Source organism: Haliotis rufescens, unplaced genomic scaffold (genome assembly GCF_023055435.1).
Source record: "Haliotis rufescens isolate VD_foot unplaced genomic scaffold, xgHalRufe1.0.p SCAF_7, whole genome shotgun sequence".
Taxonomy (NCBI): Eukaryota; Metazoa; Mollusca; class Gastropoda; order Lepetellida; family Haliotidae; genus Haliotis; species Haliotis rufescens.
In genome coordinates, this window is record NW_025964361.1 from 51,478,931 (window position 1) to 51,551,019 (window position 72,089).

The 72,089-nt window shown below is 39.8% G+C and overlaps 1 protein-coding gene across 4 annotated transcripts; it reads left to right on the forward strand.

Moving 5' to 3' along the window:
• Positions 1 to 2,628: 2,628 nt before the first annotated feature.
• LOC124111242 lies at positions 2,629 to 58,611 on the forward strand. Of its 4 annotated transcripts, XM_046470889.2 has the most exons (9): positions 2,629 to 2,647; positions 2,935 to 3,048; positions 22,452 to 22,637; positions 44,909 to 44,966; positions 51,881 to 52,034; positions 52,805 to 53,034; positions 53,629 to 53,694; positions 54,983 to 55,219; positions 56,507 to 58,611. In XM_046470889.2, the coding sequence occupies exons 3-9, from the start codon at positions 22,584 to 22,586 to the stop codon at positions 56,890 to 56,892; spliced, it is 1,185 nt and encodes a 394-aa protein (XP_046326845.2). In that variant the 5' UTR covers positions 2,629 to 2,647; positions 2,935 to 3,048; positions 22,452 to 22,583; the 3' UTR covers positions 56,893 to 58,611. The 4 variants fall into 4 exon arrangements, with proteins under 4 accessions (XP_046326845.2, XP_048243559.1, XP_046326844.2 ...); XM_048387602.1 differs by lacking the exon at positions 22,452 to 22,637 and having other exon boundaries at positions 2,632 to 2,647; XM_046470888.2 differs by lacking the exon at positions 2,629 to 2,647 and having other exon boundaries at positions 2,866 to 3,048.
• The last annotated feature ends 13,478 nt before the right edge of the window (positions 58,612 to 72,089 follow it).

Below are 72,089 nucleotides of genomic sequence, written 5' to 3' on the forward strand. Positions count from 1 at the left end.
GACTGGTCGGCTCGGAGTCAGGTTACTGTGTCTGAGTAGGGGTATTCATGTTAAAGAGTGGCGTGGTATCTCAGTGGGCTAGCATTACAGAATCGGCATTAGTGTGGACTAGTTAATGCAGGCACACACGCACGCACGCACGCACGCACGCACGCACGCACGCACACACATACACATATACACACACATGGACGTCGCTAAGTGCGTTAACCCCATTTCACTTCCCCCTCAACAGACCCTGGAACCTAGCCACTGTCTGGGCGAACCGGGGTTCGAACCTATGACCATAGGTTACTGGCGCGCCAATCGGATCCTTCGATTTTTTACATGATGATAATGCACAAATGCATGAAATTCATTACTAAAGAACGCATCTTTGCAAGGGCGAATAGGCCACTCATGCCCTATGGTATAAAACATAACTGTAGCATACCGCCATCGTTTGTATGATAGGTACGGGGTGTCATATAAACATACATATCATAGTGTCGAACATAGAACAGTATGTACAATACTTTCGCATACTTCAAATAGGTTTATTAGGAGGATGCACATACAAGTAGTCCACATTAGGTCCACATTAGAGCGTATACATATTTTGAGCCTTCCGTATCTCCCTACTGTGCTGAATAGGTTACACATTTAATGCATATTTGTAATAGTAAAGAGAGATATTTGCGTCTCTCTGTTTATAAGACTACACATATGAAACATGAAAATAAAGGACTAATCTCCAATGCCGTTCGGTTTGATGCATTAGTGATAAATATGATGTTCGATGCAAGTCCCTATTTTGACTTGTACCAATTTTCTCCTTGTTTTTTTGGGGTGAACAATTAACTTGCTTTTGCATGTATTTGTGATGGGTGCCACCGCTGGGGCAGGATACGCTCACCTTTGCGTGAACACCCGGTATCATCACCATTAGATAGTGATTCATAAACACATGCTCATCACATAGTAAATTTCAATAAAGTACGCCATTGACAAAAGGTTCTAGAGATAAACTGTGTTTTAATAAATTTATATGTGACTCTTTTGGATGATTTGTTTGTACCAGTATTTCCGTTTTGGTTTTATTAAGGAAGAAAAGGGTGGAGACAGAAGCTCACCTGTTTTATAATAAGGCGAGTGGAGTCACAAAATCGAAACAACCAGTTATTACCGCTGATGTTACATGGTTGCTTGTGACAAACGTACGACTATATTTGTTTTTCTGGCAATGGAGTATGAAGATCATACATTAACATATCTTAGTTACATGTCCGCAAGGCATATTATTTACAACTGACAACAATACAGTGCATGTATTATTTATGATTGAACAAAAACATAGATAATTTGTTTAACACACTTATTTGTGTAATATTAGTGAGCGAGTATGGTTTTAAGCCGCTTTTAGCAACACTCCAGCAATATAACGGCGGGGGACACCAGAAATGGGCTTCACACATTGTACCCATGTCGAAAATCGAACCCGGGTCTTCGGCGTGACGAGCGAACGCTTTAACCACTAGGCTACCCGACCGCCCCTTTGTGTACTTTTAACAACGTGTGGAATTTTAACACATTTCGGTTATTTTGACAACATCTAGCTAACAAATCGGATCCTTCGATTTTTAACATGATGATAATGCACAAATGCATGAAATTCATCACCAACACAGCTACTATCACATAAACTACATTTCCTGTCAATCAAGGTACTTGGCTCCAACAACCCACTTCAACTGGTAGCCTATGACATGAGATTCTTAATTGAATTAGTGAGAGCAATTGGGTTTTACATAATTTATCAAAATATTGTTCAAACTAAAAGTTCGAATTTAAATTTTCTATATGTGACAGTTTTGGATGATTCAAACGTTTCAGATGACCATATTTGTAAGTACTGATCGTGTAATCTATTTGACAGATTAGATTTAAGTGAATGGACGGAGTTCAAACAATGCTAATGGCTTAATGCCATATATACTACGTGGCGAGATATCTCGAAAAATTCATTAAATGTTACAAAAGGGTTTGAAGTAGAGGATATGTCAAGGCAATTATGAATAAAAATGTAATATCACATATGAACGGATTTCTGTCCAGTGAAAGCTATTGTAAGATTATTTACAATAAATAATATATTTGAAAACAATTAGTGTCATTGGGGCATATCTCAGTGCTGAATACTACTCAAAAGAAGTTTAAGATTATTTTCATGTGAGTATGTTAATCTGTCATGACAGCTTCTTGGGAATTACTTCAGATGACTTGCATTTCTGCCAGTGTTGTGTCTATCCGGCTTCCAGTAACGTCAAATCGTAAACAAGTTTCCTGATTTAAAAGCCAAAGTCGCAAGAAGAAATAATTTCCGTGTAAAATTATCTGTTAACATGATTTTTCAAGAAGTCAAAATGTTCCAGAGTAGTTAAAGTGATACGAATGAATGCGTCTAGTACTGGCCAGGTGCATCTTTTATTCCGCATGACCTTTACCGCCAGTCCATCCGAGAGCCATTGTGTACCTAACGAAGCCGAAGAGAAAACACTTGAAGAGTTACCATCACTTCTCTTTGTCGCCCGCTTCCTTCCAGCCAATCAAATTTAACACGGTGGCATCTTGTCGAAGATCGATGGCCTAGTCTTTCCACACACGAAGGGTAGGTTCACCATATCTGTAATTCCTTGCGTAAACCAAGCTACTGGAGATGCAACCAACATATCAAACCACAAACCATTCTTGCGCATGTTTAAGAGAATCCAGAAGAATATATAACATGTTGTTTTGAAAGGTTCCGTATTGTTTGTGTCGATATTAAGTACCCGATTCTATTGTTATGCTGTGGATATGATAAATTCATGAGAAGCTTTACATCCAGATCGATCTCAAAATCATTGTGTTTCCGTATCCATGTATATAGTCTAGCGGGTAGAAAATCGATTTCAGGACAAACACGGTGACAGAGACGGCAGGCACTGCTGGGCCGCGTGTTCGGAACCACGTTTGCTTTTAACTGTCCCATAACAGTGGATTTGAAGATAATCAGTGGAGACTATTAAGGTAAAGTTAGAAATTTATGTTGATTATTGTGTTCATGTAGATATTGTGGGTCAGTCAGCTACACGCGTGAGTGTATAAAGAAAACGGTTTGACATTGGAAGCTATGTCACCGCAAGTTAATACCCGCAGTAAGTAATCCTTGTTTCTCCTACTGTGTGATGTACAAGGTACCACTGTTTTCACGCCGTGAGCGTACATCTGGTTGCCTCATCACAAACGTTGCTTTTCCTGTTGTTGTGGACACCTTCTGAAGTCTTGGTTTGGGGCAGGTTTTATATACATTTTTCTGTTACATTATTCTGTATGAAAATGAATGGCTTTATGAGTCTGAAAATTTGAACAAAGAGATTTCAAAAATACGAATAATGACGCCATCTATCACTTCGACACGAGGGACGGTTTGGTATTTCAGTGGATAAAGCTTTCGCTTGTCGCGCCGAAGTCTCTTGTTCCGCTTCAGACATATGAAGCCAGTCTTGGTGTTGACCGCCGTGTTGTCAACAATGACATTTTGAAATGGCAAGGACCGCCTCCGTGGTCTTGTGGTAGAGCGTCCGCTCGGAGAGCGGAAGGTCCGGGGTTCGATCCCCGGCCGCGTCATACCAAAAGACGTTAAAAGATGGTACTTGTTGTTACCCTGTCTGGCGCTCGGCATTAAAGGGCTAAATCAAGGACTGGTCAGCTCGGAGTCAGTATACTGTGTCTGAGTGGGGTATTCATGTTAAACTGCGACATGGTATCTCGGTGGGCTAGCACTATAAATCGGCATCAGTCCGGACTAGAACAAGCAGCCACACAAACACACACACGTACATGCACGTCGCTATAAAAGTGCAATAATATTGGACGCGACGTTAAACCCCATTTCACCTCACCTCACCTTGAAATGTCAAGCAGTACAGTGTAGATGTCATTATGCACTTGTTTTGTTGCAGAGTATCTGAAGCTATGTTGACATATGATACAATTTGAAACATTAAACTCCTTGAATATAATTTTACAGTGGAATCAACGATTCCAGAAACTTGTTACTCTCACATGTAATCACGCGTGGGAGAATTTGGTTAAACTCGCTTTGCATTACTTTAGGTTATGTGTGAGCAAGCTGCCACAGGTCATGCAGGTCTGGGACGTTATCTCACTGTTGTGAAAGCAACAGATATGAGATCTACGGTCGACAACACTCTGCACTACGAATTGCTTGACCAGAGTATTATATCTCCATTGCATTACTGTAGGACCCATTTGCAACTATACTTTCATTTCGTAACTGTCGTCAAGGAGTGGTGGGGTAGCCTAGTGGTTAAAGTGTTGGCTCGTTACGCCTAAGACCCCGGTTCGATTCCACCTTGACTAAACTTTTAATACATTTGGACATGATTTCTCCCGCTCCTCAAAGCTATCTGATAGGATGGTTAAGTGTAGCCTAGTGCCATTCGAATCGGGATAAAATACGAACTGTGGCAACGAATGAGGAAAAGGCACTGGTCGTAACAGAATGGAAAGGCAATGATGCATTGATAATCGAGAATAGGACCCATGATTATCTAAACTGGAGCATCGGTGGCTTCTAAGGCGCCGTAATTCGCTTTGCAGAGTTGCGTCCCTTAGACGTGTCAGGATCGTATAATCGTGGGTTCGATTAACCGATTTGCCCTGATGATGTTTCCACGTTGTTCGGGCGATCATTTTTGTCATGTAAGTGACTCGAATACTTATGGTGATATTGTTCACAAGGACACAGATTACATCGTATGCTCATAGACATGAATGAAAGCCAGATTTAATACCCACGTATGTGTTATGTTACTTTTTGTCAACCTGAACGTTTTCTCATAGGCTGCGATCCGACGACAGTACACATATTGATCATGTATTCATTGGCCCTCGGTATCGAACGAAATCAAACAAATACTACGTGAAGTTTGTTTGTAAACTTCACTTCTCCATGCATATTGTTATTCGCCGCCTGTTGGGTAAACGCCCTCTGCCCACTGCGTTGATTGTGTTGAGGATTAACCGCGTGGCATGCCTCCAGTCCTGAAATTAATTGTCAACAAGAATTAGTTTAATTTATGCTTTTTTAGATTTGAAGGACAATCCGGAAATGTTTCTTTTCAGAATAATTAATTTATTCATAATTATCTTAATGAGTTTATGACATGCATCGACTGAACTCCGAATGTAAGACATATTAAAGAGTGATTTATTCCAAAATCTAAATACAAAGGTCAACTCCTATTTCATTATCGATTTAGTGTAAATTGATATTTCGCATTAAAAAAGGTTTCGTTATTACATAAAAACAATATTATATAAGCTGAGACGAATTTAAGACTTAGTCATGTAGAGGTGTCGCCGAGTCCACACAAAATGCATTAACTGGATTCACTGGAACCCGTCATCATTTCCAAAAAAATTATTTTTCGTTTGCTGAGTTTTTAAATTTTAGCTGGGCTGGTCGCATTAACTTCATAAAGCATGTTGAAAAGCGTATCAATTTTGTGACGCATGAACTTCGTGATATGCTGTCCATGTATGTATTGATACTCAGGTTAGTTGAACATAAAAAAAGGGTTGAGGAACTTGAACTTTTTCTTGTTAATGAAGTAACTATGCCTGGTCGATGGCCACATACATGCATAAAGTTTATCATTTAGATTTGTAAAGTGTGATACCAGCATAACAGCAGTTTGTTTTCTACAAATATTGAAGCATGACTTTCCGTCCAACTTTCTTCAAGGTTGAGTCTTGATGTTAGTTTAGACTCGCCCCTCCTTTTAAAACAAACATTAACACGATCAGGTCAATGAAAAGATCAATCCACGCCACTTTTATGTTCCTCGTTAACTTGTAAAGTGAAGCAGTGTTTGAGTCACCAATCAATGGTCTGTAGTCTGTATTCCTGGAAGTGCCGTTCAACCAACAAGTCTTTACAATAAATGTGTGCGACCAACCCGCTCCTCAAAACTTAAACGCAATAACCTCAAGATCTAGAAACCACTACACATTAGTTTATAAAAAAAATCATAAATCAATTGTTAGTATGTTGCGTAATGTTAAAGGCCTGACACTGGCTATTTTTTAAATGCAACAACACTCGCACGGCATTTTCTAATCATTCTGAGGGCGTGATGGAAAATGCTAAATGTAAAATTCTTTGGAATAGCCCCGTAGACAGCCTCAGACCTCTCCAGGCCAACAAACCTGATCTTGAGATTTTTAATGAATCCAATCAAATCATATACATCATTGAATTCTCTGTCTCTTTTGACACTAACGTGATTGACAAGAATCAGGAAATACATGGTAAATATGCGGACCTCGCTCACGAAATGTCACGCTTGCATCCCAAGTACCAAGTTGTCCGACTCCCCAGTGCTCTCGGTGCCTTAGGTTTGCTACCTCTAATCTGTTGTCTGACATTAGGAGAGTACCCAGGCATTCGCTGTCTGGGGTGCGTGTAGAGGGGCAAGTACCCTGAAGATAACCAGCCTGACTGTGATAGGATCACTCACACCCTTTTTGCATTTAATTATTTTAATCTGTATATAATAATCATAACGATGATAATGATTATGCTTATAATGATAATGAAATACTCTTTAAAGGGTATCATCTTTCAACGTCTTTTGGAATTTTGCGGATCGAATCACCGACATTCCGCTCTCTTGGCAGACGCTCTATCCGCTGGACCACACAGGCTTTGCCAAACTGAGAAACAAAGGTAGTCGATGTGCAGTCTATTCTCAAGGCACACATAACTCCCACAAGGCTACCCAGTGTGTTAACTTAACAATGACGTATATGTATAATTAATAGTATGGAACGTTTAAAAATACGTTTACCACGTATGAAAATACGTGTTATCCAAAGAAAAACATAATATTGTGCTAATATTGAGCAAATATTAATTAAGAATTGACCTTCACTTTGTGTGAGTTCATTGGAGTATAAACCTTCAGAGAGTGAGGGCCAACTGTATGAACGTCGGAGCTTGCGACCTCACACAATGTGAAAGTCGATTCTTATAATTTATTTAACACCATTTCTTACCTCAAAGGATGTAGGCCAAGATCTAAACACAATTGTATTTAGAAGGTGTGACTTCATGTTCACACTGACAGCCAAACAACAACCAGTTATTTTGCGGAATAAAATAGTTCCTCAAAAGGAGAGGTGACATGAGCGTATGGATGCACAACTAGCTCTTCAGAAACATCTTACAAACATGTGTTCAAATCATATCCTCATTAGATGAGAAAGGTCTGTAAAGAACTACCTCAGTAAGTCAGTCACAATGACAGCGCGTCGTAATCCATTTACATCAAGTACAAGACGTCAAAATGGCCGACACGATAAACGTGACGGGAGACATTTCCGAAGTTGTTAATGAACCTGTGGCGGTTACATGTGTTAGTCATCATTGATCAACTGGCCAATCATTGAAAGGTGATTAAAGATGCGTCAAACAGACACTAAGGTAAATTCATAGATTGCTGGAGACTGTCAATGTCAGCCTGGACACGGATCGAGTCGATACTACGATAACTTGGATGTGCATTTCTTCGTTTGGTCATTAGGATGGGCCGTAGCGGGGATGTTCGTGAACAATCATGCAGTAAAGCTCTCTGACTTTTCTCAATGCATACTGAAACGCTGAGCCCAAGATTAAAGGTTCTGAAAGATCAGAAATAACGCTTATGTATGTTTTCGTTTTCCCCAGGAATGTGGAAGTAGTCCGTCAGTGTTAACGTCATTTCAAGAACACTGTCTCGTGTGAAACGTATGAACGTCAATTTCGCGGTCATGTGACCGACCTCTCGTCCAATGGAAAAGCCGTATATCGTGTAAACCTTAAATTAAAAAAATATTTTATGTTGTGTGGCGACATTCAATTGTGACTTCTTGTAGTAATATGACGTCAGACAACATGATAACAATGTTATATTTATAAACCGATGTTATTTCCACTCCCACTTGCGTAAGTGCGCGACCTGTCGTACCACGTGACTAGGTAACTGCTTAAATAGCGGCCATTATCAACAATCACTGTGCACACGACCCCGCCGAGGATTTGCAATATCACTCAAATACACTGAGAAATTAATAGGATGATAGACAGACTGTTTGCTTTATTGCGCATGACAATAATGATAGTTGGTTTAACAGGAATGCAATGGATACTGCAAGCGACGCAAATGCGATGGCACACTATTGATCAAAATTACATACGCGCATTCGTTGTTATCCGTTTAACACATAAGTGGTTCGCTTCGATCCCTGTTTCGGCATGTACCGAATGTTTCAGGTGAACATTTGACTTGCCTTTGCATGTGTTTGTGATGTACTACCGGTGGATCAGGATACGCTAACGTTTTCGCGAACATCTGGTATCATCACTATTAGATAGTGAATCATAAAAACAAAAGTGACAAAATCATTTCAATAGCCACAAAATCCACAGGAATATTCAGCCACATGCTTATGATACAGTCTGGGTGAGTGAGTTGGGTTTCACGCCGCTTTGAACAGTATTCCAGTTATATCACGGCGTATCAGCTTATTAATGTGGAAGGAAAGCCCGAAGTGATGCAGGTCTCAGACGTTTACCACTCAGACGTTTACCCACGGGTATGGTGCTGACAAACCTAGAAACATAATCGGGGAGAATCGGGATTCGAACCCGCAATCATAGGTTTCTAGCGTGCCCAAGGGACGCAACTCTGCACAGCGAATCGCGGCGCCTTAGACGACTGGGCCACCCGTGCCCCCAAATACCATTAGGTGCCCACAGTATTCCTAAAGCACATGTTAGCACCAAATACTATTGTTCATCTAATAACAAGTGAACTGTGTTCCACTTATCTATAATAATAAAGCGACACAACTCTTTCCACATCCAAAAGAAATCTCTGCATAAAGCAGAGTCGAGTGTACGACTCCGACTATATCATGACCATGTCTTTATGAATAACTTTCAAATAGTGATGATACCAGGTGAGCGTATCCTGCCCCATCGTTCGCACCCGTCACAAATACATGCAAAGGCAAGTCAATTGTTCACCTAAATAACAAGGGAACACGGGTACGAGTAAAAGAAGGTAATTGCATCTGACATCATTTTTGTCACTGATGCGTCAAATCTGGAAATATCCTCCACATAAAACTTTTTGAAAGCTTGACTTAACCTTTAATGTTGTAACCTTGATCAAGCAACTTGTGAACAAGAGTCGTATGAACAACTCCGTAAATTTTCTGTAGGTGTACTTCTTTGTATGAGCGTGGATTGTGTTTTATGCCGCTTTAAGCAGTATTCAAGTCTCATGGCGCCAAGGGGACATTGTTCCCATGTGTCCTTCCTCGCGAATTGGGAATTCTGGAACCTCTTGGCTACCTCACAACCCATAAAGGTCCACCTCCGTGGTCTAGTGACAGCGCGTCAGCCCTGAGAGCGTAAGGTCGGTTCGATCCCAGACCGAGTGATACCAAAATACATTAACAAATGGTACCTGCTGTTACCCTGGTAACAACGCTATGCATTAAGATGACACAATAAGGACTTTGTGTGTTTGTGTGTGGTTGTGGTAGGGGCTGGGACTATACTACTGTCGTTAGTCCGGTCTAGTACTAACAGCTACAAACGAACGGAGGCTAAACCCCTTTTCACCTCACCACCACCTAAGGTAATTGGTGTGTGTCGGAATCCCGATCAAGCAATGCTTAAGACACCTCAAAATAATTGGCGGTATGTACACTCATGGAGAAACATAACACGACAGAATTACTTCTTTTACTTTATAGAACACAAATATTGATACATTTCTAAAGGTATTGTCAAAGGTTTCCATGGAAGCCTCCACAGTCGATAGGACCGGACGTCAGTTGATAGATTTATCAGTCCGAGGAGGCCCGAGGCATTAATTATGGGTGATGTGGATAAGATTAACTAATTACACTCTTAATAATCGAAATACGAAGAGACGTTTTTATATGATCAAAACTTTTAATTGGAAATGAATAGATTATTGCGTTTACCTACCCCCGATGTTTAAAAACAGAACAGGTTTGTTCGTGAATAAAAGTAGGTGACATCGATTGCGTTACTTTATACCATTGCCACGTCTTGAAAAACATATAAAAGCAGAACAAGTAGAATTACATCTTTGCTTGATCCTTTGTTCGTTTCTCATGTCCCTGTGCTAGGTGATAGATCCTGTTTTGCACCGATGTGGAGAGATGTGCTTAGAGCAAGATTTGGATCAGGATTACATTCAAGCCCTTAGTAAATCTTTCACAAAGTTGTATGGTGGACGGTCAGATAGCATTGCAAAATGTGACGCACCCGTGACAAAAATGATGTCCGATGCAATTCCCTATTTGGCTTGAGCAATATGTTCACATAGTTTTTCACGTTCACAATTGACTTGCCTTTGCAGGTGTCTATGCTGGGTGTCACCGGATAGGGCAGGATATGCTCACCTCTTCGCGAAGACCCGTTCATAAACACATGTTCATGATACAGTAGAAATCGAACAATGCACTCTTTCAGCATTGGATACATTTTTTCTTCAAGAGTCGCTCTTGTAAATCTTCGTAGAAGAGCATGCTCTTTTGTAGTTCAGGAACAGTATACTGTAGACATCAAAGCATGATGACATGATCCTACATAACACCTGGTGACATGACACCAAACCTGGTGACATGATCCTACATATCACCTGGTGACATGATCATCCATATAGCACCTGGTGACACGATCCTACATATAGCACCTGGTGACACGATCCTACATATAGCACCTGGTGACATGATCCTACATAAAGCACCTGGTGACATGATCATACATAGCACCTGGTGACACGATCCTACATATAGCACCTGGTGACATGATCCTACATATGGCACCTGGTGACATGATCCTACATATAGCACCTGGTGACATGATCCTACATAAAGTATCTGGTGACATGATCCTACATATAGCACCTGGTGACATGATCCTGGCAAAAAAAACACCTGGTGACATGATCCTACATAAAGCACCTGGTGACATGATCCTACATAAAGCACCTGGTGACATGATCCTACATAAAGCACCTGGTGACATGATCCTACAGCGCCTGGCAACATGATCCCCCATAGCCTCTTCATAATCAGCACCTGGTGACATGATCCTACATAAAGCACCTGGTGACATGATCCTACATATAGCACCTGGTGACACGATCCTACATATAGCACCTGGTGACACGATCCTACATATAGCACCTGGTGACATGATCCTACATATAGCACCTGGTGACACGATCCTACATATAGCACCTGGTGACATGATCCTACATATAGCGCCTGGCAACATGATCCCCCATAGCCTCTTCATAATTTAGTCAGCGACATAGGTGATGTATACGACTGTGCCGATCCTTGGTTCAGCATGATCCAACATGCCCCTGGCTAAAACAAGAGCGGTCCCTAATGCATCGGCGAGTTGCCAACTCTGTTAGCTAATGGCTTGCGATAATTGTTTTACTTTTGTGTCAGAATTTCATCATACAGAACAAAATTAAGTATCTGTGGTTTTCCAATTCATTATGCATGATCTGAATATTAATGTCGTTTTCGGTTGGGTTTATATTTTACGCTTTAGTATTTCGACAGTCAGAGTCCCTCTGATCACAGACATACTGGTAGGGGTGTCACGATAAATCGAGATATTGATAAATTGCTATTGGTAAGCACTTAAAGTCAATAAGTCGATTGTTAAATCAGTTTCCGATCAATAGTATCGATTTCAGTTAGGAATATCGATAGTTTCGATTGTATTTACCATATCATGCGATTGAGTCACCGAAACACGCTCGCAAACGCAGCCGAGTGAGGATTAGAGTTAACTGCCCTTGATGCTTAGCAACCGGTCTTTCTTAAAGTAAATGGCGGAGGGTGACAGTCAACTGGAGTTTGTGACAAACTTGGGTGGAAAATCGAGTGTTTGGAAGTCTTATGGTTATCACATTCAAAGGAAACTTCAGTTCCAAGGTTTAATTCATCCCTAAAATCCATCTAAAATGATACACTGAAAACTATCGATAGTTATCGCAATAGTTACTTTCAATATGATTATTTACCGCAATAGTTGCTTTCAAAATCAATAGTTATCGCAATAGTTGCTTTCAATATCAATAGTTATCGCAATAGTGATTTCCAGACCAATAGTCACCTCTACGTACTGGTACACACTTTTTGTGAAATCTTCGAGTACGGGTATAGTGCTGAGAGATGCTTGGAAATACAATCTCGTGATCAGTTCTCAGACTGTCGCTTCATTGGTTTGTTTCATTTGATAGAGAATGAATTTTCTGATACTGGGACGGCTTTTTTTAAAAATCTAGTCAAAGCGACACACTTTATCCACACACATTAATGCAAACGGTTCATCTTCTGGTTGATTTTCCATTTGTATATAAAAGCGTATTCCATATTCATAAGACATCTCTGATGAAAGCAGAATCGATTGTACGACTCTGACTATATCATGAGCGTGTGTTAGTGAATAGTGATGTTATTAGGCGTGAGAGTAGCCTGCCCCATCCATGGCCCCCGTCACAATCACCCGCAAACATAGAGAATTGCATCGGATATCATCTGACATCATATTCATAAGACATCTCCGATGAAAGTAGAATCGATTGTACGACTCTGACTATATCATGAGCGTGTGTTAGTGAATAGTGATGTTATTAGGCGTGAGAGTAGCCTGCCCCATCCATGCCCCCGTCACAATCACCCGCAAACATAGAGAATTGCATCGGATATCATCTGACATCATATTTATCACTGATGATAGTTGGAAAAGTCCTCCACATGTCTACCATAGAACGTTTCGAAAGCTTTACTGACGCCCTGAGTGTTGTAACATTGGCGAAACAACTTTTGAACATGAGTCGTATGACGCACTTTGAAATCTTCGTAGAAAGTGCATGCTGGATTGTTCAGAATGAACCAATGGCATACAGTTGGCAGACGCGTGACATCATGCATCGTCAATGTAAAAGAAACTTAGGATCAATAACATTTTAACTAGCATCAAATGATGTTTCTTTAAACACACCCCACAGCTCAAAATATGTTTGTAGCGTCTTTATAGCGTAACTTCCCTTCAAAACAAAGGCACAAAAACCCATCGTCACTTGTGTTGATGGAGGAGCGGCAGGTGAGAGCAGTTTCCCATTAAGGCTGAAGCAGAGTTTGTTATTTCGTACAACAAATTACTCGTCTTTTCAGACATTTTATGGCAATCAAAATTCCAAATGGATATTCAGCTTATTTTCATATATTGATTCCATATCTTAATGTCTTGAAATCAATATTGGTGAATTATGAGTCCTTGGTATTTTACTCGCTCAGGAGCATTTATTATTCAAAATATGAACATTCCTGGGAATAGCTTAGTAAAACGCATGAGGTCCTATTTCGCGATTCCTTCAAGAGATTCCATCATGTGCTGTAGCTCCATCAAGCACGAACATCCCCATCAGACATTACCCTCATAAAAAAAATCAATACTGCAAATTGTCTATAGTTGTCATAGTAACGTCATGCTTTGTGAGGTTTACCATTCATTTATCTGGTTAGGTTTCAACGCTTGCATGCTTATAAAACGATTTAATCTTTGATAATGATTTCCTGTGATTCGTGATTGTAGGTTACTGACTATGTTCGAATATAGACGGCCAGATATGAACATATGACCTGAAGTATTGACATTGCTGAACAAAATGGAATGCTTATTATTTAATTTTCTATGGATTTACGATTAAGAAATTAACGTACTCTTTACAGGTCCGTTATATTTTCAATAAGCAACCTTGTTATTAGAACATATTGTTATGAATAATAATGTATCGACTGATAATTGATCATAATATGCATATCTGTGCAAAACTCGTTACAATAATTTATAATAGAGGTTTTAATGATATTCAAATTGAGTATACGATCATCTTGAATTAGTTGACAAATTGAATAATGACCCACCGCACTGAACAAATGCTTAATACACAAACAAACATCAGAGGCATTCAAATTGGTATTACAATTGCTATTCAGTGTTATGTTGCAATGAATAATGTATTTCTGTAGAAACTTATTAGTTGGCGTCTGTCAAAGGTAGCAAAAACTCATATGAAGAGGGTATTATTATGAACATGAGACGGATCATTTGCGATCGATAACAAAGTAATAACGTTACGAGTTTGGTTATCGGGGAATATTTGAAATCCTCGCCTGTGCAAGCAGTATATTATGTCCAAATCCACTACAAATGTGTTTATAGTGGAACTACACGCACGTTTTGTCTGACCCAAGCTGTATTTATTGCATGTGCTGCCTAGACATCCCCATTCTTATCTTTTACACAAATATTTTTATATGTTTAAATGTAAAGCCAGCATGTCGCGCCAACATGGCAGCACGTATAAAACCTATAACACAGAGACACAGGTTTTGTGTTGGTTGTTTATCCCCGTGCTCAGCAATGTTCCAGCTGAATGACAGGGCTTTACATGGTCGAGTCTATACCACGGCAACGACCCATGCCGTCGAGGTACGATGATGCGCAATCAACAAATCACCGAGATGGACCACCCGATCCACTATGTCCCCATTCCGCCAAAGAATATGATGTTTGGGAAGGATTCTAACCATGAATAAACCACACATTAACAAAACAAGCAACGAAACACTTTTCAGTTGGTTGTGTTATTTATTGTCAGGGTTAGTGAGTGAGTGAACGTTGTTCTGTACTCGAGCTATGTTATCCTAAATAATCGATCCTGAACTAATGGTTGATAACATGAACAAATGTCTTGCATATTTACCAATCATCATCCTCCGCATTCGCGGTCACGTGGATGGAACGTCTGCCCGAACGTCGGTGGTTCGATCCACGATGTTACCCTGCCTTAGGCTCGGCATTAAGGGCATAGAATAAGAACTGGTCTGCTCAGAGTGTCTTAGTCGGGCATCCATGTTAAACTGCGGTATGATTTCTCAGTGGACTTGCACTATTAAACTGTCATTAATATTAATGCACACACACGCGCGCACATACATACAAACACACGCACACACACACACACACACACACACACACACACACACACACGGGGCAGTTGTGGCGGTATGATTACATTACTTCACAGTAACACTTTGTAAAGCTCAGAGTAGAAATGGATATAAATTCGTGTATTATGCCTACGATTTCATTTGAAGATACGCCAGTTGCTGCTTTCAACACAAAAAGTGCCTCAATGTACCTGCTATTGTTTCTAAACAAGAAGCCTTTATCCGCGTCATCAACGAGGCTCCAAGGTTGTGTGTTAAAAAAATAATTCTTTATGTTCTTTCTGTTCCAATTACATACATATTGTTTAGAAACGTCGAGAGAAAACTGGTGTTATCACGTGCACCTACATACTCTATACCTCGCCAGGCAATACAGATTTATTCCAATATATATTCCACTGTGAAGCGTTTATTGACCAAAGAATTAGACAATGTTGATACAAATAGCTCAACTGTCCACACATGTCGAATCGGAAACGCATTTTGTGTAGTCTAACATTAAATATTGAAAGCAACGTAATCGGTTCCTAACAGTGTTAAACATAAAGTTAAAATTAGTCATTTACTCTGCTCCGTTACTCGATTCATTGTTCATATTTTATGTGTCAATCATTGTGTCGTTGCTCACGTACCACCGACGCTGGTTTTAAGAGAAAATAAGAATCCGAGACGCCCAAATTTGCTTAGTTTGTGTCACTTGACATGCAAATAAAATCGACTGTTGATGTTACGCCAGAAGGGATACAACCACGAGTTCTACTATGATAAGACGAATAATGTCATTAAAAGCAACAAAACCACTTCCATATTCACACAAAACATCCGTTGTAGGATTCTGACTATTTCATGAGCATGTGTCTATGAATCATTATCCAACAGTGATGACACTAGGTGCTCGCGAATAGGTGAGCGTATCCTGCCCCAACGGTTGCAACCGTCACAAAAACATGAATAGGCAAGTCAATTGTTCACCTGACAAAACCAACAGGAACATATGGTATAGGTCAAATTAGGAATTGCGTCGGACGCCATTTTTGTCACTGGTGGTACAAATTTGGAAATGTCCTCCACATGAAACTTGTTTGAAACTTTTGAGCAACTTTTGAGCAGGAGTCGTAAGGCCTCTTTCAACTCTTGGCAGAAAGAGCATGCTCGAGTATACCTCAAAAGCCTGGTAATGTGTGCTATCGCTGGTACTGCTGCGTTCGTCGATGCAGACATATGAAACAACCCACTCATAAACCGTGTTGTAGTGAGATTTCCGATAGAAGCTCTCAAATTCAATCGTAAACATCCACGTATTGTCTCTTATAAATAGACCCTAGTAAACAGCAAATTCCATGTTGAAGCAAAAGCTAAAAGCATACTTTAAATAATTAACATGCTGTTTCATACTTATTTCAAAATTTATTGCGAAAACGTTATTGAGTGTAAACCAAGAAGAGTTCAAGTAGAAGATAAATCTACTGTGTTTTGAAATTGGATGTAGTCCCGATGCAGAGTAGATACCTCTTATTTTAATTAGGAACCGAGCGATTTAGCGCATTGCGAGAGAGCACCATTTCCAAAGCTCTCTTGTCGACATGGTATTATGGAGATAAACCTACTGTGTTTTGAAATTTGATGTTGTCACACTGAAGAGCAAATACCTCTTAATTTACGTGGAACCGAGCGCGTTCAAATATTTAAATACGAGGTATCTACTCTACTCTATTCCATCCTACCACGTGAACACGAGTACTTTCACTACACAGGGTACGAAATATCTTAGAACATTCCGAAAAGGGGTCATTGGTAGTTATAAATGTAACACATGCTACTCAGGTTCAACATTAAAATACCTACAGTCTTCACTAGTTAAAATATGTGTTCATACACAAAGCATTTCGAAAATAAGTTGACAAATAAGCCTCTCAACTAAGTCTAAAGACGTATGATTTAATTTCATCGCAACCTGTTGTGCAATGTTTGGACTCACCAAGTCATTTCTTGAAAATCAGCTCGACAGTCAGGTCATTTCTTGGAAATTGAATGTGCCAACTCGCTTTGTAGGTGTGACAGGTTGTAGAAGTAGAAAAATTCATTTTTCCAACATGGAGCATGACTGAACAGCCCTTTTGGGGACCGCAGACGAGCCGGCTATTTTGACACGAAGGATTGGATTTGACCAGTAAATTTCAAGATTTGTGACAGTTGTGGCCCAGAAACAGTGGTTCATGTATTATTTGCTTAGTTGTGCATGTGCTGAAAAGAATTTAATCAAGTTTGATAAGTTGTTATGTTCAAGTTCCTTGTGACTTCAGTGATGTCAGGACATTGTTTCCATGGCCTTTCGAAGGGAGGTGTGTTTTCTGATGGACGCTCAAATCCCCTCTTGCCCAAAACAGGCAAATCCCCTCCTGACGGAGATGGCAATAAATATCGATCACAAAAAGGTTTGCAAACAACATGTTGTCCTGAATAAACCTTTTGAGAACACTTTTTTTATAATGTATATAGTTTACTTTCATTGTCGGTTGATTCAGTGAGGAAATTGCCTGTTCCGAGTCTGTTCGCAATCGTACATGAAGCTCACGGTTTCATAAACATTATTGTTTGTATGCAAAGATATGCATTCGTTAATTTTGTAATCTCATCATCAAAGCAGTCAGAGTTACGAAGGAGAACGTCATATCCTCGCCCAAAACATCCTATATCAGAATACCATATTTCCTCTATTAGACGCTAAGCGGTCTGTTAATTTTGCGAGAGTCGTTGTTCTGGCGAGTATTAGAGACGTGTATTAAGGACCCAGCGTGTTATAGAGGAAATACGATACGTTCTACGGTCCCTATGGGTGATCGATCGGCGGGCAATTTTTATGAATCAATATGTAGGCTATCGATGTATTCATATGCACGTTTTTTGTGTGAAAAGGCTTAAAATACTAAAAGAGGTTTCCTTAGCAAAAAGGAAACGTATTTTCAACCAATTAGAATTAATCATTCTTCAATGTCATGGTAGAATACTCTTAACTGTCTCTATTCAGTTTTATGTTACTCATCAGACAAAGGAAAGCATTAAGGAAGTCAGTAATGTTTAATTATATGGACGGACAGGCAAATGCTTTCATACATATCACGTTACTGTGTCGGTATCTCAATTAGCAATTAGACCAGGCCAGGCGATGATTATGAAAAGGATTCGAAAGTTATATCGACGGTGAATCTGGTTGTCACACTCGGCACTCTACTCCAAGCCATCACCAAGGAGTGGTTTGCGCAAATTGTGTGAATGGCAGGTGCTATCGGTATGGCAGGAGATGCTTACCCTTTTCGCAAAGGTTGGTGTCATGTCTGATTTTCAGTGATCCATTCACATAATTTTCAACACTATTTTGCCTTTATGGCCCAACAGAATCTGATTCATCGGATAATCCAAACTCCCTGGCGTCGACGTGTAATATTTATCTCACTTCATACCAAAAACCAAAGACTGCATATGTCAAAATAAAACGAGAAACTATTTCAAATATGAACAAATTCACATACTAAATTGAAGACTCTAACGGCACCTTGTCATGTAAACAGAGTGTTTGTCGTTTGAAGGATTGATCAGCTCAGTTTGAATAAGATGACCTTTAGTTGCTTCTTACGTCAAACCAAGGTTGCTGGTGACCTATATTCTTTCCCTGAATCAATTCCGCAATGTGTATTTTAGTGCAACCATGTCAAAGAATATTTAGAGACAAAGATTTTTAAGGATTAAGGAATCTCCTGTTTCCTTATGTTATTTTGGGAGTGAAGTAATTTGTTAGGAACACAGATTGATCAGTTGTTATGTTTGGAGCAGGACAGTGAAGCATCACGTACGTAAGTAGTGAGAAGAATCTGTTAACTCTTGTGATAACCAATAAGATGGATTGAAAGCGTTGTATGTTCACGGTACTCTGGCAACACGACATTGACTACACAGTTATCAAGAGTACTCGAAATCTAAGTACCTATTCAATGTACTTATCGTCGATATTTGTCTTTGTTATGTAAGTGGGCAAGTGAAAACTTTTTAATGACCACCCATGCGGGGACGGATGATCATTATTATGATCAAGAGTGAACCTGGTGATCTTCTTGGGAGGTTTAAAATTCAGCTCTATGGTTTCAACTGTAGATTTTCTGTAACGAATTGGCAGTTTTACTGAACTATTTTCCGCAATGAAATTCTTTAGCTCATGCATTAATTCTAAGCACATGCATTACGAATGTAATGGCTACAACGATCAAATCGTACATAAAGCATTTGTAGTTCGAATAATTATGCATATGTGTCAGTTTAAATGCAGCGTTGATATCGAAGCACGAAATTAAAAATCCTCACGAATTACAAATGGACTTTATGCAGTATGTGTTGAATTTATTTGTGTTCATTTATTGATTTATATTAACGTTCAGGCTGTATTCCAAATCTGTTCACGGAATATTTTGTTATCTTGATGTATTCTAAGTCTGATGACGCACGTGTAACTGGATATTGGTTACAAATAATGATCCTCGTCCGCTCGCTGCCTCCCACATCCTTTGTAACTAATTGTGTGTTATTCTTTACCTAAATTCACATGCCACGCTTTTGTAAGCCATATATAACAGTTATTTCTAGTTAATTTATATTATGGCATCTTTGGGTGTGTTTGACGTTGATACTTCTTGTGGCTGTCATATTGAACACAAATATAAATTGCGACTTCATCGTAGATTATTATAATACACTGATGTATGCCTTTATATTATTACTTACAAAGTGTCACTGTAACTATAGACATATTGGAGGTTTGACGACGAGCAATCTCAGTTCCCATGTTGTCTTGTACACAATATGGATAATATGCTTCCGTAGGGTACATGGATTATTAGGAGTTTGCTCAAAAGGTGCTAAGAAAATCCCTAAGAAATATGTAGCAGTAGATTGTAGATGACATTTCCAGTTTGTACACATCAGTGATCGAATTTATATCCTATGCAATTCCTATTGTGACTTGTTTCATGTGTTCCCGTGCCTTCGCATGTGCTCATGGCGCTGGAAACACTCATCGTTTCGCGAAACACATGGAATCACGACTATTAGATGGCGATTCATAAACGCATACTGATGATGTAGTCGAAAATCGTACAATGGATTTAATATGATCATTTCGTGTATATTGACGTTATTGGTCTTATCTAGTGTGTGCCATCAATGTAGATTGAACATTTGGCTGCGTCCCTTCTGACATAGCTTCGACACACATACTCTAGATTTTCGTGAAGGTCGAGACTTATACAACTGATAGACAGAATTCATTTGCGTGTAATTGGGCCTCTTGGCCAAACGTATATATTGTATAAAGTAGATTCAATGTATACATTGTGAACAATTAAAACAATAGGTTATTTCGCACTACAGAATGTGATCGGTTACCAGACAATAGATGTATTTCCCAAGTCAGCAAGGCCCTTTGTCAAGAATGTAATTCATTTACCTGATTGTCAGGAATGTAATTCATTTACCTGATTGTCAGGAATGTAATTCATTTACCTGATTGCCAAGAATGTAATTCATTTACCTGATTGTCAGGATGTAATTCATTTACCTGATTGTCAGGAATTTAATTCATTTACCTGATTGTCAGGATGTAATTCATTTACCTGATTGTCAGGATGTAATTCATTTACCTGATTGTCAGGATGTAATTCGTTTACCTGATTGTCAGGAATATAATTCGTTTACCTGATTGTCAGGATGTAATTCATTTACCTGATTGTCAGGAATGTAATTCATTTACCTGATTGTCAGGATGTAATTCGTTTACCTGATTGTCAGGAATATAATTCGTTTACCTGATTGCCAAGAATGTAATTCATTTACCTGATTGTCAGGAATGTAATTCATTTACCTGATTGCCAAGAATGTAATTCATTTACCTGATTGTCAGGAATGTAATTCATTTACCTGATTGTCAGGAATGTAATTCATGTACCTGATTGTCAGGATGTAATTCGTTAAACTGATTGTCAGGAATGTAATTCGTTTACCTGATTGTCAGGAATATAATTCGTTTACCTGATTGTCAGGAATGTAATTCATTTACCTGATTGTGAGGAATGTAATTCATTTACCTGATTGTCAGGAATGTAATTCATTTACCTGATTGTGAGGAATGTAATTCATTTACCTGATTGCCAAGAATGTAATTCATTTACCTGATTGTCAGGAATGTAATTCATTTACCTGATTGTCAGGAATGTAATTCATTTACCTGATTGTCAGGAATGTAATTCATTTACCTGATTGTCAGGATGTAATTCGTTAAACTGATTGTCAGGAATGTAATTCGTTTACCTGATTGTCAGGAATGTAATTCGTTTACCTGATTGTCAGGAATGTAATTCATTTACCTGATTGTCAGGATTGTAATTCGTTTACCTGATTGTCAGGATGTAATTCATTTCCCTGATTGTGTAATTCATTTGCCCTACTACCTAAACGATGTATATTGCTGAAGGTATGTGATATAATGTCACTTGGAATTCTGTAAGGGACTTACTGTGATTAATTGTAATGCAGGTATTGTATGTGTCCTTGTAAATCCAGACGGCGTTTCGTACTGAAGACTATCGCGATAGGTGTTTTATTCTAGAGTGGCTGAGCCAAAACGAGACACAAGAAGTCATTATAACTCGACATAGCGAAAACACTGGAAACGAACGGAGAACTTTGAAATAGATCAATTCTTTTAACGATTATCTCAATATCACCGTAGCTCACATACACAAACGTTAATAATTAATCAAGGTGGTATACCCGCTAAGATCAATATGTAAATAAATACCATGTCTTGGTAACCACAAGTCTTAGTGAATAAAAGGATTGCTTACAATTATGTCGATTTTTGCTTCAGAGTTTTCATTTCTAGCAAATGTCATGTGTTTTGGCATTAGTAGGATACCTGTGACCCATTTTTTATGCTAAAGATATCTGCTTACAGGACATGTGGTTTCTCTTTGGTCAGGTAGTGCCTTTGACTGATGTTTTGTATACAATAGGAATTAATAATTACATGTGATGTATTTTTCAAGACGGGGTAAGCTAAAAGTACAAAATTCTTATCCTTACTTAGTATAATGGATGCAAGCAGCAGCAATAATATCCATACCTTTGTATCTCAGGGTAATGAAATATTTATTTTGACGAGGAAACCAAAACAGGTTCTGCTCTGAGCAAAACTGTTGAAAGGGCATCATAATTAATTCATACCTTTCCAGGCTCAAGTCAGGGACAAGACATCCTTACGCGGAGTGATATGCAGCTAGGATAACACGCGAGTTGTGGTAGTGTGTGTGGCCAGTTGCTGTGAGGTTTCCGTCGCGACTAGCCGCCATCTTTGAATTTTGAACATGTTGACGGCCAAGCTTCTGACAATGTGGGATACAGGAGGTTGGAGCTTTAAGGTAGATTATTAAGATTTTAAAATATGTGTTCTTTAACTAGTTGCACAATTTTCACAACTAGAAAAAAGAATAACAGTGGGAAACGCCACATGACACTTAAGCTGTTTTTATTGATATTTAGTGAGGTATTTTATTTTATTCATATTTTTACAAACAATATCAATAGATTTAGTTAGACAAAAACATGAATGTGCTATTGATCAATTTCAAGAGCAGGAAAACACATCTTGTCGAACGTCCTGTTCAACTTTTATGGCAACGTTCTTATCATCCTGATAAAAGATCTAGTTTTGTCTAGTTGACGTTAAAGGATATTACTTGACGTACGGACAAGGCTAAGATGTTCGTCGTGAACATGTGATGTAGTGGCGACATAGAGACTACTTATATTATATTTATATGCAAATTAACAACTGGTCAAATATTTTAAAATACTTATCATCAAAGATAAAAAATGGCTTGTAGATATCTTCATATAATGATGAAATAAGACAATTGATACTGAACAACATGATCTGGGAAACAGATGGAAGGAACATGGCAGTCAATGATTGGCCAGAACCTTTACTTAGGCCACGACTCACAACGGTTCATGCCGCAGTGGTGTCCTACTCTAGCGCCTCTTATGTGAGCGGCGAACGCCTCCGTGGTCTTGTGATAGAGGGTCCTCCCAGAGAGCGGAGGGTCCGGGGTTCGATCCCCAGCCGCGTCATATCAAAAGACGTGAAAGGATTGTACTTGTTGTTACATTGTCTGGGTCTCGGAATTAAGGGGATAAAACAAGGACTGGTCGGCTCCGAGTCAGTATATTGTGCCTGAGTGGGATATTCATGTTAAATTGCGGCATGGTATGTCAGTGGTCTAGCACAAGTCTGGACTAGTAAAAGCAGCTACACACACAAACATGCATGCACGTTGCTATATATCGATAACAACTTAATCATACTGTCATGGCGACGTTTCGGTACAGATCCTTGTACCGTTGTCAAGCATGGCTGAAGAATGAACATGACACAGAACATCTATCGTAGGTGGAGGGTTAACAGTAACAACAATTGCATAAAAGATTAACATGAGTAGGTTTAGTAAAATAACAGTAGGATGATACTGTCCACCATGTTGTTACAGTGTCATCCTTCTGTTATTACTTAACAGAGTCGTGTAAATCTCTAATGCAATTGTTGTTACTATTAATACTCCACCTACCATATACATTCTGTACCATGTTCATTATTCAGCCTTGCTTGACAACGATATAAGGATCAATACCGGAACATCTCCATTACAATACAATAAAAAAGTTGTTATCCATAAATTTTGTCTACTTTGTCATCCGTCAACGTCTAAGTAATACCAGTCAAACGTTCACAGAAAAGCTTTTGATGTATTTGTCTCCTGTTACATTTGGACTCTTATTATTAATTTGTCTTTATTCGGCATAAAGGCCAAAGGCCAATGTACATAGATTCAGCAGGATGTATTTTACAGTGACATTTGGGGCAATTTAATTTTACGCATGAACATTTCTTAACATTAGTATTATAAGAGCCTCTCTCACACACTTGGCACATTTGATTAAAATACTCTCCCTGTTACAAGATAATATCATACTGAATTTACTCGCATTAGGGTTATTCCAATAAATCTTCATTAGTAATGATATATTTTTATCTTAAAGCGGTGAGGGGGCGGTCGGGTAGCCTAGTGTTTAAAGCGTTCGCTCGTCACGCCGAAAACCCGGGTTCGATTACCGACATGGGTACAATGTGTGAAGCCCATTTCTGGTGTCGTGATATTGATGGAATATTGCTAAAAGCGGCGTACAACCATACTCACTCACTCACTCACTCACTAAAGCAGTAAAATGAAGGTACACCAAAATATGTTGGTACTCATCTTCCAGTATTCCCAGCACAGCACAGACAGTTTATACAGCAGATTACAACGAGCAATACCACCGTCTTCCCGCGTTGTTAATTATTGGCGGTTCCCCAATTCTCAATATTAGACATAATTAAAAAAAGCTTGTCTATATTCACGAACCGCTAATGTACATAAATAATACTCAACTGCAAGAAGTGATTAATATTCTTGATGCAGACATAGTTTACTGGACCACAAATGTAACTTGAACACCAGTTATATGGTTTAGAATCACTCTGATTTGTGTCTATAGTGGATAGAGCGCGAGGTTACTGTGTCTAGGTAGGGTATTCTTGTTAAACTGGTGCACGTCGTTATGTAAGTGCAATAATTGTGACCGCGGCGTTAAACCCCATTTTATATAACCGTCTGATTCGTGTCATGCGACAGGAATATGAACATATTCTCAACATCATCACTGAAGGGTCACCTAGGTATGTAGATTGTCAAACACGAACATGTGCCACCGCGCGTCAACAGGTCTGAGTATGTTGACAAATACGTTTAAAAATTGAAGAACAATCTGAACTAATTTCGGTTTGCAACATATAAAAGACTCCTGTAAGTGTTCAAATGGTATCATTTGCCATACTGACTTCAGAAAATGCGTGATTTCATTAAAAAAAACATGAACATGCCAAAATATCAATTACAAATCAATAGCGTGTGTGTCCACCTGTGGTTGCGATGCAAGCAACATATCTTCGTCTCATGGAATGGACCAGGCGTCGCACAAAGTCCTGTGGGATATCTGTCCATATCTGCTAGAGCATGTTTCGAAGTTCCTGGAGTGTCTGTGGAACACGTGGTCGGCGTCGAAGGCGCCGATCCATCTCGTCCCACATGTGCTCGATTGGTGAGAGATCGGGGGAGCGAGCCGGCCAGGGCATGACATTCACGTTGTTTTGTTGAAGAGAATCCTGAACAAGACGAGCAATATGAGGCCGGGCGTTGTCATGTTGAAAGGTAATGCCTGGGCCATGACGACGCAAAAACGGTAGAACAACAGGGCCGATGATGTCGTCGCGGTAGCGCTGTCCATTGAGATTTCCCTCTACCACTACCAAACGGATCCTCTGTCTTGCTGTAAGCCCACCCCATACCATAACGCTGCTGCCCCCGAACCGATCTTCTTCCATGACACAATGATTGACGTAACGTTCACCTCGACGTCGGTACACTCGAATCCGTCCATCGCTGTGGACGAGGTGTAAACGAGACCTGTCCCCACTGCATGGCCGTCCAGCGTAGATGCTGTCTGCACCACTGTAGACGTGCTTGACGATGCTTTCCTGTCGAAATGGGACGTCTGGTGGGTCTTCTGGCGACAATCCCTGCACATCTGAGGCGACGACGTACGGTTTGTGAAGATATTGGTCGAAGGCCAGGTATGCTTCTTGCAGTCACTGTTGCTGGATGTAATCGTTTTCGTAGGCGTGTTGTTCGAATCCAGTTGTCTTGTCGATTATTGGTTACGCGTGGCCTGCCACTCCGAGGATGGTCTCTGACTGCATTCATCTGTTGCCAACGTTGCCACAAACACCAAATGGTGTTTCTGTGGACGTTAAATTGTCTTGCAACATCACTTTGACTCGATTCAGGGGAGGATGAATATCACTTTTTATAGATATGTACTGAATATCGTTACTTGAGAAAATGAACCTAAAATGGTTCTTATTTGTTCATCCAAATGTAAATTAATTTGTTTCTATAATGAAATCAGTTAATACAAATATTGTTCGTAACTTATCAATGTATATTTATCATGCCATGTCAATTTAAAAATAATTAGAGTACAGCCTCTGATCCTGTACTTTGTAATATATGTACTGTGACCTGTGACCTTTCAGTATTGAGAATACAAAATATTGATTGATTAATTGATTATATATTACAATCAGTGAAAAGTGGAAGATTTAAAGTGATGGAAAAAACTTCCCACACCACAAGCTTGAACGCCACCAGTGGTTTAGCCCATGACAATACAGGACAAGTGAAGGTCAATGTGGGTACAAAATGGTTCATTCCAGATGCAAAAGAACTGCATTCTTGAAAGTTTCTTATTATCAACGTGACCCTTTAATAATGACGATGAGTACATGTACCCCAAACTCACTGAAATGATCAATTCTCAACTACAATTTATACATTTGTTCTTTAATTGGAAAGTGAAAGCTGATTACTTATATCAATATTGTCTTTATATAATCATGAAACATTAGTCCGTGACATAGTTCTCAAGTTTTGTCTGATTCATTGCAATTTGGGGACACCATCATGACAGCAATCCTGGTGGCTCTAGCCCAAAAAGCCTCTCTCGGGCGTTCCAGAAACCTACCAACTTGTGTTCCAGTCCCTGTTTGCCTTGATTGTGTTTCTAGGTTTGTGGCACCCTACCAGTGTTCGTCGGTTTCATCGGTTTCACAACGTGCGATGGGCGTGTTAGTAAAAGCGACAAAACAATTTGCAGATTCAGTTGTGGGATTCCGATTATATCATGAGCATGTGTTTATAAATCATTATCAAATAGAGATGATACCAGGTCTGCGCGAAAAGGGGAACTGTTTTAACATTTGAGACAGAGTCGTGTGGCGTACTTTAAAATATATTGATGTGTTTATGAATCAGTGATAATACCGGTTGCTCGCAAAAAAGTGAGCGTAACCTGCCACGCCGGTGGCACCCTACACAAACACGTGCAAAGGCACGACAACTGTTTCCATAAAAAAACAAGAGAACAAATGGTAAAAGTCAAAACAGGAAATGCATCAGACATCATCTTTTCATCATCTGCCATAAAACGTTTTGAAAGCGTCAGTAATGCCTTGAATGTTGTGACCCTGATCAAACAACTTCTGAGCAAGAGTCGTATGAGACTCTTTGCTATCTAGGTTGAAAGAGCATGCTCGATTGTGCATCAAACGTTATGAAATATAGGCATCAAAAGCTGGAGCTGCTGGTATATTGCTCTACATGAACAGAATGTTGACTTTTGGAATTTCAATATCATCCTTCATGACATATGGTCTAACAGTGAGGTTTTTGTCGGTCTGAATCTTTATGCATGGATCTAACAATGAACAAGATAAAGCGTTTTCGCTGGTCTCCTATATTTCTCTTCCATAAACTTCTTCACCAAATTCCCTTGTTTTTGATTTTGCCAATCTAAGCAGAAATGCCGATTCTTATGCATACAAATATAGATGAGCAGGAACGGCATAGATAAATATAGATAAGCAAGCACAAAACGTGCCCATGGGATGCCAACTGTTTATCTAAAAATCGTATCCCCAAATGTCACATATTGTGTTCTCAATAAACTTCAGACGATATCGGCTTTATTTTTTTCCAAAATGGCTTGTGCTTGCTTTGATTATGAACTCAGTTGTCTGTACTTTATAAAGCGACAAACCCCTTTCCACATCCAATAGAAATCTCTGCATGAAGCAGAGTCGATTGTACAATACACGAGCGTGTGCTTATGAATCACTATCAAATAGTAATGATACCAGGTTTTCGCAAAAAGGTGAACGTATTCTGCCCCACCAGTGGCACCCGTCACAAACACATGCAAAGGCAAGTCAATTGTTCACATGAAAAAACACGGGAACATGTGGTACAAGTCAAGATAGGGAATTGCATCGGGCATTATTTTTGTCACTGATGCGTCAAATTTGGGAAATTCCTCCACATGCGTACCATAAACGTTTTGAAAGCATGCTCGATTGTATCTCAAAAGTTGTGAAATGTAAACACCAAAGACTGGAATACTGCTCGTCATGAAGGTAAAGTTGACTTTTGGAAAGTTGAAGTCATCCCTTTTGTCATACAGTCTTGTAGAGAGTGTTTTGTCACCCTGAATATGCATTGATCTAAATATGAAATAGATGAGGCGGTCTGAATGGTCTCCTTTATTTCTAGTTCAGGAGGGTAAATCAGTGGAAGGGAAATGGCTTGTTGATTGTTATTTAACGATAGCAGATCATCCATATACCTGAAGCTTAAGTTAAATTTCTTGGCCAAATTACCTTGTTTTGACTGCCAATCCGAACAGAAATTCCAATTGGTGCCTGTGGGGATGCCTTCTTCTTGCCTAAATGTCTTACCCCACATTTTACGTAGATTTTATCAATGAGGAAGTCTAGCATTTCATATATTGTTTTCTCAGTAAACTTCAGATTTCATTTCATTTTTCGTAAGGGGCGGTTGGGTAGCCTAATGTTTAAAGCGTTCGCTCGTCACGACGAAGATCCGAGTTAGATTCCCGACATGGGTACAATGTATGAAGCCCATTTCTGGTGTCCCCGGCCGTGATATTGCTGGAATTGTGCTAAAAGCGGTTTAAACCATACTCACTCACTCACTCACTCAATTCATTTTTTCATACAATGTCCTGAACCTCTGAATATAGATACCTAACTGTATCGAATTTCACCACGTTTTGTAACTAAAGCCCCATGGAACAAGGAATGACGTTTTTTCTTAAGTTTGTCATTTTGGATAGTGGTGTACAAAGTTGAAAAATCAAATGTTTTGACAGAATGGAGCATGGTTCTTTTCCGAGATTTAAAAAAACCCTGACGGCATGAGTTTCAGATTTATAAACGTTTTGAATTGTGCATAATAATGTATTTTGGATGAGGAAAGTAGTTCACTATACCATGTTTGCTTAAAGTTGTATCTGAAACGTTGTTGAAACATTTTTAGAAATATTGTTTTGTTTCCAAACTTTTGGAAAAAAACACTCATCGCCAAATCCTAGTTTACACAAACAGTTTCTGAGCTTTTTATTTTTTAACCCAATTTTCCTTACCATGTTCATCATAGATACACATCATATTATAACATTTTCTTGACATGCGACATTCAGACATTGTGAGAATATTAAGCTAATATTTAACACATGTATAAATGGCATTTACATGAATCGGGTATATTCCACATTTCACAAAAACTCCATTGTTGGATGCTGACATATCTAAACCAAGAAGCCATATGCAAGCATATAACTGAACTATGCCGAGTTGTTAACGTTTTCAACCCGTTTTGAGGACGTAGGGAATTGACATTTCTCAAAATAGCTATCCAAACCCGTTTAGCTTGTCAAGCTATGCTATCAAAGTCCAAAGTCCAATATCTAGTACATTTAACTTTCTTTGAAGATTATATACATCAAAAGGTATCGCGTCATCAGCAATAAGGGAACATGAATAACGTCAGGATGTAACTGTACACCATCTGGACATTCATGATCCATCTGAATAACTAACCCATTTATAAAGAACTGAAATAGAATGGGGCTAAGCACACAGCGTTGTCTGACACCAGTAGGACATTCAAAGCAATCAGACATGGCATTATTTGACCGAACACATGATTTAACATCCCTTTAAATTGATTCTAACATTTTACCCATTTTTTGTGCTTAAACCATGTTTAAAAAATACATTCCACAGACGATGACGTACGGAGTCGAAGGCCTTTGTGCAATCTATGAAGGCCACATAAAACTTGCCATCCTTACGTGAGAGAAAACGCTGGACAATAGCATTTGGAACAAAACAGTTATCTGCGGTAGCATAACCCTTCCTGAATCCAGATTGACACTCATATATACTCTTCAAAAAAAAGAAACTTGACACTGACTTTCAAAATGTAATATAATGCGATTGTTTCAAAATAGGACGCAGAAACCATAATTGAAACACTGTTTGAAGATCAATGTACACAATGTTCAAAACATTAATCGTGTCACCTAGACAGACACACGTACACGATACAGTTAATGTCACAGGGGTACAGAAAATGTCAGTATCGGTTGTGCCCACCACGTGCATCAATCACCGCTTGACACCGACGACCCATAGATGCAATCAAGTTGTCAATAATACGCTGTTGGATGCGCTGCCATTCATGATGAAGTGCATCAAGAAGTGCCGGAAGTGTTTGGGGCGGTGGATTCCTTCTGCGAACGCGTCGATCCAACTCTTCCCACAGATGCTCAATCGGGGACAAATCTGGTGACCGGGCTGGCCAAGGTAATGTCTGGATGTTGCAATATGCGGTCGAGCGTTGTCCTGCTGGAACTGTCCGCCATGAACGTTGACGTGAGGAAGAACGTAAGGCTGTAGGATCAAGTCTCTGTAACGCACACCTGTCAATGCACCTGCCACATGCACATGGGCGTCCTACCACCGTGATGAATTCCGGCCCATACCATGACACTCCCGCCGCCAAATGAGACAACCTGCTGCACTCAGTTGGTGGCGTAACATTCACCCCGACGTCTGTAGACACGTGCGCGCCCATTAGCACGTGTGAGTAGGAAAGGGGACTCGTCAGTAAACAGTAAATTTCTCCACCTTGCACGTACCCATCTAACCCTCTGTTTGATCTGATATTCTGCGTACCCCAGGGATCTGTGTGGTTGTAGACGTGGCTGTGGTAGTGCGGTCTCGGAGGTGTCGCAGCCGGATGTATCGATCTTGTGCTTGGGTTGTCACCCTTGGTCTTCCTGACCTTGGTCTGTCGTCAACTCTGTTGTTGTTGTTGTATCGGTCTACAGTGCGGAGATTGTCTGTCCTGGCAACTTCTTGCTGAGTTGCTCCTGCTTGTAATCTCCCAGTGGCGTTGTTCCGTTGAGCTGCATTCAGTCTTGGCATTCTGTCCCCGCCTCTACTGCCGTTATAAGGACTGTATGAACAGCCGTTGATGTGGATTTTTATACCCATTCAGCAGGGGGGCCTGCATGCCTGCATGCGTTTGGATGAAGCTGTAAAATTGATCCCCAAACGCTACGTTTATGTCCTTTGCATGTGTTTTCGCGAATTATAGACACATCATCTTTCTGTTTGACTTATTTGGTTCTCATGTAATGTAGTTATTTTAGATATTTGGCAAAAAGTGGTTTTACATCTATGTCAAGTTTCTTTTTTTGAAGAGTATATTTTGGAAAGGCTATCCGTCCAATACACCAACCTCCTCCCCAAAATTGCGGTAAATGCTTTGCTAATAATACTCAAAAGACTTATTGCCGTGTCAGGAATGGTTTATCTTCTTTTTGTGCAAAGGTTTTATAATGCCAATTGACCAATTATCAGGAAACATACCACTATCATACATGCAATTAAACCATATCTCAAAATATGGAGCGATAATGTTTGACGAGTGCTTTAGGTATTCACATAAAATATGTTCTATGCCAGCAGATGTGTTGTTCTCTCCACTACTCTCCAATATTTCATGTCTTGTTACGGGACTATCAAGAATGTCATGTGAGATGTCTTGTTTGTCTTTGGTTTATTCATTGCCATTCCGAATAACTCATGAATCTGACTGGATCGAGTCCTAAGCTGTTGATAACAGTGTAGTAAAATATTCAACACATTCACCCGCAGCGACAGGATTATGACTGCGGGTACGACCAGACACGCATCTGACATTGTCCTCAAATCGATTCGAGTTGGTAGCTGATTAAATTAATTCCTCTCCGATATATTGCTGGTGTAGCTCCGCTTTTTTTTCTACAAAACGATCTATATTCATTACGAACTATGTTATTCGTGGCTTCGTGTTCAGGCGTCTTTGTATTGAGTGCATGACAACGTTCCCGCTATTTAACAAGACACTATCGTCATTCCATGGGGAGTTACATGTGCGTCTTGTCTCCATTTTAATCTCTCGTCTAAACACACCGGCAGAAGAGAGTATAGCATCCGTAACTAAACTCACTGCTTCCGTGCTCTCTGTGCTGCATTGTCCAACATGTATTTATATCTGGTGACGACATGCGAGTGATGAATGTCTCTCAGGGCCCATCAATATTCCATGCCGCTAATAAATGAATTTATCCTGTATTATATCTTTTTTTTAGCGGATAAATTTCATTATACATTTTAGCAAGGACAATTTAACTAGAACCAAAATAACCCCGAAATAACGAGCAAACTCCGATATCTTGCTTGCAGGTGAACAAAACGTTTTATATTGTTGAAATTGATTGAGAAAATCAGTCTCAGGTGTCCCTGTTTCTATAATGTCATACCTGCTAATGAAAGAACAAAAGTCAGTATAGAGTTTACTACGAAGTCCTCCAATATTTCAGGAGCGGAAACAGAGTTTTGCTTGTCATGGCCCTGGCCACACCTCTATTTCCTGATGTCGGGGGAGTTAGTCTTGCATGTTTGTCTCGGTGGGAGTAAACGATCCTGGTCCCCGGATGAAGTCATAGTAGAGTCGGTGTCACAGACATTCGCCGCAGCAGCAGAGTCTGATGGCGGGGGCAAATCTTCCACTATCAGGCGCCCATCCTTGTAGAAGCCCTTCTCGTTGTCGAATCGTAGAGCCCGTAATTTCTCACGCTGACGTAAGGTCGAGTCATTTGATACACCAATAATGATTAAAGCAAGTTCTGACCTACGTTTCAAGACCGCAATCTTTTTTCTGAATGTCCAAACCGCGCTTTTATTGGTCTTGTTTTTCCATGTACAGTCTTTGGCACTTACGATATCTGACTTTGATTGCATTGATTCTTCCTTTTCCCCAATTAAACAACTCTTCATGGATGCCACGTACTGCAGATGCTAGTCCTTTTTCCATGCCATTACAAGTTGTTTCAAGTTGTACATACATGGTTTACCTCAGCTTGAAGAAAACTCACTTTGTCACAAATGTCAATTTTGTTTATTGACATTTCTTCCATTAAAGTGTTTTAAGAGATTCTAAGGCGGCTTCTAAAGGTCGCGGATTCCACATCCCAAGCATATAGCAACATCTTGGGTACCCAAAACGGCCTTATTCTTGATACACCAGTATGTGTAAACCACAATGAGCGGAATATTGAGGGATAGACATCCTTACTGTCAACAGTGTAATTGGGGTGGCAATTTCCAATATTTTCACAAAGCCAAGAGTCCTTGCACATACCACACACCACATAACTTGTGGGTCATAACGACACCTGGTCCAAAAACTGGAAGCAGTCGGGTAATTTCAGTGAGCCGAAACGTGAGATCGTCAATGAGTGTCCACGACGATGTTTGGTCGAATCTCTCCACTTGACGATGTTGGGTCAAATCTCTCCACTTGACGATGTTGGGTCATATCTCTCCACTTGACGATGTTGGGTCATATCTCTCCACTTGACGATGTTGGGTCATATCTCTCCACTTGACGATGTTTGGTCATATCTCTCCACTTGACGATGTTAGTTCATATCTCTCCACTTGACGATGTTGGGTCATATCTCTCCACTTGACGATGTTGGGTCATATCTCTCCACTTGACGATGTTGGGTCATATCTCTCCACTTGACGATGTTGGGTCATATCTCTCCACTTGACGATGTTGGGTCATATCTCTCCACTTGACGATGTTGGGTCATATCTCTCCACTTGACGATGTTGGATCATATCTCTCCACTTGACGATGTTGGGTCATATCTCTCCACTTGACGATGTTGGGTCATATCTCTCCACTTGACGATGTTGGGTCAAATCTCTCCACTTGACGATGTTGGGTCATATCTCTCCACTTGACGATGTTGGGTCAAATCTCTCCACTTGACGATGTTGGGTCATATCTCTCCACTTGACGATGTTGGGTCATATCTCTCCACTTGACGATGTTGGGTCATATCTCTCCACTTGACGATGTTGGGTCATATCTCTCCACTTGACGATGTTGGGTCATATCTCTCCACTTGACGATGTTGGGTCATATCTCTCCACTTGACGATGTTGGGTCATATCTCTCCACTTGACGATGTTGGGTCAAATCTCTCCACTTGACGATGTTGGGTCATATCTCTCCACTTGACGACGTTGGGTCATATCTCTCCACTTGACGATGTTGGGTCATATCTCTCCACTTGACGATGTTTGGTCATATCTCTCCACTTGACGATGTTTGGTCATATCTCTCCACTTGACGATGTTGGGTCATATCTGTCCACTTGGACAGCTCGTAAAAGATACAGGCTGTATAAGCGAATGAGTGAGTTTGGTTTTACGCCGCTTTTAGCAATATTCCAGCAATATCACGGCGGGGACACCAGAAATGGGCTTCACACATTGTACGCATGTCGGGAATCGAACCCGGGTCTTCGTCGTGACGAGTGAACGCTTCAACCACTAGGCTCCCAGACCTCCTCTACAGGCTGTTTAAACGTCCCGATTCTCCGCTGTATGGCCCATTAGCCACACACATGTTGATGGTGATCTTGTATTTGTTCCCGTCACTTAAATGTTCACTTCAAACAACAATGCCCACACTACACAGAACGAAACTGCACATCTGTCAACATCCCGTCTGTACGCGGTGTCTATCTCCAACTGAATGGTTCTAGGCATATGTATTGTAATCTGTCCACTGTATGACTCAGATCGGATTGATATTGTAGATGTTTGTAAACGCATGTGCTCTGGGCTTCATCTTTTATCAGATATTGTGAGGTATATTTGTATTTTAGAATACTCAGGTCTTATCTTTTATACTTATCTAAGTTATATATTATGTTTAATATGGTCTGTGTATTTATATAAATATATAAGATAGCTACGCGATAAATCGCAAAGAACAATGAAGAACGAAGCGTGGTTCATTTCACGATAAAACATTGCTCTATCATGACGTCATTTCTGGAAATTCGGACATGCGCTTGCAACTTGACGTCGTATACTGGATGACGTTATTGTTGAGAGGGCAGTGGCTATTGCGTTGTTCCCTATAGATTTTAGCTGGACAACGCAGAAGAACGCAATGGCGGAACGATCGCGCCCAAAATTGGGAGAGATATGACAATTGGTATTGGGAGAAAATGTGCAGATAATCGACGTGAAAATTGTGAGAACATCAAACTAAAGCCCCCTGTACATAAAATGTCCCACATTGCAGAGGTCGGATTGTATTCAGAGAGTCATCATTATTTGATACGGCCCCTCATGGTTTATTCTCCCTCAGTGTTTTATTGTACGATAAACAACCCCCACTAGTCGTTTATTTCATAAATATAATATTTAGTTTTTTGTCTGTGGTACATCGCTGAGCGATTTGTTGTGTACTCCATGTTTGTAATTTCAAGATGACGTGTTTAGTACACATTTTGCTGTTAATTAACCATTGATTAATTGATTGATTGTCAGGGCTACGTGGTAAATAAAGTTAATAATAAAGTGTTAATTCAGACCCAGTTTGTTTTGAAATAAAACATCTTTTATTCTGAATGATTTCCTTGTCTCCTCACCGATGTGTGTGTATAAATGGTGATGAAAGCGGGTTATTTTTTCAAGCATACTCTGTATGTCTTCACTCTGAATATATTTACTTTTCAAAGCATATCCTCAACACAATAGCGATTACATTTCATTTATAATTAAATTTTTGAAGAATAATCAATTGATTTCCATTCTTTGTCGGCCGTTATTATCCATGAAAATCTATTCGTAGGAGTTCCTTCACTCAATCCTTCCGTGGTGATTTCAATAGAACTGTTTATTTAGTCATTTCTGACGTAAGATCAACGATTTGAACAATGCCGTCTGGAAACGGCAGAAATAACGAAATTTGAACATGGATACAATTAGTTTGCATATACTATATGTGTCAAATAGTGTTATAACGTACTGGAATATTTCAGAATAGTGGTAAAGTTAAGGGACATATTTCAAAATAGTGGTATAACAAAGAGGAATATTTCTAAATAGTGTTTACAAACGAGATAAGAATGTTTCAATTTAGTGGTATTAGTTGTGAACTTTTTCAAAATAATAAGCGTTAAGTAAAATAATGCACAACAGCGGTAAGGAAAAATAGAAAATAAATTATTGCAAACTGGTCAAAAACAGCGACAGGGCCATACAGAAAAGGAGCATACAGCGAAGTAGGACATACAGAAAGTATAAACCAAAATGAAGTTTCTACATCGCATATGTCATATATTGAGAACAAATATGCGAACCTTTGGCAAGCATACCACATATGTTTGTATTCCTAATATATGATATTTAGGATATGTAAATAAAGCGACAAAACTCTTTCCACATCCAACAGAAATTTCGGCATAAAGCAGAGTCGATTGTGCAATATCCGACCATATCATGGGCATGTGTCTACGAATGACTATCAAATAGTAATGATACCAGGGGTTCGCGAAAAGGTGAGCGTATCCTGCCACGTCGGTGGCACCCGTCACAAACACATGAAATTGTTAAAAATTAATTGAACTTATAAATATGCAGTGCTTTCTACAATTGCACATGTTTTGCTCCGTTAAGATACCTCTCCGTGTGAAAATCTGAGGGCACTCGCAGAGGGTACGTGAGATGATTTTTAAATCTGCCAATTAATAGGATGTTCTAAGTTATCGGAAGAAGTGAGTGCAGTATTCAAACCAGCATCAATATGTCTATATCACGAGAAACAAATATAATCGAGGAATTCCATAGGTTTTTACAAACCGGTCGTTTCTGAGCGCCATGCATCGTCAGATCTTGACGCAGATGGGCATCATCTCAAAGATCTGATTTCAAGATTGTGCTTAATATTTTTTCTTAATGGCCGGTATCCATGATTTACAACAGAACGCTGTCATACCATACATGTGCAGTCAATGATTCCCCAACGTAACGCCGGCGCATATTGACACCCAACTCGGTTGTTACCGTCGACCGCCATCGCCACTCCCTTCAATGTCTATCAATACGTCATTTCCTTTTGCACTGTCCGATATGTACCTAAATGGGCCACACATACTACATGAATATAGGAAAATTGAACAATAATCAATAAGTATTGTTTCACGTCAGGGGGATATCGACAGTTGGTATCGACTCAGCGGCCATATTGGTGCTCACGGGATGTAAACAGCAAACATCTTGGGATTATTGACGTGCTTACTGAGCGTCCCAGTACGTTCTCAACTTAACACTATCTCAAGGACTTGCATCTCCTTATGGGACATTGTTCACATATCGGTTAACAAAAAGCAGATCATGGATTTAAAATTATATGAGTGAGTTAAGTTGAAGGCCTCTTTGAAGAGTATTTCAGTTATCATTATAATTATTGTTGTTGGTGTTATTCTGAAAAAGCAAGGGAACATAATGGTACAATTCAAAATAGGGAATTGTATCACTTTGGACAAATTTGCGTCAAATATGGAAATGTTCTCCAAATGTCTACCTTAAAACGTTTTGAAAGCCTTAATGAGTCCATAATCATAAGCAATCTCTGCTAAAAGTAGAGACCATTTTACGATTCCGAGCATGAGCAAATTCGTGAGCAAGGTGGGCGGATCCTGACCTACCGGGACACTGTCACAAACACATGCACTGGCAAATCAATTGTTCCTGAAAAGAACGGGATCATGTGATACATGTCAAAATAGGGAACAACACTGGACATGTGTTGCCACAGATGAGTCAAATTTTACATGCCCTCCACATATCTGGCATAAAACGTTTTGAAAGCTTTACTAAGGTCTTGAATTTCTAATCCCGATGAAACAACTTTTCAACAAAAGGTGCATGACGCTCTTTGCCACGTAAAACAACATTATCCACTTTTGAACGGGACTATAAGGTTTAACTGACTGTGTCTATCCACTGAGTTGCGTCCTAAATCTCAGAGAGGAATCGGATCAGCTGCTGAAACTAAAACAATTGGTTACGTGTTAACCTGACAAATGTACTAGAACTATCATAAAAATTAGTGAGTGAGTGGTTTTTCGACGCCTTTAGCAATATGCCAGAAATATCACGGCGGGTGACTCCAGAAGTGGGCTTCACACATTGTACCCATAAAAAAATTTCCCTCTACTCCGGTATGCGCTCAAATTAATTTATGTTTAGATGTATTTGTTTGTTGATTAACGTCGCAATATTGTGGAATATAGCAATGGTCCAGCTGTATGTTGGTGGCCTGACTATCCATTGGGTGATATCATGAGCATCCATATACGCAATTGGGGTACAATGACATGCTATCAACCAAGTCACATATCCTGACCACCCGATCTATTCATTTGCCCTTAACGACAAGCATAGGTACTTACACGCAATACATACGGGTATATTTAGCATGGATAATCTTATGGTTAGGGATCGACCATTTGGTACCCACCCCTCCCCACCCCCTACCAAACACACACACACACACACACACACACACACACACACACACACACACACACACACACCAGAATATCAAAACATTGTTATTGTCATAACTTATTGATATAACTCACAATGACGAACTACTGCATTGAATATGTTACGTATTCAACGCATGGTCCGTTAAAGGAATTATTAACAGTGAAAATACCAATTGAGCAGGTTTCGAGTCATAAACCATCATGTGAATAGAGTACGTCAAACCATCACGCCCATTGGTGCCATTAATAATTAGTTTTCAGCTCAATCGATGAGTCCGCATGGAAAGTGCAGCTCCACCGATTTATTTTGAACACAAATGAGCAATATTAATCTCGTTAGTAATGTTTGTATTGCATAACATAAGGTATTAGGTGTAAGCGGTCTGAAAATAGGATTTCATGGTGAGAAGTATGATACGCATAAACACAGCAATGGCGTTCTAAAAACGGTTATGAATGTCAAGTACTTTTAGGTCTCCGGTTAAACAACGAAGATCATGTCTGGTGCCTGTCTCCAGTTTAGAAGTGTGTAAGAGGTGACACGTGTGAGACTGATTACTCAGTAACACAGAGACACACTGCTCGACTCATATACAGAATGAAATATGAGTAGGCAGACTAACAAAGAACGTTTCAAGGATTTGACTTAACCAGACCGCCGTCGTATAGCAGGAATACTGCTGTGTGAGGCAACACACAAACACTTACTATTGTAGACAGACAGACAGTTTATTAATAAACTGTCTGTCTGTCTTACTATTGTATGCAAATTGTGTGAGTGGCCGGTGATACCGGTTGAGCAGGACATGCCTTCCCTTTTCGCGAACAAAGATGATAAATGATCCATTTAAATAAATTTCATCACTTTTGTAACCTTTACGCTCAATGGAATCTGTATGGCAGATAATCGAGACTCATTATTCTCTTGCGTTGACGTATTGTGTTAGTAAACATGGCGTGTAAACCATTTAGTGTCTGTAAAAATCCGGTTTTAAAATTGTTTTATGGATGTTGAGAGTGATCGGAAGTTGAATGAAGATTTATCTTTCCTTGTTTAAACTATGCATCCATGATTGGTTATTACTTAGACAAAAAGAAGGGTAAATGCTTTAGGCGAAGTGTCGCGACGTTGACAATGCAATGTAAGTCGTGATTGTTATGTAATTTGCATTTCTTACAACGTATATGTAATTAATTTCACTCATCCATTGGAGATGAATACCACATTTATTTCAATGTTCAGCTTTAAATACTGAAACACAATGTTTAAAACTTTATACTTCTACCCATTCCCGAACTAAACTAGTGCAAGAACTATTTAATAGTCAAACCATCCCAGTATTAAAAAAATGCTTTGTAAATGTATATATTAAGGAAGAGAATATATGGATGGCAACTTCTTTATTATGAGGTACACAACGTTTCGGAGTTTACTCCTTTATCAGGTGAATAATTGCCATGAGGAAGAGAACGTATATATTCACCTATTTGCACCTACATAAGAACAACAAAAGTAATAAGATAACAAAGGTGGAAACTTAAGGTGAGCCAACAAATAATTTCCGCTGATTATCAATGGAGGTCGGGGGATGGGGGGGAATGACAATGGACAAATGGAAGCCAGCTAGATAATTTGTACCGCCAAAGAGCAATGCAATAAATCCCAAGCACTAGGCAGATAGGTTTCCTGGTCACGGTTCATGGCTGGCTGGTGTCTCCTGATGTCAATGGCTTCTTGTAGTTTTTGTCCATTGCTGATCACCTATCAGCGCCAATTATCTGTTGGCTCCTCTTGGTAACTTTCCACCTTTGTTATCTTATTAGTTGTGTTGTTGTTACAGGTGCATATATACGTTCTCTGCCTTATGTGTATCACTTCTAAATGCCTTACAAAGATTTGGGTGTATTTATTGTTCACTGATGTGAGCTACCTCCAATGTTGTGAGCCCTGTCCCACGTATCTCTGCAAGCGGTTCTTATGAAATACAGAACGAAAAATTAGCTTGTCATTTCATGTCTTAAGTACAGATTGAGTATAGGATGATAATACATGGTCATCACATACAATTATAATTGTGGTTATTACTTTGAATATAACATTATTAATTATGGTAATAACATTTTATATAACATTTTTAATCATGGTTATAACATTCAATATAACATTCTTAATTGTTGTTATATGTATAGCAAACATCAATCAATTAATACACTACTCAATAGTAACTTAATAGTTAATAGTTATTGAAAGAATTATAATATTTTTGGACATTAATAATACAATCACTGGTACATATATACGTTATTAACACAAATATTCTTCGTGAGTTCGCATTGACGCGAAGTAATCAGTAAGAGTGGCATTGTATGTAGGAGTGGAAAGAGCTTGGTAAAGTTGACTTGTCAATTCACAGTTCTTAAGGAAGAAAGAGTTAACTTAAGTATTTGAACCTCCTTATTTATTGGCAGTTCCACTTCTAAGATGTCACTTAAGCATATCACATTTACTAATGAAAGCGACAAATGCAGTTTCCACGATCACAAGCAATCTCTGCTAAAAGCAGAGTCCATTGTACGATTTCCACTATATCGTAAGCATATGTTGCACGAGCCAATATGCATTGTGCAAAGTAAGAGCTGGATCGTTTAAAGTGGACACTTTTGTTAACACTGCACAATGTCCCTTTTGTGGCCATATTTTCAATGGCATTTAAGCAGGACTTTGTTACATTTACACGAAGTGTACCTTGTAACCCGAAGCGACAGAATGTTTTCATTTAGAACAAAAACTGTGTGTTTCAATGTTGTGGAGACCAGGGGTATGACGGTGATAAATTGAATTGTGTAACTTACTACCTTCGTGACAAAGGTAATCGTGAAAATAGTTGATGTCAGAGAGTAAAAGATATGCTATTGGCTATGTCTAAAGTTTGGTGCAGTTTGCCGACATACATTTCGACTTGTAAAATCGCTTTTAAACAAGGTATGTAATTGTGCATACATAACCATTGGCGCAGACACGTGGTATCATCACTATCTGACAGTGTCTCATATACACATGTTCATAGTCGGAATCGGACAATCTACTGTGTTTTTAGCAAAGATTTCTTATGAGCATGGAACATCTTATTTTTCAACTTTGTATACCACTATCCCACGTGACAAACTGAAGGAAACATTTTATTCCTTGATCCATGGGGCTTTCGTTACAAACCGTGGTGAACACGGATACAGTTACGTATCTATATTCAGGGGTTCTGGACAATTTGTGAAAAATGAAAGCAAATGCCATCTGAAGTTTACTGAGAAAACCATATGTGAAATGCTGGACTTCTTCATTGATAACATCCATGTTGTAAAATGGGGGGGGGGGGGGGGGGGGTAGGCAAAGAGTAGGCATCCCCCATAGGCACCAATTGTCAGCGAGCCTGACCACACGGATCCCGTTTGTCGCCTCTTGCGACAAGCACGGGTTGTTGAAGGTTGAAGGCAAATGATAATCCGTCTATGGATATATACTCTGGTAGAGCGTGAGTTACGACAAAAACCCTCTCCATAATCATAAGAGTCCATATATCATAAGATGTGTTTATGAATCACTGCCAAGTAGGGACGAAACAAGGTGTTCGCGAAAGGTGAACGTATCCTGCCCCACCAGTTGCACCGTCACAAACACATGCAAAGGCAAGACAATAACTGTGTACCTGAAACCTGTGGGGTTTGAACCATGAACACTAATCGCCTGGTGACAAGTCACACGATAATTTTCATATTTTATGCCAGAGGATAATGTCTCAGGTAAGTCATGCTAAGACAAATCAATTGTTCGAGAAATACACGGGGACGGATAACATTTTGAACAGTATTTCAGTTATCATGTCCGTTTTATGCCTCAGACGCCATAATCAAGGAACAACCTAAACCATAGACTAAAAAATATTTTATGGTCTCTGCCTAAACTGAGGATAAAAGAAAGTATACCATGTGTTTTATGTAACTGAAAATTGAAAGAACTGTTCTTAAATATGATCATGTCTATTTAAGCATCGCCCATCCCTTCAACAGTTTGTAAAATGTAATCTGTGGCTGGGTAATGTGTAAAAATAATTGGTTCAATGAAGATTGGGATAGATTGAATTTGCAACCACATGACCCTCACTACATTTTAAATCTTCTACATTTGTGCCGAAACAATAAATTTATTGATTTTCAGAAATAAGGTGTTTGAGATACCGCCCAGTAGTGGTTTATTATGCGATATTTTTAAAATATAAAAGTTTTATAAGTTTTAAAAGTTTAATTGAAACTTATATTTTACAAAGTAAGTATAAAACGATGTAGCAGTATTCTTTGAGTGCTGACAAAGCGCCAGTGCAGTTAATGTTTTGGATATAATATCGCTTACTTTACATATGTACAAATGAGTGAGTGAGTGAGTGAGTTGGGTTTAATGCCGTTTTTAACAGTATTACAGTTATATCGCGGCGTGTCAGCTTAATGTGGGAGGAAAGCCCGAAGTGATGCAGGTCTCAGACGTTTACCACTTCGGTGAAACCCACGAGCACGGGTATGGTGCTGACAAACCTAGAAACATAATCGGGGCGAACCGGGATTTGAACCCACAGTCATAGGTTTCTGGCGTGCCCAAGGGACGGAACTCTGCACAGCGAATCGCGGCGCCTTAGACGACTGGGCCACCCGTGCCCCTTATGTTCAAATGAAAATCAAACATATGATAAAATCAAACGGGAGATATAGCTTTTTCTGTCCCTTGGTTTCCATTGGTTCTATCATTATTTGAAACTGGCTACTGGCAATGAATCGTTTTTTTCTGTTGCGCTGAAAATGTTGCTGACTCAATAATGCTCCTGACGCCTATTTTAAGTCTGGTATTCACAAACACCTGTTCATCTCTGACTTTCAGTGATTCATTCTTATATTGCATCATTATTTGGCCTTTTACGCTCCATGGAATCTGTTTCTGCAGATAATCGAGGCTGATTATTCTCTGGAGTTGACATTTATAATGCTGATGCTGTGGGCATAAATAATTTCTTTATGATTTTTTATGTTATACTCTCTTGTACAGTGTCGTCATTCACATTACATATAAGGGACCATATAGTGTATGTTATCGCATTCTATATCTTTTGGCGGTATTCTAGCTTCCATCGCAAGAACACTGTCAGGTACAATTATGACTTAGTGAGTGAGTGTTGAAAACGCAACAATATTCCAGTTATATTACCGCCTCCTTTAAACAATCGAGAGTGGGCCTGACAAACCAGTGGCTGAACGCGCAAAGATACCTCTGAGAGTCAGAGAGTCTTATAACTTGTTCCAAATTCACAGCCACTTACGAACGGCAGTAGAATGGTATGGTGTCAAGTACTATTCTGAGCTGGGTCCTTACGATTTAAGTGTTACCAGTGATGGAATATACATTTTACTTTGCTTAAACATTTCAGTCCAGTGGAGTCATGCTTGTCATTGAAATATTACATTATTTTCAAATCGTTAGACGCGACAACACACATTCTTTATCAAACTTGCAATTAAATTGCTGGTCGCGGAAACATTGCAAACGTAAGGTCAACAACCCAACTATGATACTTGCATCAAATATTAAAATCGAATAATCATTTTTTGTTCGTTTCATTTTTAGTATACTTTCTTTTGCCCGGCAGTTTATAAACTTTGTATCAACATCTGTCTACATTTGATTATATATTCAATACTGTATATCTACTTATAGATTATATTTTATATTCTGCTCAAGTTAAATAATCTATGCAGTCCGATAGATTCTAATGCAATCCAGTGAAATCCATATATGATATAGTCTTTAAAATTATTTATCTGTCACTTCAATCATAATTTGTTTGGATTAAATCTTCCTTCCATATCCTCTCAAAACTTGAACAAAGTACAATTTATTCCAGTGTTAAAGAGGGTCAAATGGCAGCTCTCGCTGGTTTTGAACCCATTTTGTTGATCTGTGTATTCAAATGTTCAGGTTTAAATAACTCTAACAGTTTACCATAATGACACATGTGTTAGTTTCAAAAGGGAACACTGACAACATCATACTGAAATTAGAACCAGACCACGGAGCATCCATAGTCACGCTTTAACTCCACCTTTCGTTTATATTTACATGCAATATGAAAAGTTACCTATAATCTGTATCTTGTTGCAGATGCTGGCCCTATCTCTGTTTGCTGCATTCTTCATGTTCGAGTCTATTGCCGTCACAGGTAAGACTCCCTTACTAGGGACACTCGGGGACACAAGAGGCCCAGTCGCCTAAGGTTCCAGGATTCGCCGTGCTGAGTTACATCTCTTTAATGAGCCAGAAACCTATGATCGTGGGTTCGAATCCTGACAGGATTAAGCGTCTACTATTGTCAGCAAATACCTGTTCTCGATGGTTTATTTGGTAAATCTGTCGCACCTGCATCACCTTAGGCTTTTCAGAAAATATACCTACACCCAACCGTCGCTCCTAACTGTAATAAAGAAGATGTTCGTCCATATATCTTACCCTTACATGATGGCCCAGAATCGATTATTTACAGACCGCCGTCAAATAGCTGGAATATAGCCGAGTGCGGCGTTATACAACAAACAAACAACAACTACGAGCTATGGCCCAAAAGGCTTCTGATACGACTAAAACGAGTCAAATCTAACAGTTATTGGATAAGCTGTTGAGGAGTAAATGGATAAACTGGGTCGCTTTTTTAAATGAATTAATTTTGAACTATCTGAAATAATTTTGAATTATCTGACCCACGACCCGAAACTTATCAGTCTTGATATCTGTTTTTATTTTTGAACAGAATCGTGGTTGTTGAGTTACAGTTAGTACAAAAGCCAGCGGAAAAATAATGATAAATCGAACAATTACACTATGGCGCTGAGCCATTGAAGCTTGAGGCACTAAAATCATGATCTGGACATATTCGCATGTTATCATCAGCCCTGTCAATAATTACAGAAATACCTCTTTTCCTATACCTCACCTTGACCTTTTTAACTCCGCGGAAAGGTGAATCTTTTCTTTGCTAATGATTGACGTCACAGTTTGCCCAAGACGTTCTTGCTGTGTCGACGTCGTTGTTTCAATGTCTAATGAATATAGATACATCTCTTCTGCGAGTGCTCATTACTATGTTATTCTATTAATCTTATTCAGCGTGGCACAGTGTCCTTTTATTGATTTGTCTCTCCTGAACACTGACATATATACGTCTAAAATAAAGGTATAACACAAGGCGAACTGAATTACCCTTGCAACGTTCGTCAATGAAACCTGGATCTATTTTATTTGGCCCTAAACAAAGACTATTTGTATTATAGAAATTGAATAAACAAATGAATTATTGAAGCGCTTTCCCGAATAATTCGCACAAAGAGCAACAATTGTGCTCATTTCAAAACTCTGTCTTTGTGAGTTATATATTATCAGGAAAATGAAACCACCCGCATAAACAACAATAAAAATGATATGATGTGTCCCTATCACTGACTGATCAGTTAACTTGCAAATATCATTTAATTGTAAACCGAATGGGAGAGTGGGCTGCCTCTTTGATAGGTTTTAAAGCGTTATGAGTCAGTGAGTGAGTTGGGTTTAACGCCGTTTTTAACAGTATTCCAGTTATATCGCGGCATGTCAGCTTAATGTGGGAGGAAAGCCCGAAGTGATGCAGGTCTCGGACGTTTACCACTTCGGTGAAACCCACGAGCACGGGTATGGTGCTGACAAACCTAGAAACATAATCGAGGCGAACCGGGATTCGAACCCACAATCATAGGTTTCTGGCGTGCCCAAGGGACGCAACTCTGCACAGCGAATCGCGGCGCCTTAGACGACTGGGCCACCCGTGCCCCCTAAAGCGTTATGAAAAGGATTTGGTCCCGGAAGCCATCCGAACTTTCTTACAACTTATGAATATTATTTCTTTATAGTATCGTATCTATGTTTTCTTAATCATAAACTTCATTTTAAGTGGATATCCATTGGCGAAGTTGACACCCATTTGTAAAATAATATATCATGACGTCGTAACATTCTCACCTGTCTCACAATTTTGAGAGTTCACGAAGACGGGGGCTACTGGTGACTGAAATGTTACATTGTCGATAAACATTATTTTTTATATAATGTGTAGGTTTCTTGAGCCAAGACAAAGCCAAGGGATACAAACGATATCCGTTGGGGGTTCATGTACGATTACATATTCAAATATAAAAAGTCAGGTGGGTTTCAGTGTTTGCAATAAATAAAGCGACAAAACCATTTCCGTATCTAATAGCAATCTCCGCATTAAGCACAGTTAATTGTACTATTACAACTATATCATGAACATGTGTTAATAAATCACTAACCAATAGTTTGTGTGTCTGTTTGTTGTTTAACGCCGCACTCAGCAATATTCCAGCTATATGACGGCGGTTTGTAAACTAATCGAGTCTGGACCAGACAATCCAGTGATTGACACCATAAGCATCGATCCACGCAATTGGGATCGATGACATGTATCAACCAAGTCAGCGAGCCTGACCACCCGATCCCGTTAGTCGCCTTTTACGACAAGCATAGTCACCTTTTACGGCAAACATGGGTTGCTGAAGACCTATTCTACCCCGGAATCTTCACGGGTAATAAGTCATGGTAGAGCAAAGATAATGTCATGACCTGATAAATTTTTATTATAATTTTACGACAAGCATAGTCGCCTTTTACGGCAAGTATGGGTTGCTGAAGACCTATTCTACCCCGGAATCCACTAACCAATAGTGAAGACACCAGGTTAAATAGTGAAGACACCAGGTTAAATAGTGAAGACAACAGGTTATTCACATGAACAACACAGGAACTTTTGGCACAAGTCAAACAAGCTTGACCAATCGGTACATGTCGAAACAGGGAATTGCATCAGACATCATTTGTGTCACTGATGCATCACATTTGGAAATGTCTTCCACATGTCTGCAATAAAACGTTTTGAAAGCTTTACTGAGGCCTTGCATGTTGTAATCTTGAGAAAACAACTTCTGAGCAAGAGTCGTATGATGCTGTTTGAAATCTTGGTGAAAGAGCATGCTCGATTGTATCTCAAAAGCAGTTAAATGTAAACACCAAAGGCTAGAGCTGCAGCAATATTGCTCGACATGAAGGAAAAGCTGACTTTTGTAAAGTTGAAGTCATCCCTGTTGTCATACTGTCTCTTGGAGAGCGTTTTGTCACTTTGAATCTTAGATCTAAATATGAAACAGATGAGGCGGTCTCACTGGTCTCCTTATTTAGTTCAGGTGGGCAATGGCGGGCAACCAAGTCAGAATTAACTATCGGGGATCTTGACAAATAACTGGGACGATTGTTATCCTCATCAAAACAATAGTCTGAGATACAGAAAGTCAATGAACAGGGGACGTATGTTAGAGGCATGTTACATGCTAGGGCAACTTTGGAGATATTAATTCTGAAACAATTTACCGTGGTAAGTTTTCATGTCTGTGCTTGTGATGAGGTCTTGCTCCAATAATATTCTGTTCATTTCAAACAGTGGGCCGAATATTTTCTTGTTTCATTTTGTCGCTGGTTGGACACTTGGCTGCATTTCGTGACGTCATGACTGGCCAGGCAGACTCAGACGTCTGACTCATATGTCAGACACAAACGTAATATCTTATAGACAAGAGTAGCCCCCTTTGATATAGGACAATTGTTCTAGCGGGCGGACCATTGGAAAGCGCGAAAAAATGCCAGAAGAAAAAAAATGTAAAGACAATTGTTTTGTCAATATGAAGGTACGCCGCTGCCTGAAAACAGGTTTCAGTTGGAACTGTTTTGAACATTGTCGCTGTCCGACCCACTAACGTCCAGAGTGAGTGAGTAAGTGAGTGAGTTGGGTTTTACGCCGCTTTTAACAGTATTCAAGTTATATCACGGCGTGTCAGCTTAATGTGGGAGGAAAGCCCGAAGTGATGCAGGTCTCAGACGTTTATCGCTTCGGTGATGGTAAATATCATATCTCGTATTAGGAATAAACACAATGTATATAGCTTGCAAACGCTCACTAAATATATGCTTATCAGGAATACGAGCGTATAGCTCGCCATGGCTCTCTAATTACAATGTATATAACTAAGACAAGGGTTGTTACCATCCCATAACACGTGATTCCCTCTATGTATGCTCCTAAATGACACTTTATTTGAATTACATAAAAATAACCAGAAATAAAACTAGAGCTGAAAACCAGTTTGTATATAGGCAACAAACACTTCTTTCTTTTACCGGGTGCTACCTGTAGGGCAGGACAGACATGCTTTGCCTTCTCGCGAACACCTGGTATCAGTTTATGTACTTTTCACTACTTATTTGCCTTTTACGCTCAGTGGAATCTGTTTCGGTGGATATTCTAGAGTGGTTACTCTCCTGGGCCCACTTGCACAAAACGATCTTAGCGCTAAGACTATTGTAAGCCTATGTTAAAGTATGGGAGTTAAGATCATCTTAGCACTAAGATCGCTATGTGCAAGTGGGCCCTGGTCTCGACGTTTCATATTTACTACTTTTGCATCAAAAACTTGTGGCCTCTTTTCTAAACTTCGGCTGATATTAGGAATATTTAGTTTATTCTGAAATTACGCTATTACGCCAAGTCAATATGGTGTGTGTTTTTGAATATGAAACAATGTTATAATCAATATGAGATGCGACATATGAAAATGTCAATAACGAACCCCTGTGCGATTTGATATGCTTTTGCGATGGCCTCACTATATTTTACCGGAATTCAGCACGAGGACAGCGAAATTGTACGTCATTCAAACAGTTGAAATTTAATTAAGACATGAAACTGCTATCCTGTGTAAACACATTAGCATGTCATGGGCGGATAAAAAATCTTTATTTCTGTATAAATTACCACCAAAGACAATAAATAGATCTTAATTGTGCACACACACACACACACACACACACACACACACACACACACACACACACACACACACACACACACACCCTTTAAAAAAAAGCTGTACCCGCCCATGCATGTATCTATGTATTATTTAATACGCTAACTAAGTATTCATTAGAAGAAGGGGACAAAGAAGTAGCCCTATAACATCGTTACAAACAATAAAGATGCTATCCACAAAACGTTTCATGTAGTCAAAAAGAAGTTACATGTAACAATATGTTAACCAAGAAATCTGTACATAAAAGAATTTTGTGTGAAACCAACAAACAACCAATAAATGGTATTAATCAACACATGTATTACAAAATTGACTAGGTTTACAAATCAGTACAAATTACTGCACACCAATAACAATAGTGGTAGTACAACATTCATTGGCAATATATAATATGATGGCAGTGGTCACTATCAAATACAAATACATTAGTGATAGAACAAGTCAGTGATAATAATAACGTCATCCAGTAGCGACAGCGGTCAAGCTTCCAATATGGGCCTAGGCTGGGAATCCTGGGTGATCTTCACACGAAAGCTGGTCTTGATGTCATGAAATGTGAGATGAGACAGGGAAGCTTATATAGTCCAACAAGATTCCAGAGCTTTCCACACAGTGCCAGACCAGTCTAGTGTCACAAGAACATCACAGAATATTCCACGTTTCAATAATGCTTGACACCCATCCATGCTATTCCAGAAGTTTACACATCACACTAGCATCTAAATATGGTAATTTCCTCACCACTGCTTACATTAAATAGTACTACATTCCTGAGAACTAATTATTGTCCAAACACAATGCTATGAAAACTTCTACTGAATCTGAACAGAAACAATGCAATACAGTTACAATCATTGGTTTACAATAAAATACACTGCCATATAACAACATGCATAAGAGTTTATGAGAAAAGCTAAAATTGAATCAGCAAAAAATTGCTTCTTTGTGTCCGGCAACACTACAGTATCAACAAATGACATCCTCACAACAATTCCATTTTTCAAAGTTTTTGCCCAGCTTTGTAACGGTTGTCACTGCTGGTGCAGGATGCGATCACCTTTTCGCGAACACCTGGTATAATCACTTTTCGATACTGATTCATAAACACATACTAATGATAAAGTCGAAATCGTATAATGGGCTCCATCCGTCGAGACACATGCAAATGCATGTCAGTTGTTCATCTGAAACACATTGAAACATAGGCTACAAGTCAAAATCTAGAATTGCATCGAAAAAAAACATTTTAGTCACAGATGCTTTAATTTTTAACAAAATTCCCTCGACATGTCTGCCATAATACTTTTTGTAAACAGTTCTAATGAATGTAATGTTGTAACCTTGATCATACAAATTTAAACAGAAGTAGAATCTTTGAAATCATCGTATAAAGAGATACGTACTTCACTACGGAAGTATTGACACCAAGGGTGCATAGTTGTGTGTCACTGAAACTTTATGCATGTAAATATGAAACAGATGAAACCGTGTTACTGGTTTCTTTTGTTGCAAGCATAGATAGAAGGGAATTGACTATTTGTCCATTATTGAACACTATCATATCATCGATATACCTGAAGCTAAATAAACCTCTTGGTCACATCACCTGTTGCAGACCCGACACTGGTCCATCTTCTTCATTGTTGTGAAGTTGGTTTGTGTTTGAGTATGTCACACTGTAAACACAAACAATGTATTTTGTCAAACATTGAATACCGGATGCGAATTTTGAAAATGATTTTTCAACATTAAAACTAAATAAGTGTTTAATATTTCTCCAGGTATATATAAAGCTTAAAAAAGGTTTATTTAACGCCATTTTGAATAGTATTCCACTCATATCCGAAGCTACTCTTGTCAACATGTGTATGTGACGTCACATTTGCTTAGAGACTACCTGGCCTTTCAGAACGTTTCCGAAATGCAGTCTTATGTCAAAACGGCGACAAGTGAAACTAGGTAACACTTGAAAGCCGTAAGTGATGCAGGTCGTCGAGATTTACGACCCACGATTCTTGATGTGAACATCGATCACACAACAACTAGATCGCGGCGAGGCTTAGTGACACAGACCGTACAATCTACCATAATACAGTTAAATGTTAGTGTGTGCTAAAGCTGAAATATTATTCAAAGTGGAGCTCAACCCACACTTGACCCTTGTTATCCTCAGATGGGGCAATAACTCCTGTGAAGTACCTCTATTATGTTGGCGATCAACGTGTTGCAAACTGGTCGAACGCAGTGGCCAAATGTGCAGAACAGAACGGAAAGTTGACTGGGGACATCGACATTGACGACTGGGAACTTCTGTATGGCATGAGCAGGTACGTATGTTTAATCGCGGTTCGAATCCCGGTTCGCCCCGATTATGTTTCTTGGTGTGTCAACACCATACCCGTGCGCCATCATTTGGGCCTTTCCTAACACATTCAACTGACACGCCGTGATATAACTGGACATTGTGAATAGCGGCGCTAAACCCAACTCACTTACATTCAATCACTGATAAGTAGTATCTCTACTAAAGAGAATGTATCGTTTACTCACAACTGTATACAAAAAGACTAATTTCCTAAGGTGTAGGGAATTTCTAACTGGGTGTATTGTAGTGTTTTCTAATACAATTCGCTTTGCAGATTGATGTTAAACACCTGATTTGATTGCGTGAGTGAGTGAGTGTGACATCTAACGTCGCACTGGCATTATTTCAATGGGACTTTAAGCACTATTGCGGAAAGAAAAATGTTTTGAAATGTGCATGTTTATAAGGGTTGGTTGGTTTGTTGTTTAACGCCGCACTCAGCAATATTTCAGCTATATGACGGCGGTCTGTAAATAATCGAGTCTGGACCAGACAATCCAGTGATTAATATCATAAGCATCCATCCACTCAATTGGGATTGATGACATGCATCAATCAAGTCAGCGAGCCTGACCACCCGATCCCGTTAGTCGCCTTTTACGACAAGCATAGTCGCCTTTTACGGCAAGCATGGGTTGCTGAAGACCTAGTCTACCCCGGATCTACACGGGTCATGTTTATAATGACACATTGACATTACCACGTATGTTTATATCATGTTTAACCTTTCAGCATCTTCTTGGACGACAACTACTTCTGGATCGGCCTGAAAAGAGAAGCGAATAAGGATTGGAAATGGCTTGGTGGCACCGATCTGGATTTGAACATGACCGCTGCATTCCCCTTGAGGCCTGAATTCAAGGACAATATCACGTGGGATTGCGTGCAGTGGAATGTCAAGGAACCCTTCTACGTCCCTCAAGGTTGCGAAGTCCCCTCGCCTTTCATCTGCGAAATTCCTTGTAAATACCAATATCATTCACCTATGATGTTTGTTGTATAACGCCGCACTCAGCAATATTCAAGCTATTTGACGTCGGTTTGTTAATAATCGAGTGACAATCCAATGATTGATATCATGAACATTGATCTACGCATGTGGATATGATGGCAAGCATCAACCAAGTCAGCGGCATCATTGACGTCATTCGAATATTAGTGTGACGTATGGTTGGAATGACGTCAAGCTAGCCACGACGTCATGGCTGTTGACATTATTCGACAGTTGTGACGACAGTCTTGATCATTGCATTTTTCTAAATTGGAAATTTAAAGGATTAAGAAATAACTAAATTATTACACTCGCTTGTGGGTCATATTGAAACTCGTGTAAGAATTCATGTATCATCCTCGCTGAAAGGGGTCACAGCACGAAGACGCTTGTTTCACCTTTTCTTTAAAACACATTTTTGGCAACACAACACAAGTAACACAAGAAGGGAGTTCACAAGAAAAGACTGCGAAAATGTTCTGTTTGGTTCTGTCGCCAACACAAATGGTTAGTTGGTGCTGAATCAACTTGATAATTAATATGTTTAATATTTCTATCTGCCCAGCAACTAAATGTGACTTCAAAACCCACGAGGGAAAAATGCTGAACGAAACAATGCTGCCACTTGTAGGTAAGTGCCATTTTTTTATTTCCCGTATATATTGTATGAAAATAAAAGCGAGACAACCCTTTCCATATTCATAAGATTTGTTTGTTTGTTTGTTGTTTAACGCCGCACTCAGAAATAGTCTAGCTATTTGACGGCGGTCTGTAAATAATCGAGTCTGGACCAGACTATCCAGTGCTTGACATCATGGGCATCGATCCACGAAATTGGGATACGATGACATGCATCAACCAAGTCTGCGAGTCTGACCACCGTATCCCGTTAGTCGCCTCTTACGACAAGCATAGTCACCTCTTACGGCAAGCATGGGTTGCTGAAGACCTATTCTACCCCGGATCTACACGGGCCCCTTAAAATCTCGCAGAGTCGATTGTACGATTCCGACTATATCATGAGCATGTGTTTTTGAATCACTATAAAATAGTGATGATACCACGTGTTCGCGAACAGAGTGAGCGTATCCCACCTGTGGCACCCTTCACAAACACATGCAAAGGCAAGTAAATTGTTCACCTGAGCAAAAAATGACGAGAACATGAATTCATTTTTTAAATTTATATTCTAATGATTTTTGTGTCCTTTGGTATCATTTAGAAAACACATTAACTGTGCTTTAATCTACAGTCTCCAGTGGTTGTGTATCACGACAGACCATGGGCATTGGCTCCCAAGAAACTTAGGCGCCACCACTCCCAGTGCAGATTGCGTACATTCGTTTGATCGTGATTATTAGCAAGTCAGCGCGGTACCCTTGCTTGTTGGTGAACGTGTGCGACCTTCATCGGCACGGGCTTTAATGCCGTAACTGAAATACCTTTAAACGGCTTTCAACTCTAACCCACTCACTGTGTTGCTCTCACTCCGAGGAATTCTAGTTCATATATTAGATGCGATCTGATTAAAATCGAATAAGTCATGGTTGGTTTGGTTTGGTTTGTTGTTTAACGCCGCACTCAGCAATCTTCAAGCTATATGACGGCGGTCTGTAAATAATCGAGTCTGGACCAGACAACCCAGTGATTAATATCATGAGCATCGATCCACTCAATTGGGATCGATGACATGCATCAACCAAGTTAGCGAGCCTGACCACCCGATCACGTTAGTCGCCTTTTACGACAAGCATAGTCACCTTTTACGGCAAACATGGGTTGCTGAAGACCTATTCTACCCCGGAATCTTCACGGGTAATAAGTCATGGTAGAGTAAAGATAATGTCATGACCTGATAAATTTTTATTATAATTTTACTTACCTAGGTCGTTTGATATATGGTTTTACTGTTATTCCAGTTACCCCGCCAACCTCCGGTGCAACCCTACCTGTTCTGTTGATCTCGAACAAGACCCACGACCAATGCAAATCTCAGTGTGAAACTTACAGCAGCCAGTATGAGTGTTGGCTGTACCAATATGACAGCAACCTGGGCGCAACCAGCTGCACGCTCGTCATCAGTGAAGGCAAACCCGTCCTCATCAACATCCAAGCTGGCACCAGCGTGAACCTGTACACTAAGTACTGTATTGAAGGTATAGTTGGAGACGACATTAAGCCTGGGCCTCGGTACACCTTCAAGGTGATGTCCTAAAGGGACATAACTCTCCTAAAGTCCATTTAAGGTTTTGTTCTAAAGGGACATAACTCTCCCCAGTACACATTTCACCTATTATTCTAAAGGGACACAACTCTCATTAGTACATCTGTAAGGTGATGCCTTAACGGGACATAACTCTCCCCACAGTTTAACGCTATGTCCTAAAGGGAAATTACTAAGCAGTACCAGGCAATGCAAATAAAATAGAGATTGGTTGCTTTTATAATAATGTATTTGGATGAAGTACAGTGGTACCTCGTTAGTAGGGACGGGGTGGTTTTAAAACTATTTTGACATCAGTACACCGTAAACCTCTAAGGTAATGTCCGCAACAGAAATAAATCACCCCAGTACATATTCAAGGTAAAGTACTGATTTCTTATGTAAGTTACTCTAAAATGTCCCAAAAATTTGATTTGGCATTCTGAAAACTGATTCTGGGAGAAGATTATATTTCCATTTGCATGTTGTATTATGTATGTTGTATGCCTTTGTGTGTATATTTGTGCACTTGGTGTTAATATGGTTTTAAATAATAATTACTTTGCAAAAGCTGTCAATATTTTGTAGTAACATGTCTGATGGACATACGCATATCACGATATGCATAAATTAGTGATGGTGCCCAAAGAATGCTTTCGAAAAGAAACGGATTCTCTACTATTTACTCGTTTATTATCCACTTTGTGGCTTACTGTATGTGCCTTACAGAACGGTTGGTTATAACTGTACTTGTCATCAGGTATATTATCTGTGCTTCGTGCTCTTGTAACGCAGTCACATTTTAATGACAAGGGCTTCGTCCACCAATACGATCTTATCCCTTCATCTTCGTAAAACCGCGTTAGGGTACGAGACGTACGATTGTCTTAGCGCTAAGATAATTTGAGGGACAACATCTAGGGCACCGTTTCAGAAAGGGATCTTAGTGACTTGATTGTCGCAAGGCTTACTGAAGTCGTAAGACAAAGGTCATTTCTTGGAACCGGCGCCCTTTCTGTTCGTAAATTTAGTAAAATGGATTTCATTATAAATTTGCCCCAAACCTGCCAATTATCCTGCCCAGTCAGTTCAGCCTTTTGTTAGGTCCAGCAGCAGAATATGATGTAATGATGATGAAAGGAGTTGATAACTCGAAGTTTACCTGGGGAGGAATTGCACGCAGAAACAGGCTACAAAGGTCTCCTGCAATAGGTGAAGTTTTAACGTCTCTCTTCCGCAGTTGAAAAGTTCACCGACTGCAAAGACGGCGAAGAATGCATCTGCGGCAATGTAACGTCCAACCCGACGCCAGAACAGTTGGAAGAGATCTTGGAAGAGACAAAAGAGAAACTGACCGTACCCACAAAAAATCTTTCTGCAACTATCCGAAAGAAGACCAGCGCGGCCGACGACCGACCCTCCTCACAAACCATGGGTTACTTTGGCATAACAATGATCACTGTCACCCTGGGCGGGCTTGTACTGTTGGACTGTACCTCAATGCTACGGGATTTGAAAATTATGATGTACAATCTACAATGCGCCACAGGTGGTGGAAAGGACTTACCGCCCCCTACAACTGTCCACGTCAATCTTCAAGGAGGTCCAAAACAGAGCTATGCGTGAATGGTACATTTAATACATGACCAAAGTAGGTTGAGACTGCGTGCAACTTCCCCCTGGGTTTTCTTCAAAACCATTTTTATAATACTTCGGAATGTATCAACATTTATGTTAATGTAAGTTGCTTCCTTTAATGGCACGGAAAAGCAACTTCTGATTCTCAATCCCAGTCTCAACCTTTTTTGAAATGGTGTTTTATTTCTTTGACAAATATCATTAAGTGTGCGACTTAAAATGAATATCATGTTTTAGCATCATGAATTATCTATCATGCAGGATGTGATATCAAACATTGATAAGCATTTTAATATACGTTTGTTGTTAATATTTCTACATATGTATATAGAAAGCGGAAGCAGTCAAGATCTATATATTTTCCTTTGATTATGCGGTGAGATGGATTTACGGGTTGTATATAGCACTAATGCGAACCATCGTCTGAATATTAAATACACTGATCTTTACAGGTATTGGCGAGATGTGGATTAAAGTTGGTCCAATAGGTAACATACGTTGATCGAAATATATTAATTTATATTAGTTATTATGATATGTTATCTACAAAGAGTAGCCCAAACAATAAGTAGCCCAGTGGTCTTAGGGGACATAGGTTTGATTACGGAGTTTCTGCCCTTGATAGTGCCAGGATTAACTAAACATGTTTTCGAATACTAGATTCGCCCAGAATTTTCTTTATTTCGGTAGCATCATATCCGCACCTGGGGAGGTCACTAAAGAAACATGTCATGAGAATAAACCTACGAATAAGAATCTGGAGTTTCACTGAAATGGTACGACCTCCGTTATAAGAATCTGGGGTTTCACTGAAATGGTATGACCTCCGTTATAAGAATCTGGAGTTTCACTGAAATGGTACGACCTCCGTTATAAGAATCTGGAGTTTCACTGAGATGGTACGACCTCTGTTATAAGAATCTGGAGTTTCACTGAAATGGTACGACCTCCGTCATAAGAATCTGGGGTTTCACTGAAATGGCACGACCTCCGTCATAAGAATCTGGGGTTTCACTTATCCACCTCCCGTACACAGTGCATTCATTTATTTTATATTTCGAGTACTTGTATTTAATTTTACAACAGTTCAAATGATTGTACAATCTCATTAAAATCAGATATTAGTTCTCGCTACCGCTAAACAAAGATTTGAGGACATCCCATTACGGGTCATATCAGACCGACCTTGCGCGAACTTTGATCGACCAATGGAATGACTGACAAGAAGTCGACGTTAGCCAATCGGAAGGCAGCTTACTCGTGCTTTACGGCACTAATTTCAAATTGGCGACTACGCTTCGCAACATATTTTGACAAATTCTCAATGAAAAATTTGAAACCTGAACAACACCTGGCTAATAGATGGTCTAGATTGTATGGATTCAGTCGTTAACCCCGTAACTATCGTTCGGAATACCCCGTGTAAAAGAATTTCGAGGATGAATGATTAGAAATTACATTCCGACTATCACTTTCATGATCTGGTAAGCGACGCTCTGATTGGTCGGATGAAAGGTCGTTCTGACCTGACCCCTACCGGGATGTCCTCAGATCTTTGTTTAGCGGTAGCGATAACTAAGATCTGATTTTAATGAGATTGAATGATTGTACCAATTGACAATACCTATCCGGTGCATAATATCTTATCGGGAACAATATCGCGGTCACGATGTGGATTTTGGCGATAATAGTTTATTTAAAAATAAACAAAGTATGAAGAAACCACCTGAAAAGAAACAGAACTGACTTTAACGTCTTCACATCACATGAGACGGATGTACCTGAAAAGAACAGAATTGACTTTGACGTCTTCACATCACATGAGACGGATGTACCTGAAAAGAAACAGAATTGACTTTGACGTCTTCACATCTCACAAGACGGAAGTTGAAGGGTTAATTGTAAATGTGGCCAACGTCATGTCATATGTTTACCACAGCGATGTGTAAGCTACTGTTTGGAGATTGTTAACTATAGTTTTACACGTATGCATACAGATCCACATTTGCAAATCGTGTGCGTTTTCCTATTTAGTTTGCTTTCTTATGTGACACACTGAACACTTTTAGAATATCTTTTAGATTGTGTGCCTTTGTTTGAGCTGCGATCCATAGACTTACAGAGCGTTGAGTGCTGGACCCTACTGGCGTAGAGTGTTAATCGGGTGTGGACATGGGTGTGTGTGTAGCGTTAAGGCGTTTAGATGGGGTGATATGGAGATGGGTTCTTGGGTGCACGGGCGTAGGAACATGCAGTGTTGGGATGTAGATGGTCGGTGCATGTTTCTGATGCATGTTTCTGATGCATCAGGATGATCACATATTTTGCTTCAGTGGAGCGACCTTTGTTTTCAAAGGTTAGACTTTACGCCATATTCCAACGTGTACACTAGTGCAAAATTGATTATTGTGCCGGAATCGGTATTTGTAAATGGTTCTTTTTCTGAAGAAAGAAGGGAAGTAGCAGAACTTACATACAACAACGCAATCAGTCCAATGCTGCATGAAGGCATTTGGAAATCGGAAACGCTACTTTGAGTAAATTGCATATGGTAATTCTTGTAAACGGGGGCGAGGTTGGATTTATTCAACTTGCCCAAACCCAATATTCTTATCCGTCCTTGTACAGCGTAGTTTCACTTCACGACGGACAGTGGTAACCCACTTCACACAAGAAGTTCCCATATGTTTAACAGCTTTATGCTTCGACAGCTAGAAGTATTTTATTGACCAATTAATCTATACGGAGACGGAATTCTGGGTCAATCTTGAATATACCGACATCTAAAAAATTGGATACCGGTAAATTCGAGAAACTCAGCTGATGACATACAAGTACCTGTCACATGTTCTATCTGCTTTTGGAAGAAATGAAATAATCAGTGTTATATATAATTCTTGGTTAACAAGTTCTATGGATCCATTTGCCACGTAAACTTCGTAGTGAGTTAAAGTTTTAAGTCACATCGGCAATATTTCAGCCATATCGTGACTATCAAGAGTTAAACATAATACATATATTGAAACTTATATAAAACCCCGTCAGCGAAGGACAGTAAAATAACTAGAGTGAGTGAGTGAGTGAGTATGGTTTGACGCCGCCTTTAGCAATATTCCAGCAATATCACGGCGGGGGACACCAGAAATGGGCTTCACATATTGTACCCATGTCGGGAATCGAACCCGGAAAAACGGGCTATAGATCGCCAGCAGCTGAAGCTGGGCCACCATACTGGGGACCATGGGGACTTACAGTACCTTTGCTTCCTGCATGGACCATAAGCTTCGTCACCATTATTATTTCATTTAATTCTAACTTTGAAAGTTTTTCAGTCCTTCGTGAGTGCAATCTCATTAGATTCTTTGTTGGGCCCTGTCACTCGCATGGGCTCACAATGAAGTTATGATTGGGTAATTTCTCATAACAGAATGGATGTATGATAATACACTGGATATTCAAGGAGGGAGAAATGCTTTTCGTTGGATATCAAAATGAAAGAATCTGTCGATATGGATCCCTAATTAGTATCATGGTATTACAAAAGGTTACCGGCGTGACGATAACACAATTACAATAGATTTGTAATGACGAGCATTACTGCAAATGGGAAAAGTCAACCCCAGGGAACAACCGGTCGTGATTATCCACCGAAACAGATTCCAAAGCAAAATAGCGGTGAACATTATTTATCATCCAAAACTGGCTCCCACGGGAGATATTGCTTGGATTAGATCAAGCGATATCTACACTGTAGATATTGCTGCAATGAAATTACATCACAATGCTTTGCAGACCATTGTGACGTCACTGGTTACCATGACGTCACAATAAAATGACATCATTAATGGCTGTGCTACTGAAGCTGTTAGCAGTACTTTTTACACTGAAGACACTGCTAATTACTGTCTACAAATTGAAAAAGCTGGAAGAATGATGTTGGATGATAAATACAATGTCGCCCGAGTGTCTTTTGATATCAAATATATCAACACTCGTTGATAAAAGTGGCAAAAAATGTTTTCCACTTTTATCAACTCGTGTTGATATATTTGATATCAAAAGACACTCGGGTGAGATTCTCTATATGGATGGGTCGCTGAAAATCAGTGATGACACCAGGTGTTGCTCATGCTTAGTCCTCATCCAACTTCATCCGAGTTATTGCACCTGTGTTGCATCTGTCATATCTGAGGTAGTCTGTTGCTTGACACCTGTACATGCACCATGTACATTATATAACGGATATTATTGTGTTGTTGACGTTGGTTGTTTGTTAGATATTTACTGATTTACCGTTAACTTACGCACGTGAGATGTGGCATTCTGTAGACTTTATCATTGTTACTATGACGATATAGTATGCCCTAGTTCTGACTGAAATGACAAAAATCGTTGGCATCTCAAAATAATTGACGTAGTTGTATATTATTTAGAATTATGCAAATTGGAGACAGGATTAAGTGTTTATTAACCATAAGCGTTATGTTTTAGACTGAAATGCCACACTGAATTATCGAAACATGTTAATAAATTCTGGGAGTATAATAAAAAAAATCACTTGTATACAACATGTGTTTTATCGTGATGTATTTGGGGGTTTTCAGCGCCATGAACGGTCCCGATGCATGTTTATGTGAATATAATCGCATTGCCACAGCGACTTTGGGCTTGACGCCAAGTTTTACCAAGATATTTCAGCGTTTCAGGTTAACGCCGCAATCAGCGATATTCTAGCAATATGGCCTGTAAATAATCGAGCCTGGACCAGACAACCCAGTGACTGATATAATGAACAATGTCCCACGCTGTCACCTTGTCTTACCAACTGATCCAGTAATTCGGCCAAAGGTTTGGACCTTTTCCTCAAACGAATCGAATCCAGTGATAATGATCACCAGTATCAACATCAATTGAGCGATCTGAGAAAGACTACTTGCAATTTTCTGTATAGCCATTTACCGCCTCCGTGGTCTAGTGGTAGAGCGGGAGGTCTGAGGTTCGATCCCCGGCAGCGTCATATCAATAGACGTTTTAAGATGGTATTTGTTGTTACCCTGCCTGGTTCTCGGCATTAAGGGAATGAAACAAGGACTGGGCGGCTTGGAGTTAGTTTACTGTGTCTCAGTGGGGTATTAATGTTAAACTGCGGCACACACACACACACACACACACACACACACACACACACACACACACACACACACACACACACACACAAAAGCACGAACACGTGCATATAAACCTGCAACAATCGTGAACGCGGCGTTAAACCCCATTTCACTTCATATAATATATATATATATATATATATATATATATATATATATATATATATATATATATATATAGCCAGTACTGCATTGTGATTAAGAGCTTAACAAAAGCTATTTTAGGACAAGCCTGGTCTCCTGGGGACATACGCCAACACCAAATACCCATGGGGATGAATAGTGATGCATTCATGCATAAAACAGTATGCATACATGATACCGTTAACAATCTTTACATCAGCTGCATGATATCTTACATCTCAACGTAGAGACAATTAATGGATAATAAATACCTTATTAACTGTAAAGGCGATGTTTCAGTATAGATCCTTATTCCGAGGATGCTGAATAATGAACATGACATAGAACAAATATAGTAGGTGGAGGATTAACAGTAACAACAATTGCATACATCAGAGAGGTTAAAAATTCATCTACATCTCGACAAGGGCCTGAAACACTCATGTTAAGGTTTGGTGACACTTTGACACTTTGGCGATGGCCTTGAAGGATTTTGCCACTATGGCCACGTCATGTTGAAACACACTGCACTTGCATATAAATGATGTAAGAAGTTTAGGCTTAAATTGAGATAATGTCGAATATTCTCAAGTCTGTGATGAAGAGAGGTTAAAGGTACCAAACAACACCTAACAATTATGTATATAAGGGAAGTGACAAAACATTTTCCATTATAAAAAAAACCATAAAAGCCACAAAACCATTTCCATAATTACCAGAAATCGCTGCTGAAAGCCAAGCCCATTGTGCAATTCCGACAGTATCGTTATTGTTAATGAATCAATGTAAAACCATGGTGATGGTAGCAGGTGTTCCCTTAAAAAATGAGCGCGCCCTTCCCCATCGGTGGCATCCGTTTCATCAGGCAACTCAGTTGTTCAATGTTGTAACAGATCCGGGATAGATTAGGTCTTTAGCAACCAGCTTGCCGTGAAAGGCGACTATACTTGTCGTAAGGGGTTGTGTGGAACCCAATTGTGCGGATCGATGTTCAGGATATCAATCACTGGATTGTCTGTTCCAGACGCGATTATTTACAGTTCGTCGTCATATAGCTGGAATATTACTGAGTGCGGCGTTAAATAACAAACAAACCAACCAACTTTTTGTCAAATTATGCATTATGAAACAGCTGAAGTGGTTTCATTCGTCTCTTCTTTTTCTTGTTCAGGTTGGTAAATCAGTGGAAAGGAATTACCTATTTGACTATCATTGAACGATGTCAGATCATCGGTGTACCGGAAGCATAAGTTAAACTTGGCCAAATTCCCTTGTTTTGACTTTGCCAATCCGAGCGGAAATTCCATTGCTCGATTCCGACTATATCATGAGCATGTGTTTATGAATAACTATAGAATAGTGATGATACTAGGTATTCGCGAAAAAGTTAGCGTATCCTGCCCAGTCAGTGGCACCCGTCACAAACACATGCCAGGGCAAGTCAATTGTTCACACTGAATACTATTTATTTGAAATATTTAATGAATGCCCTTCGACGCTACACTTGCGACGGGGCGGTCGGGTAGCCTAGTGGTTAAAGCGTTCGCTCGTCACGCCGAAGACCCGGCTTCGATTCCCGACATGGGTACAATGTGTGAAGCCCATTTCTGGTGTCCCCCGCCGTGATATTGCTGGAATATTGCTAAAAGCGGCGTAAAACCTTACTCACTCACTCACTACACCTGCGACCGACGTCAGACTGTTGGTACCGAACATTTAGTTTTCTAGGGGAGGGGTGATGTTTTGTTTGAGACAAACTATTTGTTCCCAGTCTATGCTTTATACAACCCACAAGACACTATTTATCAGATCATCTAGCATGCCCACTGATGCGGCTTTTGTGTTATACCATAGAACAAATTATTTCGTGTCATTTAAAGACATATTAAAGGGCCGGCCCTTAACCACAAATGATTTCCAACTGTTTGAGGAGCTAGTCGTTACGAGTTATAATTCATTTCCTTACCTCGTCACGCCGAAGACCCGGCTTCGATTCCCGACATGGGTACAATGTGTGAAGCCCATTTCTGGTGTCCCCCGCCGTGATATTGCTGGAATATTGCTAAAAGCGGCGTAAAACCGAACTCACTCACTCATTTCCTTACCACTTTGGAACAACATAGCAACATCAATTAAACGTAAATGCCATTCCCAGAAAAACTTTCATTCAATATTTAGCCTGGACTGTATTGTCATTGTCAGTTTCTAAAGAGATGTTTTGCAAATGCTGAGTCAACAATGGTCCTGACAATAACGACATCCAACTACAGAAATGTCTTGTACTGCCATGCTCAGTTGGGTTTCTTCGTCTCTTTACTATCGATTGTCACCACGTTTCTAAACCCTTCTGAATTATTTACTGGTTACCAAGGTGATGTCACGTTAGACGGGTGATCAATATCAAGTATTGACAAATGTAGACCTACGTCACTTGCAATATATTTTACATATTAACTATCAAGAGAGCACAATTAAAAAAGACACGCTGTTTTGTTCCTTACCATCATTGTCATCAAGGAATGTGTACGAGTATTTCCTCAAAGAACTAACAATTAGCTTGTATAATCAATAAGCAGCACACCGTAAGGTAAACATAATGCACAACACATGATAACTTAAAGTACATATTGGAACTTGATTATAAATATTTGTCACGGAGATGTGCTCCAAAGACCAGGGTGTCATTAAACAAGAATGAAGTAATTATGAAAACGAGTTTGTATCAATAACCGACAAAATAGAAGATCAAAAGCCCAATTTACTCTGAAAACGATCACTGATAATAAACTCAGAGCAAATACAGACGCTGATTAGCTAAGCAAATGTATAACAGTAACAACGTGAGAGTAGCTAAAACAACACTTTGATAAGATATTGACAAGATTCGCTGACAGCCAACTAAACAGGCTGTGACCAATTAAAACCAGAGAGTTAACTAACTAAACACTCTAAATGAATAATCTCGGCTGGGTTAAATAGCGGGAAATAAACCCAGTGGGCCTCTCCCTAAGATAAGTCTCTTGGACAATAAAATAGGCGGCGGTTGTCTGAATAACAAACTATTCTTATAAACTGAAGATTCAGTCACTTTGACTGGACAAGACAATTCTAAACTTCCCGATGATATAAGGTACTTGACCTACGGAGTATCTTGACTCAGTCATAAAAAAAGAATACTTGACCAAAAGAGTAACTTTTACTCCCAATAGTAACCAGGTGCCTGACCTAAACTAGCCAATCGCGGGGAGGTTGGCTATCCACGGATTAAGAGATAAACGGAGTAAGAAAAATCTTAGCTAATAGATTTAGCTCAATACAACCAGAGTAAGTCAGTACTAGATAAACTAGATAAACACTGCCCCGTAATCACTTAGGAACTAAACCAGAGTTTCGAATAACTACCCAGTAGCAAGACGACCCGTCAAACGACGCCTGGCGGTAAAAACACATGTTTGTTGTGGTTGTTGTTGTCATTGTTTGTGGTGGTGGTGTTGGTTGTGTTTTAAGTGTTTAAGAGGTCGCCTTCTGACTAAGGTCCGGCTGACCTCTACCTATTTGGGACTCATGTCCGTGAGTAGGGTACACATATCTACTGCGAGTTTTAGTATTCATAGAGTGTCTGTTTTTGTATTGATATGATTTCTATTTTCGTGTATTGATATGATTTCATTTTTATATTTGCCCCGCTGTTTATTTGCGTTAGAGTTGCTTTCCATCTCTCAGAAATAGTGTTAGTTTGGCCATCGCTATTGCATCTCTTGGCTTTAGTTTTTTTCGGGGGAGTTTTGAAAGTACAAGGAGAGTGTAACTCTTTGTAATGACTCTCTGGTGGCTTAATGTCATCACAGTTGTAACACGTACTAATACCCACACGGCTTTAGGGAGGGATTTTTCTGAGCTAGGTCTTCATCTCGGGTGTTTTTGTCTTGTCATATCTTTTTCACCAAAGGGTTTGATGTTCCCCAGAAAGATAATATTGCCTGCTCTCTTCTCAGTTTCAATGGGAGTTCCTGTACCTATAGAAGTGCCTGTTTGCTGCACCTGTGGTCAGAGTTAGGGCTTTGTATTGTATTCTGTCGAGGCGGTTCACGACAGTAATTTGATGCTGAGTTAAAGGCCACACAACCATAGTCTGGTCTGAAAAGTGATTTGTAAAGGTCCAGCTGAGTGTCCCTCGATGTGCCCCAAGATGTGCCTGAAATTGGCCGTAATACGTCCCGGTCTTTTTAACATCTGTTTTCCACGTGTTCAATATGTTTGCTCCAAGTGTGGTGTTGATCTAGGATCACCCCAAAAATATTGCGGATTTTTCGAATGTGATTGATTTGCCTTTTATGGAGAGACATGGTAGCAACTTTTTCCCTGCGTTTGAATAGAACGCCCACAGTTTTTTCACTTTTCGCTTGGAAGGGTTAACCCCCATTTATTGCACCATTGATCTACTGGTTCCAGGGCTGACTGGAGTTTTTATCGAATTTGTGAAATATCTCTGTGATTTACCCATATTGCTCCGTCATCCGCGTCATTGATCATGATTTTAAACACGGTTGGGCTTATTGCTGCCTTGTGGCGTGCCATTGTCCAGTGGCATAGGATCAGATTGATTGTTCCCTATTTTATCTGAAAGCGACCTGTCTTGCAGGAAGCTTTCTATGAAGTGTCGTGTTCCCTTCTAGTCCATTTTGTGCTAGTGTTCTGAGGAGTTCGCGATGCCATACCAGGCCGAAGGCTTTGCTTAAGTCCAGAAATACTGGGTGTAGGTATTGTCTGTTTAACTGAGGTTTTTAAATTCCCTTTTACAGTTTTAGTATATGATCTAGACGTGAGTCGGGGCACGGGTGGCCCAGTCGTCTAAGGCGCCGCGTTTTGGCCAGAAACCTATTATTGTGGGTTCGAATCCCGGTTCGGCCCGATTATGTTTCTTGGTTTGTCAGCACCATAGCCGTGCTTGTTGGTTTCACCGAAGTGGTAAACGTCAGAGACCTGCATCACTTCGGGCTTTCCTCCCACATTAAGCTGACACGAAAGGGGCGGCCGGGTAGCCTTGTGGTTAAAGCTTTCGCTCGTCACGCCGAAGACCCGGGTTCGATTCCCGACATGGGTACAATGTGAAGTCCATTTCTGTTTTCCCCCGCCGTGATATTGCTGGAATATTGCTAAAAGCGGCGTAAAACCATACTCACTCACTCTAGACATGAGTGTTCCTTCCCGAAGCCGCCTTGATCAGGTTTGATGTGGTTGCCAGTTTCAAGGTGATGCATGAGCCTTTATGTAACCATGATTTTGACAAGGGTTTTATACGTGCGTGCGGACGTCGGGGAGGACACCATGTCCTGGTCAGCAGTAGGAAACCAATAGCGTGGCGAGCTTAACAAAGTGTGTTTTCTAACTTAGGGAAACCCAAATGGCGAACTAAACACTAAACCAAATAAAAAACAACAATAAAAACACTACTAAACGTTTACGGGAGATGTAGGTACCAAAATAAAGTGCTGAACATTTAATTTAGCTATCCAATTGTATCACTTAAGATTTACCAGATATGCAAACTTATTGAGGGGCAAAAGTTACTATAAATACATGAGAAGGTACCGCATAATCCCTGTAATGTGTGAAAATCAAAGTCACAAAAACATTCCCATCACATGAATAAGGCAGCAAAAATATATGAAATATAGCATATCAAATCAATACATGATACATTTTGATACAGTGTGCCATTGAATCGCCAGAGAAAAAAAATTCGGGTCACTAATTCTCAAACAAGGAATGCAAACATTGGACAAACAGACTTTGCCGAATGGTGACGGAAGCCGGCCAATTAGAGAAGAGGGGAGCTGTGCGGTCACTGGTCCGTGACTAGATTGATTTTCTGGACTCGGTGACAATATTTCTGTATACAACAGACAATATTTCTGTATACAACAAACAATATTTCTGTATACAACAGACAATAATTCTGTATACAACAGACAATAATTCTGTATACAACAGACAATATTTCTGTACACAACGGACAATATTTCTGGGGTCTGAATTCAGAGATTTGAACATCGATATCCGACCATGGTCTGGGATCGTGTAAATTTGAGATAAAAGAAAATATTCTGAAACATAATGGAAAGGTATCAACTTTAACTCGAAAACAGAAAAGATGTATTTTGTGCTCAAATCCTTCTGCAAACACATCGAATGAGATTAGTGCCCGTATGACGACATTGTTGTGTTTGATTATCTCATGCCTGAATGCCCATAGCAACAACTGGGATTTTATAGAAGAACAATACATTGTCCATGAAATGCTTTAAAAAAATAATAATTATGTCTCTGGCCTTTGAAAAGAAAAGAGGTTGTCTCCAGCTGATAAAAAGGAAGAAGTTGTCAGCCACAAAAAGAACATTGTTGCAAGACATATTTATTTTAAAACATAGCTAGTTACCAAACAAAATCCCCCCCCCCCCCCCCCCCCAACACACACACACACACACCCCAATCCCTCTGCCACCTGCCCCCCACCCCCCAATCCCCTTACCACCCCCATCCCCTCCCACCCCCACCATGGTGGGTAAGGATGTTGGAAGCCATTCTTCCGTGCCCACGTCCCTGTAGTTGCTACTGATACACCCGCAGATATCTGTTTGTCGAGCGTGAAATTGATTGTCAACGCACAGGTGCTGTTATAAAAAAATCGATCATCATCCGTCCGGGGTTCAAATCTATCGCAAATCGATATGAACAATATCCCGGAAACATAACAATTACCCATGCACATCGCACTTTTGAATAAGTTTTTCACGCCTGACTGACTGCAAGAACGCAGGTATGTTTGTCATTTAGTCTGATCTTGGAACATTCACGCCGCCAGATATTTGACGTCGGCCTGTACATCATCGAGTGAGTGAGTGAGTTGGGTTTCACGCCGCTTTTAACAGTATTCCAGTTATATCACGGCGTGTCAGCTTAATGTGGGAGGAAAGCCCGAAGTGATGCAGGTCTCAGACGTTTACCACTTCGGTGAAACCCACGAGCACGGGTATGGTGCTGACAAACCTAGAAACATAATCGGGCCGAACCGGGATTCGAACCCACAATCATAGGTTTCTGGCGTGCCCAAGGGACGCAACTCTGCACAGCAAATCGCGGCGCCTTAGACGACTAGGCCACCCGTGCCCCCGTACATCATCGAATTTGGACCAGACAATCAAGTGGCTGGTCGTATGTGCAACGATGGCAAGCTAGGGATTGTGTCAACGAGACTAACCAACCGATCCACAGGCTGCTTACAGATCGTGATGTGACATTTGTCTTCAGGGCCGTCTACTTCGGCATCCAGGGATAACAGGCACTGTACCAGAGAACACATATTAATCGGGGTCAAGGCGCAGTTCTACAATACACATCAAGCAGGTGCAATGCACTATATATTATACATACATCAAGTCAGACTTTCTGACTTGGTTTATGCATCTCATCGCATCCCAATTTCGTGGATCGATGCTCATGATGTCAATCACTGGATTATCTGGTCCAGACTCGATTGTTTACAGACCGCCGTCACATAGCTGGGATATTGCTGAGTGCGGCGTTAAACAACAAACAAACAATTCTTATGAATATGGAAAGGGTTTTGTCGCTTTTAGTTTCATACAATATATACAAAAAACTAGAGTATCCAGATCAAGCAGGTGCAAGGCGCTCTACTAGATAACACAGATCGAGTAGGTGATAAGGCGATAAGCTAGAGTACTGTTATCAAGCAGGTGCAAGGCTCTATACTAGAGTACATATATCAAGCAGGGTCATGGCGCTTTACTTGAGTACACAGATGAAGCAGGTGCAAGGCTCTATACTAGAGTACATATATCAAGCAGGGTCAGGGCGCTATACTTGAGTACACAGATAACGCAGGTGCAATGCGCTATGCTAGAGTATAGACATCAAGCATGTGCAAGACGCTATACTAGAGTACAGACATCAAACATGTGCAAGGCGCTATTCTAGAGTACAGACATCAAACATGATTGTGCAAGGCGCTGTACTGGAGTACAGACATCAAGCATGTGCAAGGCGCTATACTAGAGTACAGATATCAAGCAGGTGCAAGGCTCTATACCAGAGTACACAGATCAAGCACGTGCGAGGCTTTATACTAGAGTACAGATTTCAAGCAGGTGCAAGGCGCTATGCTGGAGTGCAGACATCAAGCAGGTGCAAGGCGCTATACTAGAGTACACAGATCACGCAGTTGCAAGGCGCTATGCTAGAGTACAGACATTAAGCATGTGCAAGGCGCCATACTAGAGTACAGACATCAAGCATGTGCAAGGCGCTATGCTAGAGTACAGACATTAAGCATGTGCAAGGCGCTATGCTAGAGTACAGAGATCAAGCGGGTGCAAGGCCCTATACTAGAGTACAGATTTCAAGCAGGTGCAAGGCGCTATACTAGAGTGCAGACATCAAGCAGGTGCAATGCGCTATACCAGAGTACACAGAACAAGCAGGTGCAAGGCGCTATGCTAGGGCATGTGTGTATTAAAAAACAATGTGTTACACAACAGACACTCTTCACCTATATCAAAGTTCAAGGCAACTTTCAAGAAAGGTAAATTTGACTGCGCCTAAATATTTTTTCCATTTGGTAATAGAAATTGTCATATAAGCATACAAAGCTAAAATATATGACCAGTCAATCCAATTATGTCTTATACTCAATAAGCATTATTTGAGGTTCAACGTGGTACTGTGGGGTTCCAGGTGAAAACATCTCATGACTTTTTTTTAATGTTAATTGTATGCTCGACAAAGCAAAGTAATGACTTGTTTGACTAATGTAGTCAAATTTCCGTCAAATTTCAAATTTGTTTTGGATGGCAGTGTAGATCTCTCAGGGATAGATTTATATTGATTGCTTTCAATTGTTTATATATCTACAATATGAACACCTTTCCAACGTTGCACTGGCTTACACCCGTCTAATCATAAATAAAATATTCTGCTTCTCCGTCCCTTATTTCTGCCATTTGTACATATAGGTCAATCAATGAAGATTGGTTATCCATTAAACCCCGAAATGCGCATAGCGACAACTAAAATAGTTAACAGGGGAGTTTTCAACCATGATGACGTGAAATACTCGAATTTGATTGGACCATTAATAAAATTAGACATAATCAATTTGAACTGCAATAAAATGCGTCTGATTTCATGACCGCTTCACTGTGCACTTATACAACACCTTTGCACTACTTCCATTTCACCACCAATATGGCTGATATCAACACAACAGGCGTCACGGATTTCGAATTCTTTAAATCGGCAATATTGCCGATTAATATTGTCCTTGGTTGGTAGAATTCAGTAGCGATGAGTTTAACTCTAGCCTCGCCAACCTAAACAGTTCAGGTCAATTAAGCATATATTTATTTAACATCGTAAAAATAATATCGTCTTCTTCAATGTGTAGGCCCATCTATTGTACACATCTCATTCCAAGGAAACAGAAGTACATAATCCTTTTTCCGTTCATTTATTATAAAAAATCACAGAAAGTTCCACCCCAGAGAATAAAGAACCTACTCTTGCACCAACCAAGCCGCTGAAGGAAGAGACGCTGACAAATTGAACTTGGATAGGGCGACTACAACTAATAATATCAGATAAACTTCAAGAAATATTGAAAAAGCGACAAAAACTCTGATTACCATTATTAATCGAGTTTTGTTTCGAATTTCACATCTCGTGAAAGAATATTTACACAAAAACAAATTAATAAACTATTCCCACAAACACAAGAGATGCAAAAGAACTACTTCTGGAGGAAGCCGGGCCTTTTCGCAACAATAGACGAGGCTCCAGGATGGCCGACCCAAATCAACCCGACTGACAACAAAC

Excerpts from the sequence above, each read along its gene's own strand:
- LOC124111242 (XM_046470889.2), top strand. The coding sequence starts at position 22,584 with ATGTTGACGGCCAAGCTTCTGACAATGTGGGATACAGGAGGTTGGAGC. Across the intron at positions 44,967-51,880 it reads CGAGTCTATTGCCGTCACAG|ATGGGGCAATAACTCCTGTG; the intron begins GTAAGACTCCCT and ends TGTTATCCTCAG. Across the intron at positions 53,035-53,628 it reads TTTCATCTGCGAAATTCCTT|CAACTAAATGTGACTTCAAA; the intron begins GTAAATACCAAT and ends CTATCTGCCCAG.